This window comes from Phocoena phocoena, chromosome 19 (assembly GCF_963924675.1).
Source record: "Phocoena phocoena chromosome 19, mPhoPho1.1, whole genome shotgun sequence".
Taxonomy (NCBI): Eukaryota; Metazoa; Chordata; class Mammalia; order Artiodactyla; family Phocoenidae; genus Phocoena; species Phocoena phocoena.
Window position 1 is genome coordinate 22,255,028 of NC_089237.1, and position 60,948 is coordinate 22,315,975.

A 60,948-nucleotide genomic window follows, 5' to 3' on the forward strand; every position below is an offset into this window, starting at 1 on the left:
AATTTGTGCTGGGTCCAGGCTTGGAGTTAAGATGATTAAGGCTTCCATCTCTTCCACCTGACATTTTTCTTATATATAAAAATATGTAAGAGAATATTTTTCTTTTCTTTTAGTGTTGACAATATGATTCTCTAGTGCCTGAAAACATACTTTTCCCCGTGTAACATTCACATCATATTTCAGGCAGCAACTGACCTCTTCAAAATCCTGTCAAATCACAATGTGCAAAATTTAACCTGATTCAAAAATATTACTGTTTGCTGACCTCACACCCGTTAAAATGGTTATTATAACCAAAACAGAATAAAACAAAAAATAGCAAGTGCTGGGGAGGATGTGGAGAAAGTGGAACTCTTGTGAAATATTGGTGGGAATATAAAATGGTGCAGCCACTATGGGAAACCAGTATGGCAGTTCCTCAAAAATTAAAAATAGAATTGCCATATGATCCAGCAATTTCACTTCTGGATATATACTCAAAAGAGTTGAAAGCAAGATCTCAGAGAGGAACTTCCCTTGTGGCGCAGTGGTTAAGAATCCACCTGCCAATGCAGGGGACATGGGTTCAAGCTCTGGTCTGGGAAGATCCCACATGCCACGGAGCAACTAAGCCCGTGAGCCACAACTACTGAGCCCACGTGCCACAACTACTGAAGCCCGCACGACTAGAGCCCGTGCTCCACAACAAGAGAAGTCAGCACAATGAGAAGCCCGCATACCCCAACGAAGAGTAGCCCCTGCTCTCTGCAACTAGAGAAAGCCCGTGTGCAGCAACGAAGACCCAACGCAGCCAAAAATAAATAAATTTTAAAAAAAAGATTGCAGAGAGACATTTGTACACACTTGTTCAGAGCAGCATTATTCACAATAGCCAAAAAGGTGGAAGCAAATTAAGCATCCACTCATGGATGAATGGATAAACAAAATGCGGTGTATACACAGAACGGAATATTATTCAGCCCTAAAAAGGAAAGAACTTCTGACACATGCTACAACATGGATAAACTTTGAGGACATTATGCTAAGTGAAATGCGCCAGTCAAAAAGGACAAATAGTGTATGATTCCACTTATGTAAGGTACTTAGAACTGTCAAATTCATAGAGACAGAAAGTGGAATGGTGATTGTCAAGGGCTGAGGGAAGGGGAGAATGGGGAGTTGTTAATCAATGAGTATAGAGTTTTAGTTTGGGAAGATGAAAAAAGTTCTCAGAATGGACGGTGGTGATGGTTGCACAACAATGTGAATGTACTTAATGCCACTGAACTGGACACTTAAAAACGGTAAGATGGTAAATTTTATGTTATGTGCATTTTACCACAGTTAAAATTAATATAATAGAATTACTATTTGCATTTTTAAAATTTAGAGGGGAAGTTCACAGCAATCCTCAAGTAATGATTTATAAAACCTTAGGAAAAGCCAGCCATGACAATCCTGGGCATATAGCATGTGTGTTATTCAATTATGCTCACTCTAGAAATATTAACATTTTACTTTTAAAAAATATTTATTTATTTGGCTGCATTGGGTCACACAGGCTCTTCGTTGCAGCACACGGGCTTCTCTCCAGTTGTGGCACGCAGGCTCTAGAGCATGCAGGCTTAGTTGCCCCGCGGCATGTGGGATCTTAGTTCCCTGACGGGCGGTCGACCCCGCGTCCCCTGCGTTGGAAGGCAGATTCTTTTTTTTTTTTTAATAAATTTATTTATTTATTTTTGGCTGCGTTGGGTCTTCATCGCTGTGCGTGGGCTTTCTCTAGTTGCGGCGAGCAGGGGCTACTCTTCATTGCGGTGCATGGGCTTCTCATTGCAGTGGCTTCTCTTCTGGAGCACGGGCTCCAGGCGTATGGGCTTCAGTAGTTGTGGCACTTGGGCTCAGTAGTTGTGGCTCGCGGGCTTAATTGCTCCATGGCATGTGAGATCTTCCGGACCAGGGCTCGAACCCGTGTTCCCTGCACTGGCAGGCATATTCTTAACCACTGTACCACCAGGAAGCCCCTGGAAGGTGGACTCTTAATCACTGGACCACCAGGGAATTCCCTAGAAATAATAAACTTTTAAAAATAACCAAATGGTATCCGTTAATAAAATGTGAAACAAGAAGGAAATGAACAGCTCCTGGAAGAGGAAATTCACATTTGGGGAAAATATTGCAAAACAGAAGTACTCTTTCCTTTTTTACTTTGTATTGAGGTACAGTTATACACACAGTCAAGTGCACAGATTTTAAATGTATAGCTTGGTGAATTTAGAACATTTTCATTGGAATCCCTCTCAGCCAATCCTCTCTCTGTAAAGGTCATCACCAATTGGTTTTTAACACCATAGAACTTTCCATAAATGATGTCATTCAGTACATAGTATGGCTTCCTTTGCTTAATATTATGTCTGTGATATTCACTCATGTTATTGTAAGTAGTGATATATTCTTTTTTCATTGCTCTATTGCTTTGTTTTCCACTGTATAGGCATACCACAATTTATTTATCCATTTCCCTCTTGATGGACATCTGGAATTTATCTACCATTTTGGTAATAATGAATAATTAATGTTAGGAACATTCTTATACATGTCTTTTAGGGAACACATGCATTCATTTCTGTTGAGACTATGGCTAGGATGGCATTGTTGGTCCTAGAGTATATATATGCATTTTTAGCTTTAGTTGATATTGACAGTTTCCCTAGTGGTTGTACCAATTTACATTCCCACCAGCAAAGTAAGAGAGGTCTACTGTTCTATTTCCTTTCCAGTACTTTGTATTATCAGTCTTTTAAATCTTAGCCTTCAGACAGAAATAAATTTGAGAATTAAGAAGGGGATGTGAGGGACTTACCTGGTGGTCCAGTGGTTAAGAATCTGCCTTCCAATGTAGAGGACGTGGGTTGGATCCCTGGTCAGGGAACTAAAATCCCACATGCCGTGGGGCAACTAAGCCTGCGTGCGCTAGAGTCCATGCACCGCAACTAGAGAGAGAAGCCTGTGCGCCACAGCAAAAGATCCTGTGTGCCACAAATAAGACCCGACACAGCCAAATGAATAAATAACTAAATAAATATTTTTTTAAAAAAGAAGAGGATATGATAACAGTTACTGGGTTAATGAAAATAACACATACAACTACATACTAATATATTTGGAAATGTGGATTAAATGAGCAATTTTCTCAGACTACAAATGACCAAAATCCACTAGAGAGAAAGAAAAACCATTATTATTTGATTAATATTGAAGAAATAAAAATTATTATCAAGTTTGTCAGAAGTTAGATATTTGGGCGAGTGTGTTTCGGTTAGGAGAGTCTGGAAGTCAGAGGAGAACAGGTGAGGCAGTTGCTCAAATGCAAATAGACTCTGAACTATTGCTGAGAACTTTGCTTTTTATTATTATTATTATTATTATTATTATTATTATTATTATTATTTGGCTGCACTGCACAGCCTGTGGGATCTTAGTTCCCTGACCAGGGATTGAACCTGGGCCCTTGGCAGTGAGAAAACAGAGTCCTAACCACTGGATCGCCAGGGAATTCCCCCAAGAACTTTGACGTGATCTCATATTAAAGGCCATGTATCTCTGACAGTCTTCCTCCATCCATAGCTGGGCAATATGCCCCAGAAGCCGGCCGTATGTGTGGGAACAGACTGTGGGAGGATCCAAGGTTGGAGGCCAGCAGGAAGGAAGAGAGATACAAGCAGGGAGGTTCTATAGCAAGGCTGGTTCAGTCAGTGACCATGGGGTCCAGGGGTGGTGAGGGAAGCAAGATGTGGATGAGGCTGGTGGACTAGAGAGCTCTCCAGCACCAGCACCAGCAGCCTAACTGTCTCAGACTGTTTGGGCTGCCATAGCAGAATGCCACAGACTGGGTGGCTTATGAACAGAAATTCATTTCTCACAGTTCTAGAGGCTGGGAAGTCCAAGTTCAAAGTGCTGGCAGATTCGGTGTCCGGTGACGGCCCATTCATAAATGGCTGTATTCTGAGTCCTCACATGGCGGAAGGGGTGAGGGAACTCTCTGGGGTCTCTTTTATGAGGGTACGAATGCCATTGATGAGGGCTCTACCCTCATGACCTAATCACCTCCCAAAGGCTCCACCCCCTAATACTGTCACATTAGGGATTAGGTTTCAACATATGAATTTTGGGAGGATACATTCAGTCTATAGCACTAGCCAAGTGAGTGTTATCTTTTGCCTGAACTAGTGCAGTTTGCTCTTTGCTGCTCTTGCCAGAACATTTGTGGCTCCTCGCCGTTTCATTCTTCTCATAAAACCCACAGTATTTGAAAGGCAGTTCCAGTAGTGGTTGGAATTGTGGTTCAGCTTCAATGATACGGGCTCAAGTTGTCAGCCGTCCAGAATCTCCTTCTTTGGGAGTATATACTCCTGTATTTCTTGATTTGTTTTTGTAATGAGTATGTATTATTTTGCTATTATTTGCCTGATATGCCATTGCCCGTCATAAACACATCTCCGTGTTTGAACATATACATGCATTTATATACATACACACACACTGAAAAAAGCAGGGCCACTAGCACCAAACCGCTATAATAGAGGAGCCCTTGGCAGTGGGAGGGAATGTGGGGGCAGGATGCTTACTGTGTCTTATAACTTTTATACCTTCCTTTCGGTTGAATATTTTTCTAGGAGTATATGTTACTTTCAGAACAAAACTAAACTGAGATAAAATATTCCTACCCTTAAACCAGCGGTTGTCAACCTGGCCTGCATGTGAAGCATTTTGAAAGTAGTGAGGCTCAGACCCCACCTGGACCACTCTGGCTCTGGTCTTTTGTAAAACTTCTCAGAGCAGCAGAATGTGTGACCAGGCTAGAAACCTGCTGCGTTAGATTTAATGATTCCATGTGTAGTAATTTAGCCTAAAAAATCAGATGTGGGTAAAGCTTCAAGAATTTTCATTTCTGTGTTATTATGATATGTTTTAAAGGTTATAAATCTAAACCTTCTATCAATGGAATATTACGTATATACTTTTAAAATCATATTTTTGAAGACTATGACATGGGAATGTAGTCCTGATGTAGGATACAAAACTATCAATGTATACGGTGTGATCATGCAACATTAGGGAAGAAAATGCTGATGAGTGGAAGACAGTCCCTGGGATATGGGATTATGGGCTATATTTTTTAACAATTTTTTTAGGACTTTAAAAAATTGAGGTGTAGTTGATTTACAATATGGTATAAGTTTCAGGTGTACAACATAGTGAGTCAATTTTTAAAGATTATACTCCATTTATAGTTATCATAAAATATTCGTTCTAAAGCAACTATACTCCAATAAAAAAATAAAATAAAGGCAATTTGGCAGGAATAAAGATAGATAAATGGACAGAATAGAAAGTCCAGAAATAAATCAACACTTCCATAGGCAATTGATTTTCATTTCAAGTCTTTTCCACACATATTGCTAAAATAATTGGCTGTCCATACATAAAAAATCAACTCCTATTTTATGTAATACTCAAATGTTAATATAAGATGGATAATATACTTAAATATACATACTAAAACTATAAAGCTTCTAGAAGAAAATGAAAAAAATATTCACTGTATTCCCTGTGCTTTACTATATATCCTCATAGCTTATTTACTTTATACATAGTAATTTGTACCTCTTAGTTCCCTGCCCCTATCTTGCCCTTCTCCAATTCCCTCTCCCCACTGGTAACCATTAGTTGTTTCCCTCTATCTGTGAGTCTATTTCTGTTTTGTTATATTCATTCATTTGTTTTATTTTTTAGATTCTACATATAATTGATAATATACAGTATTTGTCTTTCTCTATCTGACTTATTGCACTAAGTATAATACCCTCTAGGTCCATCCATGTTGTTGCAAATGGCAGAATTTCATTCTTTTTTCTGGCTGAAGAGTATTCAATTGTGTATATAAATATACCACATCTTCTTTATCCATTCATCTGTTGATAGACGTTTAGGTTGCTTCCATGTCTTGGTTATTGTAAATTGTGCTGCTATGAACATTGGGGAGCATGTACCCTTTAGAATTAGTGTTTTTGCTTTCTTTGGATATATACTCAGGAGTGGAATTGCTGGATCATATGGTAGTTCTATTTTTAGCTTTTTGAGTAACCTGCATACTGTTTTCCACAGTGGCTGCACCAATTTACATTCTTACCAACCCTATAGGGTTCCCTTTTCTCCACATCCTCACCAACATTTATTTGTGGTCTTTTTGGTGATAGCCATTCTGACAGGTGTGAGGTGATCTCTCATTGTGGTTTTGATTTGCATTTCCCTGATGATCAGTGTTGTTGAGCATCTTTCATGTTTCTGTTGGCCATCTGTGTGTCTTCTTCGGAAAATGTCTATTCAGGTCTTCTGCTCATTTTTAAATCCACTTGTTTGTTTTTGAATTGAGTTGTATGAGCCGTTTACCTATTTTGGATATTAACCCCTTATCAGTCATATCATTTACAAATATTTTCTCCCATTCAGTAGGTCCTCTTTTCGTTTTGTGGATGGTTTCCTTTGCTGTGCAAAAGCTTTTACATTAGGTCATATTTGTTTATTTCTGCTTTTTGTTTCCTTTGCTTTAGGAGACAGATCTTTATTCTTTTCGTATTTTCTAACTGCCCAACAATGAACATGCATTATTTTTAACAGGGGTCGAGAGGGGGTAAAAACAAACAAAACACCAAAAAACAAAACAAACACACAAAAAAGATAAAATCCACGCGCTATATTGTTGTCGTTTTAAAGAAATAAAAGGAAAACCCGACAACCTAGAAAGGGAACTTGGTCTCTACCTCCTCTCCATGACAGGGGCTCTAGATAATTCTGTCTTCAGACATCTCTGCCTCCGTGCCTCCTGTCCTCACCCCTTGCGGCTCTTCCAGCCCACGCTGCCCCTTCTCTGTCCTCCCCTCGGTCAAGACTTCCTTTTCCAGGTGGTCATCCCCGGGACACACCTCATACTCGTTGAGGTGGGGAGGATGAGTGGTGAGGCTGTTGGGGGAGGCCGTCCGGGACTGGGCTCCCGGGCCTGCCCTCCTCTGCTGGGGGAGCGCCGCAGGCGGGGACGCGGTCCCCGGTCCCACAGCGCCAGGTGCGCGTGTTGGGCGAGGGGACCGGCGTTCGTGCGCGCGGAGGGAGGGCACAGAGACTCCGGCCGCCCCCGCGGACCCCACGCCTCCCCGGCGCCCCGAGCCCCGCAGCCCCGGGGGAAGCGCAGAGGCGACCGAGGACGCGGCGCGCCGCTCCCTCTCGTCCGGCCCGGGCCCTGCGCTCGGGCGTCTCCGGTCCTCTGGCTCCGCCCCGCGGTCACCGGGCCAGCTGCAGCCGAGCGGCCGGGTTGGGAGGCGCGGCTCTGTCCCCGGGTCTCCTGCGAAGCTGGGTGTCCACACGCGCCCTGGCCACCTGCCACTCCGGCCACCCCGTGTCGGTGCCACCGGTGAAGGCGAAAGTGCCTGGGGCAGGTGCCCACTTCTGTCCCTTAACCTTCATCTTTATCAGCCTGGGACTTGCTACCCTTCCAGGACTTTCTGGCCCCTTTTAGCTTGGAGTGTCTGACTCAGGTGGGAGAGGAGTTTCTCAGAGCCCGAGGCTCCTTAACTGGGGAGGGAGGATCAGTCAGCTAACAGACACAGGGATGCCGTGTTCTGTCTCAGGCACTGATGGTGAGGGGCCCACAGAGGTGAGGGGTGGTGGCCATTCCCCTTGACCAGTGCCTGAACCACCCACCTTTTGGGGAAGGTGCTTTGTATCTTCCTTTTCTTGGAAAAAGTATTGGGAAACTTAGGGCACTGCTGGTGTCTGCATGCCCACCCTTGAACTCTGCAACTTTCTCTCTCAGGGAGGACTAGAGCTGCACTGGGAGCCCCCATGTGTTGGGGCAGCAGAGCCGGTGGTGACTCTGGTCCAGGTCATCTGAAGCCACCCTGGTCCGGTGCCCCACTGCTGTGTCTCACAATCTCCTTTGACAAAGGAGAGAAACTGGGCCATTATCATTATACCCACCCTACAGAGGGAAAAACGGAGGAAGGGAATAAATGGCAGAGCCAGACCCAGAACTCAGACCTCCTGGTTCTTAGTCCAGTGCTCTCCCCTGCCTACCTTGCCTTGCAGGTGGTGGAAGGGGAGTGTGCCAGCCTCTGATGGACTAGCTTGGAGGAGAGAAGCTGCCCTAGGCCTGGAGTATCTTGCTAGGTGATAGAGAAGGGAGCTAATGGGACCAGCCCTCCCTATCTCCCACTCTCTAGCTCTCTCCAGGGGTCCTAGGTGAGATGGCTTCCCACAGCAGCCAAGAATTCTCTGCTAAACTGGCACTGACCTAGCTCCCTTCGCATCCCCAATCTCATCCTTCCCAGGAGGGCACACGGATGCCCCTCACACCCCACACCCTCCCACACATGCATACACCCTTGAAAAACACAACACAGGGAGTCTTCCCAGGCCCAGAACAGGAGTACAAATGCAGGCCTGTGTATCATGTGTTAAATACTTAAAGATTATAAACCAAGCTAACCAATATGTTCTATTATCCAAACTTGACAAAATATAACTTCATTATGACCTGAAAGGTCAGGTTCGAATTTAGAATTTCCAGACTCCTCCAAGCTCCGCGCCAGTGTAGGGAGACCTGGCACTAGGCCAACAGCAGATCCTCATTTCTGTCATGCGTGGGACTGCTCACACTGGTGGGCAGTTAACCCTTGACAGAGTGTGCCTGGAAAAGATACCTGCTCTGTGGCCTAGAAGCCAGTTGGTCAGGAATTCCGTCCACCCCACAGACCTGCAGCCCTGTGGGAGGGGCGCTGTCAGAGGAAAGCCAGAACCAGACCTTTCAAAGCTGAGGGCCCTGACAGGAGCACCTCTTGTCTGGACTTAAGGATGGCCCTCTTCCTACTCTACATTCTACCTGCCTTTCTCTTTGGAAGTTCAAAGTTAGGGTAGAAGACTAATTCAGAGTTTCCTGACCCAGTGTGTGATGGGTCTGGGGGACACAGAAGCAGGAGAGGTGTTAGTAGAAGCTTAGTGGAAACTTAGCGGAAAGTTCTCTCATAGGGGCTCTGTGGGGTGGAGGGGTCTTGTAACAGCCCCTGGGGGCACTGTTACCTGGCAGTGAGGAGGCACCAGCAGAGCGCCTCCCCCAGACCACCTGGGTTGTTTCTGGGAGTGGTTGGGACACCTGGGTCTCCCAGAAAAGGGGGTTTCCTGGCCCAGTGAGTGTTCTCTGAAGAGTACAGGTGAACAGTGGTTGGATACACTGCTGATAACTGGTGTCTGTGCTCTCATTTCTCACTGCTGAGCTGGGAGCCAGCCACTGAAGATTCTCGGGGGCCTGATACTCTGAGTGAACAGTGGATGCAGCCAGCCACTCACCAGGTGGGTTCAGGGTGTGCCTGAATGGGTCCTTTCAGGAGACCCAGGTGCCTTCTTGAGGCTACTTGATGAATCTCACTACCTCCATCCTGCATACAGGGACTCTGAAGCCAACTCTCCTCCCCATTCTCTCTCCTTCTGGCTCCTGTCCAGACCCTTCCAATTTCTTCTTCCACCTACAGCCTCCCCATAGTCCAGCCCACCCATCATTCTGAGAGGTCTCTCATGTTAGGAACCAGCAAGGCCCAGCATCCCCAGTGCCCTGGTATCCTGGGGCACAGTAAAAACACTTTGGACTTACCCATACGAAAGCACCCTTCCAAATACTTTGGGGCCTGGAAGCATCTTCCAGCAACCGGAGGATTTGGTACCGTGTGATGACATATGTTAATGAGACATGGGTAGTCTCATTAACCCCAACTCCTAGGGCCAAGCTCACCCTGCCCCAGAGCCCCATGCTGAGCTGACTCTGGTGTGTTGGGGATCTCAAGAGCTCTCAGTGACCCCTCTCTGCATGGGGGCAGGTGAGGAGAGGATGAGGCAAGAATCAGGGTGGATCAGTCCCTGAACTCTTCAGGCCAGGTGGCTGGGTTAAGAGTCTGTACCGGGGGCTTCCCTGGTGGCACAGTGGTTAAGAATCCGCCTGCCAATGCAGGGGACATAGGTTCAAGCCCTGGCCCGGGAAGATTGCCGCAGAGCAAGTAAGCCCCGTGTGCCACAACTACTGAGCCTGCGCTCTAGAGCCCACGAGCCACAACTACTGAGCCCACATGCCTAGAGCCCGTGCTCCACAACAAGAGAAGCCACCGCAGTGAGAAGCCCGCGCCCCGCAACGAAGAGTAGCCCCCACTCGCCGCAACTAGAGAAAGCCCACGCACGGCAACAAAGACCCAACGCAGCCAAAAATAAATAAATAAAAATATAATCTGATCCTGCCTGCAATCTATTCTGAGTCCATATTCGGGGAAATTTTAAAAAAGAAAGTCTGTACCAGGAATAGGTGAGCAAGACTTAGCCCAGAGCAGCCTGTGAGGGTCCCTCTGAAGTCTCTGCTGCCCTCCCTGACCACCCAAGGGGCACAGAGACAGGTTCCAGGGGGAGAGCACTAAGCCCCACCTCCTTTTCTGCCCATGCGGGAACCAGAGGGTCTCTGAAGGGGGAAGTCACTTGTGCAGTGGGCCCTTTCCAGGAAGAGGGCATCATTAAGCTAATGACCAGCCACAAGGGGCCCCCTGAGCCTTCCCTAAAGAGGATCCCAGGCAATGTGACCAGGGATCTTTAAGGTGCCTGTGAAGAAGGGGAATAGTAGGGCCTTTGTGGGACAGGCCGAAACCAGCGGACCGAAACCAGCGGACTTGAAGTCAGTCATCAACACCTTTGCATCCTGAGCAGGCGCTGGTCAGACCCTGAGGGCATCCCCACCACTGCCCCGATGCTGCTTTCCTACTCCCTGTAGCAGAGCCAGTGGGAAAACCCCACTCACAGCCACCTGGGCTGCATGTCGTTGGGGAGCAGGGAGGTGGGTGCCTCCAGCTTCAGGGGATCAGATCCGGACCCTGTCCTCCAGGAGAGGAAGTGAGGTGTCCCCTGAGAGCTGCAAATCAGCATATAACGACTCCGCCCAAACCCCTGCACTAGGAGATGACCAAACTCTAGCACAGCTTCCAGCAGCCTGTGTTCCTAGGATGACCCCAGTCCCCTGAGATGCCTGCCTGAGAAAGCTCCACACTGCCAGCAGAATTCACTGCTTGTTCTAGCCAACACCTGACACAGGGCCCTGACTTCCTTTTCTTAGAGCATTTACTAAAAAGGGCTTGTAATTGTGACTCCTTCCTCTGTCCCTCCTCCTTCTACAAGAGTGTTTTTCTCAAGGACCTGAAAATCACTACTTGAAATGCAGTCATCAGGAAGGATAGAGGTCCTGTCTCCCAGTCTCTCTCAGAGGACAGAATCCTAGGATGATTGCTGCTCGCGGGCACCCTGGCCTCATCGCACTTACACTGCCGACCCTTTGTAATTTTCTCTTCTCTGAGCTGCTTGAGGCCCTGCTGTCCTTTCCCACTCCTTCATTTTCCCCTTAACCGCCCAGTCTCCTCTGCACAGATCAGAACGGAGCTCAGCTCTTTCCCCTCCTGTCAGTAGTCACCGAATAAAATCTGTTTTCACTTCAGCTAATGTCCAACTATGTTTACCTTTGACGCTGGCTCCTGGCCTGGTTCAGCACTCCCTCCTCTCTGCAATTCACTACAAACACACATGCACGCACCCCAAACCACTCTTTATTCAGAAGATCCAGAGAATTTGGGAGGGTGCAGGTTATAAGTGTTCTGGTCTTTTTTTCTGGCCTTTTCTGCCCCTTGCTACCCAGGCATCCCCATCAGCAATTCGGTAGCTAATTTTTTTTTTGGCCATGCCACGTGGCTTGCAGGATCTTATTTACCCGACCAGGAATCAAACCTGGGCCCCATCAGTGAAAGCACTGAGTCCTAACCACTGGACCGCCAGGGAGGTCCCTCAGTAACTAAGTTTTAGGGTTTTTTCGATTTTTCGTTATGAATTTTTGAATTTTTTTTTTTTTACAACAGGTCCTTATTAGTTATCCATTTTATACATATTAGTGTATATATATCAATCCCAATCTCTCAATTCATCACCCTGCCCCCCGCCGAATTCCCCCCTTGGTGTCCATACGTTTGCTCTCTACATCTGTGTCTATATTTCTGCCCTGCAAACTGGTTCATCTGTACCATTTTTCTAGGTTCCACATTTATGCAGTAATATACGATATTTGTTTTTCTTTTTCTGACTTACTTCACTCTGTATGACAGTCTCTAGATCCATCCACGTCTCTACAAATGACCCAATTTCATTCCTTTTTATGGCTGAGAGTAAGTTTTAAAAGACGATTTTAATCTGTCTCTAGGTGGAGCGATTTGGGGTTGGAGGGTCCACGGCAGGTGAGGTCAGGACTGTCAGCTCTCACCTGCCCCCCTCACCCTCTGCCACCACCCTCGGGTCCAGGTTTTCCCCTGCTGTTCAAGCTCTGACCTTTGCTCATCTGGGAAAGCAGGTGCCCGGCTTTACAAACTGGTGTGTCCCACCTTGCCTCTTTCCCAAGCCGAGTCAAGATGTGGATCGTTGAGCCCATATCCTGCCCTCGGCCCAGGCCTGCCATATCCTCCCAACAAAGCCAGGGGTCTGTGCCTGAGCGGGCCTGCCCCAAGGCCCCATGGTGAGCAATCCTGCTGTGAGCGCTCAGACTAGACTGAGAGGGGCTTGAGAAGGAGGTCCAGCATTTCTTTCTCAGACCAGACTTGAGCTACACCCACAACTGTCTTCCTGGTGCCCAGGAGGTGGCCACCACCCTCTGTACCCACAGCTGCTTTTGCCCCTTCACACTCTGTCCACAGAACACAGCCTGCAGTCAGAAATCCAGGCTCCCCTCAGCCTGGCCTTAGCGCCCTGTCGGCAACGATCCACCAAACCCTGGCTGGATGGGGAGGGCTTCTGAGAGACGACAGTCCTCCAGCAGGGAATGCCCCAGCAAGAGCAAAACCAACCTGACCACCTTCGCCGCTGAGGGGAGAGGATACTGGTCTCAACGGCGATAGCCACAGATGGCTTGGCTCCTGTGGGCAGAGGAGTTGCTAGTCTCCTGTCTCCACTACAAAAATAACTTTGGAATTTGGTCTATTTGAAACTCTAGTTCTTAAAATATGTGGAAGTTGAACACAGGCTGGTCAGTCAGGCTGTGTGTGGCTCTGGGTAGAAAGGGTGGGGGAGGAAGACAGTGTACCTTGTTTTAAAAAAGACCCTGAATGTGTGCAGGCTTTGGCTTTTTTCTGGAATGGGTTGAGGTCATTTCTGGTGCATGGTGTCAGGACAAGTGTGTTCTGTAAATAAACTGTGGAAATGTGGACTCCCCACCCACCCCAGGGGCAGGGGTGGAGGTGGGCTGGAGGAGAGGGAAGAAGAAAAGGACTAGGATTGGGAGGGCTGCTGTAGCTCAGGGGTCCCCTCTGTTCTTGCTGCCCCCTGAGAAAGCATGACCAGCCTTGGGACATCCCTGCTTCTCCCTGTAGCAGAGTCAGTGGGAAAACCCCACTCACAGCCACCTGGGCTGCATGTCGTTGGGGAGCAGGGAGGTGGGTGCCTCCAGCTTCAGGGGATCAGATCCGGACCCTGTCCTCCAGGAGAGGAAGTGAGGTGTCCCCTGAGAGCTGCAAATCAGCATATAACGACTCCGCCCAAACCCCTGCACTAGGAGATGACCAAACTCTAGCACAGCTTCCAGCAGCCTGTGTTCCTAGGATGACCCCAGTCCCCTGAGATGCCTGCCTGAGAAAGCTCCACACTGCCAGCAGAATTCACTGCTTGTTCTAGCCAACACCTGACACAGGGCCCTGACTTCCTTTTCTTAGAGCAGGGCCTGTGTGTGCAGTGCGGTGGGCTGAGGGGCTAGGAGACAACAAATGAAATCAGGAGCCTGGACATACATTCTCCTCTAAGACACAAAAGAAGCCAAATGAAGGACCACAGAGTCCCTGAACAGAAAGGCAAGGCACTTGACCAAGATCAGAACAGCTTTGGAATAACAGAGCTGGGACCTGAACTCAGCCAAGGCCGTGCGGGAGGGGGAGAAATGCAGCTCGCCCTGTTCTCCCATCCCTTCTAGTCCCTCCCCCCTCCCACCTTCCCTTGAAAAGTCACTGAGGGGGTGAGAGGGTGAGCACAGACCTGACCGAGGATGCTGGGGGTGGGGGCAGCTTCTGTGCCAGAGGGGCACAGGGACCACACAGTTTTCTGCCTGATTAAGGAGTTTGGGTTTTCCCCTGAGGCGCTCAGAAGCAATGGATGTATTTGAAGCAGGTACGAGGTGCCATATTTCTCTTTTAAAATATCACCCTGAAAGCCAGCATTAGAATGGAAGTGACTGGAGGCTCCAAGGATACTGCAATAGTCCAGGCGAAAGTTGATAAGGGCCCAGCCTAAGCTAGGTGCAATCACGAGAAGGGGTCAGAGAGACACTGAGGCAGAACTGACAGGAGGTGCGGATTCAGGGAGAGAGATGACATTGGGTCTTTAGCCCAGGTGAGTGGGGAGCTATGGGCCTTCACTGGGCTTGAGCGCACGTGTTTTTCAATGAATGGTCACAGGCCAAAGTTTGGGACAGTCTTTACTGGAGTTTGGAATGTCATAGCAATTCACCTTAATCAGAGGCAGACTGGTAAAATGAGCAGCAATGGTGGCGGACCCCCCGCGGGGGGCATCCGGCCTACACGAGGAATCCTGCTCGCCCGCAAGCAGTACACAGGCACACGCACACACTCTTCTACACAAACCAACACTCTCATGAGTGCTCGCTCACTCCGGGTGGGTCAGAGGCCAGGCGCCCTTCCTGCCCTGTCTGCTCTGGGGGATCCACTGAGCTGAGACTGAAGGAAACCACTTGAGGACCAGGGACGAAGGAGCTGCAGGCGTTTTGCGGTTTGGGAGAAGGGGATCCAGGAGGATAGGAGAAATTACCAGGGCCAAGCAAAGGGAGCCCCTCTGGGCCAGGGCAGGGGGAGAAGATGCTGGAGATGGGGCATGGGAGGGACGGGGGTGGGAGAAAAGGCCATCCCCTCTCCTTCACTCGCTCCAACCTCACAGCTGGGGCCAGAGTCCTGGGCATGGGAATCCTGGGGAACGTCGAGGGGTCCCCTGTGTCCTAGGAAGGCACTGAAATGGGGAACAGATCCTGGAGGGCCTGGAGTCTCCCCCAAGTACCCCAGGGGGTAAGGAAGGGGTTGACAGAGCATGGAGGGTCTTACATGCTGGTTGTCTGGGGCAACAAGACTGGGGAAGCACAAATACTGCTTCTCACCCCAAACAAGGGGTGGGTGATGGGCTGAGATGCAGCCCCTCTGGCCGGCAGAGGGGAGAGGGCCAGAGCCAGGGCTTCCCCTTTGGTCTCCAGGGCAGTGAGTGGGAGAGCCTGGCCTCGCCCATGTGTCCGTGGCGGGGTGGGGGCAGGAGGGGGGACCGGGGCCTCCTGCCCCTGGGGCCTGGGCTACCAGAGCACGGCCCCGTCCAGGTTCCCGTAGCCCGGCTCGGCCCGCAGCCGCCAGTATGTGTTGTTAGTCACCCACCACTCCTTCCCGCTGCTGTCTGTCTGCCGCCTGGGGGGAAGGGGGCCACGGAAGAAGAGGGGTGAACATCCAGCACTGAGGCCGGGGTCCCGAGGTGCTGCCGTACGCTGCTGGCCCCACTTGAAGCAGGAAGGGGCTAGTGGGGAGGAGGAGGGGGGCCTGGGTTGCAGAGGCACCTGAAGAAGCGAGCCTGGTGGACGATGTTGTTCTCCTCCATCACTCTGCGCCTGTCTCGCTGAAGCTGCTCAATCCTTCTCTTCTGGGCCTCGGCGGCCTGTATGTTCCCCTCCTCCAGGTACCTGAGCATCCAGACGGTAGTCAGCGGAACTGCCCACTCTCAGAGGCCCCCAAATCCAAGGCCGCCATGCCTGCCCAGTTCTGCCCCCAAACGGGTCCCATCTCCCCGAGGCAACTCAAGGAAGGAAGGACATAGTCCCAGGTCTGCGTGGAAACCCACGTGGGGAGGGAGGAGCCCGGAGCTTCCGGAGCGGCACCCGCCTGGCACTGACCTCTGGTCTGGCCGGAGCCGCGTGTCTGTGGAAGGCAGGGACCGCTTCAGCTCTGCCGTCAGCTCATTCAGCTCCAAAGCAAACTGAGTGAAGCCGAAGTTTCGCTCATAGTTTGGGGGCATTGAGTCTAGGGGGAAGGCAGGGGGCTGGGGCAGGTGGGCTGTGCACAGCTGCCCTCACCTCTGCCCAGCCCACCCCAAGCGCCCCACTTACTGGGTTTCCAGATGCACTGACCGCCGGGCGGGGGTCCCCGGTACAGGCCCTCGGGCCACTTCCCGAAGAGTCGGTGGAGGACGCGGCCGCTTCGGCTGAACACGGCACCCTGCACCTCATGGACGTTGGAGCTCCAGTACTTGGCCTGGGGTGGGGGGTGGGACAGAGGGCTTAGGGAGGTGTCCCCTCCTCTTCCCCGGGGGCGAGCTGCTGGGACGGACAGGTGGGGCAGGGAGGCCACCCACCTTGCAGAAGGTGATCTTGCAGTGGCAGGAGCTGTCCTGCGTGTTCCGGATGAGCACCTCCCCGTAGTGCTCAATCCAGCGCTGGCCACTCAGGATGTTGTGAATGCAGGACGTCACCTTGTTCCACTCAAAGTGGTCCCCAAACCTGAGAGAGACAGAGCATGGCAGGGGGCAGCTGGCCGGCCCTGGGGAACAAGTGCCACCTGAGCCGGGGAATGCCTGTCTCATCAGAGCAGGTCATGTGGGTCTGGGAAAGGAACCCTGGGGTCCTGGTTCCAGCTCATGGTCCTTCCATGAAGGACGACATATTTATAAAGCAAAGCAGCCTTCACAGAAAGTATTCAACTAACACGTCTCCATCTGTTGAGAAAGCTCCAGAGGGCCTAAGTCACAGGGGTAAAAACATAGACGGGTCCATGTCCTTGGGATATATGTCTGTTCACATATACCAGCCTGTTTACTCCCCACTTCTGTCGAATATTACTTATTACTCTTATTTTATAGACGAGCAGACTCAAGGCTCTGATGCGTCAAGTCTTTCTGCCGCTTGTCTAATTAAGTAGCAGAACCAAGACTCCCACCCAGGACTTCTGACCCTGAAATCCAGGGTCTTCCCCACCCCTGCACTGGCCTCTGGTTGCAGTTCCCCACCTATAACATGGCTAGATGAGGGTGCTTCAAATGTGGTTTGTGAGCAGTCCTGAAATCACTTTAGAATCACTTTAGGCTTGTGTGTGTGTGCGTGTGTGCGTGTGTGTGTGTGTGTGTGTGTGTGTGTGTGTGTGTGTGAATGGGTTACCGTGCACTGACTTGAAGTCTCAAATGCATTCCTTACTGTGAGTCATGGTCAAAAAGTGCGAAAGCCACTTGATCAGATGACCCTGATGAGCCCTTCCAGCTCTAAGACTTTTCACCTTTCTTTACTGACAACTGCTGTTAACCCAGGTATAAATATACAGACACTGCCCCACCCTGAGCAGCTTCAGACCAGGCCTCTCTCTCCTGTCCCTCCCACCTCCCCATCCCAACCTGGGGAGGATGGCCTGTAGGCTGGGCCCGTGCCTACACTCACCTGGGCAGGCTCACATTGACCATCCCCACAGGCACAATCTCCAGGGATTTGCCCCAGAACTTGTTCTTCCACTTCATGTCTGGAGTTGGGTGGGGGAAGGAGAAGGACTGCAGAGATAAGACCAGAGAGTGTTCCAGCCCCTCCCCCATCTGCCCTTCACCCCCAGCCCCACCCTTTACCTTGCCAGAATATGAAGTTCTCAGACTCTGCATGGCACGCCGAGATGGGGGGGTGGTGGGAGACCTTGATGAGCAAGGAAGTCTTCTAGAGGCTGCTCGTGAGGACCCTGGGGTCTGCTCCTGACCCCAGGCCCCCAACATCCCTCACCCCCAGCCCCAGTTCCCCTGGGAAGCAGAAGACCAGTTAGTTCCAGGTCTCTTGTCTAGGTGTCCTTGGCCACCACCCAAATTCCATCTCCCTCTCCTTTCCCACGAGGCCCCTATGTTCTCCCTTCTCCCTCCCTCCCCTCTAGGGCCCTCCTTGCCGACCCTGTGCACGGTGCCCTCCAGAGATCCTGCCCAAGTCCTCTAGCAGTGACAGGTGGGGCCTCCACCCATGCCCTGCCTGAAAGCCAGCCCTCCCAATGAGGACCCTCTTCCCTAATCATCTTCTCCCCCAAAGCGGATTACCACCCTGCAGCAATCTGCACAACACACCCTTGGAAAAACTCGGCCTCGCCCTCATTAGAACAGCTCCCCATCTGGAGCCTTGAACTCAGGGATCCCACAGCCTGCCCTCCTTGCCTCTCCCCATCCCCTGGCGCCCACCACTGCCTGAGTGTTCCCTACAAATTGCAATTCTAAGCATGTCACTCGGGCTTCCCTGGTGGCGCAGTGGTTGGGAGTCTGCCTGCCGATGCAGGGGACGCGGGTTCGTGCCCCGGTCCGGGAAGATCCCACATGCCACGGAGCAGCTGGGCCTGTGAGCCATGGCCACTGAGCCTGCACGTCCAGAGCCTGTGCTCCGCAACGGGAGAGGCCACAACAGTGAGAGGCCCGAGTACCACAAAAAAAAAAAAAAAAAAAAAAAAAAACCCAAAGCATGTCACTCTACCGCTTAAAACTCTCCCGTGACTACCCGTGGCCTTCAGGATTTAAAAACCAAGCAACCAATAGAGCTGAATAACCTCCTATGAGCTTCCACAATCCCAGCTCTAGAACATGGTACAGTAACTCCTTGTTTGAAGTCCCTCTCCCCAAGGAGCGGGGAGCTCCTCCCTTGACGGCCCGACTGTCGGGTGTTCTCGCCCTTGAAGCCCGGGTGTTCCCCGGCCTTGGCCACATGGCTGCCCTGACCAGCCCACTTCTTCCAGGGCCTCACCTGCTCACTGATGAAGCGGAAACCTCGGTCAGGCCGCTCGCACTCGTAGGTCTCCCCCAGGACAGGGTTGAAGGGCTTGCAGCCCGCCCGGTGGTACGTGGAGGAGTAGGCTGACACCGCGAAGGCTGCGATGTACACCTGCAGGGGGCGGGGCGCCGGGGGATCAGAGGAGATGCCGCCCCGCCACCACCCTGCCATGAGCCAGGACAGGGCCTGGGGTGGGCCCGGTAGACCGGATCCTGGGAGGCGGCGGCAGCCTGGGCGGGGTCTGGGCGGACCCACCATGCGCTCGCAGGGGTCGGTGGTCTGGCTGGCCTGGTCCAGAAGGCTGCTGTACTCCAGCTCCTCGCAGAGCCGCTGCAGGGTGCTGAGCGGCTCGTTGAGCTGCAGGGGCATCGACACCTTGGACAGGTCCTTGCCGACGTTGTTCCACAGGATGTTCCACAGGCTCACGTCGGCCCCGGGCCCACTGGCAGCAGGTAGGCATTGGCGGCGGGGTGGTCCCACGGCTCCTCCTGGAACACAATCCCGGGGCCAACCCGCCTGTCACTCTGCCTTGGGCACCTCGCATCCAGGCCCACGGCCTCCCGAGCTCCTGAGGTGCTCCTAGGTCTGCTCGCTCCCAGGCCCCAGGCTCGACTCACTATATGGGGCAGGCGGCTGGGGGCTAATTCTTTTTTTTTGGGGGTGGGGTGGGGAGTGGTTAATTCTTGATGAGCTCCTGGGGATTTAGGTGAGCAGCAGAGTTAAGAACCAGAGGACAGTTCCCACTGTTGGAAACAGAAACCCCGCACCCCAGAAGCCCTTCCTGAGTCTCACCCTTGGCTTCTGCTCCGTTTTATAAGCACAGAAACCAATGTCAAAATTACTTAGCCCAGGGCTTCCCTGGTGGCGCAGTGGTTGAGAGTCCACCTGCCGATGCAGGGGATACGGGTTCGTGCCCTGGTCTGGGAAGATCCCACATGCCGCGGAGCGGCTGGGCCCGTGGGCCATGGCCACTGAGCCTGCACGTCCGGAGCCTGTGCTCCGCAACGGGAGAGGCCACAACAGTGAGAGGCCCGCGTACCGCAAAAAATAAAATAAAATAAAATAAAACAAATAAAATTATTCAGCCCATTTTATAGATGAGGAAACAGGCCCCAAGAAGGAAAATGACACGTACGAACCCACACTGCTAAAAAGCAGGCCCTTCTGCCTATCAGGCCCACGCAAGCCTTCACAGAAGCCCAGAGTGGAGACTAGCCCCAGGCTGAGCCTGCCCCACCCCCAGGGCCACCCCTGGAGCACAGTCACAGCTTAGCCTTACTCACCCCCAGGGTCACCCCTGGAGTCAGCACCCGAAGCCATTAGCCCACCAGGACTACAAGGGACTACTTCCCAAGAGGCCTGGGCCTGGACGAACCCCATTGCTGTGCCCACCTCCTGCCCTCCCTCCTGCCCGTCTGGCTGGCACCTTTCTGACAGCGCTCAGCTCCCCTGAGGTCGAGCACCTCCTCGGACAGGCTGGTGGTGACTTCACTGGTGCACGACTCCTCCTCCTCTGAGCCCTGGGCCAGGGACAGATGAGAGGCTGGGCAGACTAGGCCTCCCCCAGGCAGCTGGACAGTGCCCAGGGCCTGGCAAGAATCTGCCCAGCTAGCCCTTTGGTGGGAAGGGGAAGAGAATATATTTGGGAGGGTCTGAGCCCTAAGACACTGCCCCGGGAGGCCTGGAATCATGGCGTGCCCTGCCACCTTGGGAGGGAGAGGGCCTGGCCTTACAACTAGCAGGGAGACAGCTCAGGGACTTGGCGGGACACTGAGGGAAGGGAAGCTGGGGATTACTGGGATTCAGGGTCAGGAGGGTGAGCGTCAAGGGAGTGCTAAGGCTGAAACGAGGTCACAGAGAGATGACGGGGTACAGCTGAGACAGCAGTTTCAGTAGAACCCATGGGGATGGAGCACATCAAACTGGAAGAAGGGTCCCCAGCAGAGATTTCTAAGCAGGGCCGCACAAACCCAGCAGATCTGGACGTGTTCCCAGAGAAGTGGTCGAGGTGCTTAGAAAGGACTTGGGAATCTACAGATTCCAGTCTCCCGGGACCACACCCCTCTATTCCCAGGGTCCCTCCTCTCTCACTACCAGCTTCCCCGCTCCCTCACCTCATTCTCAGAAGAGCTGGCAGAGAGGAGAACCTCACAGGCATCAAAGAACTCTGTGTGGGAATCAGCGAGGGAAAGGACGCTGCTCTGGGACAGCTGAGGGGTCAGCTCTCGCCCCTTCATGTACAGAGCTTCTTGCTGTGGGAGCGGGACAGGTGTCAGGCCCAAGGCCCAGCCGGGAGAGTCAGGCCGGGCTCCCCTGGCCTGACAGCTCCCTTGTGAGGGAAGTGTGACCGGGGACTTTTACTATCTGAGTCTGAGACCTGCTGAGCAGGAGAAGATGCGGAGGGGAGCGAGTGTAGTGGGGTACGAAGGCCTGGTGGAAAGATCCCGGCCTGGAAGTGAGGAGACACAGGTTCCATAATAACTGCCTGGGCACTGACTCTGAGCCTGGCTCCAAGCCCTTTGCGTGTATCAACTCCATCAATCCCAACACTCACCCTACCAGGTAGGTGCAATTATTACCCCCACTTTGCAGATTAGGACACTGAGGCTCTGGGTCATGGAGCCAGATTCAAACCCATGTAGTACGGGAGCCTGGGCCCATCAATTAGATCCTCTGAGTCTCAGTTTCCTCATCTGTGAACTTGAGGGTAAGAATCACTGCCTCACGGGACTCTGACTTAAAAGCAAAAGCACTCTGCATGCTGTTAAGAAATGACCCAGATGTGGCTGCTGCCCGTGTTCCGTGAAAGGGGCTGGAGTTTCAGGTCTGAACGCCAACCACGCCTTCACTTCTGCTGAGAAAGAAGGCCCAGAGGAATGGTCCCCACAGCCCACCCCGGCTCCCACCTCCTCGGGGTTGAGGGAGCTGAAGGAGTCTGCAGTGGTGTCGGAGGACACGGACAGCGAGTGGAGGCGCCTCGGGCCGGCTGCGGCCTCAGAGACCTGCAGGGAGAGGGTGAGGGCACAGGTGCCGGGACGGGGCGGGTGAAGCCCTCCCCAGCCTGCCGGGCACAGCCTGCCTCCTCCAACCTCCCTTCCCGGCCCAGGTCCGGGACCACCCCCAGGCCTGCAGTCCTCAGGGCTCGGGCCCGCTCCTCCCACTGGCCACCCTGCCCCCAGCCTCACCCCCAGCCTGGACGGCTCCGAACCCTGGTGCAGGTCCCTCAGTCGGTCCCGTTCAGTGGTGAGGGCGGCCAGGACACTGCTGAGCGAGCTGTGCACTGTGGGGGCAGGCCGGCCATCAGACTCCCTTCCTCTCCCTCTCCCTCTCCCCGCCTGCCCCCAGCCACCCCCAGGGCACGCACTCACCCTTCTGAGCCAGGGCCCAGAAACTGCGCTGCATGTGGGCATAGTCTGGGGGTGGCAGCCCGCGGGGGCCCGAGGGGTCCCGGGACTCCAGGTAGCGAGATAGGTTGGGAACAGAGCCGTGGAGACGACCCACCTGTAGGCGAAGGGGAGGGGTTGAAGGGTGCAGCCTCCTTCAGAGCCTCCCACCCAGCATCTCGGGGTCCACACCCCGCCTCACCCGCCCGATGGTGTCGTCCTTGGCAAAGCTCTGTGTGCACCACATGCGGCTGGTCCGCTTCCCCTTCTTGGGTCTCTCGGTCGTCACCGAGGCCTGGCAAGTCGAGGTGAGGGAGTTTCAGTCTCAGGGTGGGGAAGACCACCAAAGCCGGGAGAGAGGTAGACGGTCATGAAGGAGGACGCAGAGACACCAGCATCCCGGAGGCAGAAGACCGACAGCCTGGCAGCCGCCTGGGCACAGGAGGAAGGGGTCGCTCCAAAGGGGCAGAAAGACAACCCTGAGGCGGTCTGGACACGGTGGGGAGGGGCAACGGGGAGATGGTGGCTCTCCAGGAAACCGCAGCATATAAGGGGGACTGGGGACCTGTCCGGGGAAGTGATGGAGATGAAGACAGCAAGAGCGGAGATAGCCCTGGGCGGGCCCCTGCCTCCTCCCCTGGACCTTACCTGGTGTGTGGGGATAACAGGGGCTGAGGGGATCCGGGGCAGGGACTCCAGGCTCTGGAGGAGTCTGTGGAGTTCCTGGAGCTTCCCCTGACACTCAGAGAGCTCTGCGGGAAGGATGAATGAGGAAGTCCCTCTCCCAACACTGGCCAGTCCCCCCAGAGTCTGTCCGTTAGCTTCCCTTCCTCCTCCAAAGACTTCACCGGCAGCCACGGAAATGCCGACACTGGCTGCCCTCCCCCACTCACGAGCCCAAAGCAGTTCCCAGCTCCCACCCTTTGGTCTGGCCTCACGGAAGCGACCGCACCCCAATCTGCACTCTGTTCCCAGACCACACCTTACCTCGGCCACCTCCACACAGGCCAGGGGGCTCCCACTCTTGCTCTCCCCCCTTGGTTTGCATTTCCCTCTCCCAGGCCAGCATCGCAGCCTGCAACTCCAGGAATCCGGTTCTAGTGCACACCCCTTCCCTGGCACTACTCCTCAGGACCCCTCCCTGCGTTGGCATTCTGGATCTTCTTTTTCATGAGTCCTGGCCCTGTGTCCGGGTCTGTCTATATGCCTAGAGCACGAGCCCCATCATTCTCTGTAAGCCTGAGGCTCCCCAGGGCAGGGCCCTAGGAGACCTGATCAGCCTAGAGACGGAGGCTGTCTCCCCCATCAGACTGGGGCTCCCAGAGGCAGGGATGGAGGTAACATTTTCTCCTCCTTGTGCCTGCTGATGCCACCTAGATGCAATAGCATGGGCCCTTCCCACGGAGGCGCAGTGCCAGGGGCCCCTCACCATGAGAACAGCGGTCTAACCCATCACTGTCCCTCAGCCAGGAAGACACCTTCTCCCGAGGTCCAACCCCTGGCAGAGCCGAGGCACTGCCCGCTGCCGGAAGCTGGGCACCAGGAACCTGTGGGGTGAGTCAAGGGTCAGCAAGGTGCCTGCCTCCCTGAGTCTCATCCTGAATCCCCACATCACCTGTCGCTGCCCCAGGGCCCATCTTACCTTCCGGTGAGTGGTGCTGGGCAGCAGGCTTCGGGGCACATCCAGGTGCTGGGCCAGGCGGTGGGCACGCAGCTGAGCCACCCAGCTCTGGAACAGGTCCTGTGATTTGATCTGCAGAGGTGATGGAGAAGGGGAGGGATGCATGAAAAGAAGGATTGCTTTCTAGAGGCAAGAAGTTGGGGCTCTGGTCCACAGGCAGGCAGGGTCTCTCCCTATAGCACACAGCTTGTGCAAAGGTCCCCTGCGGGGAGGCAGAAACAGCTTCTGCAGGTCTCCAAGCCTTCAGCTCTGTTCCTGTTCACACAACAGCCAACAGGGCCAGTTTGCCGTTGGCTATTGTACATGGTAGGAACTCCCTTCTGGTCAAACTCAGACAGACCCTCGGCCCCTGTCCCTCTCTCCTGCGTGCCCCAGTGCCTCTGACAGGCTGGGGACCAAGCCACCACCTGGCTCCCAGGGATGTCACCTTGAGGTGGTAGATGTTGTCTTCAGTGTCAAGGTCAATGCGCTGGGCCTTTTTGTTGATGGACATGACCGACAGTCGGACATCAATGGAGCCATGGAGCTTCCCCTTGGTGATCTGGGGTGGAGAGATCGGAGGGGGAAAGGGGGACTGGTTTTAGGCCACCAGGGCCACCATCACTGAGGTCACGCTAGGCTCAAGGGCCAGGCAGCAGGTTCACCCTCATGCCCAAGTCACAGTATCAGCAGGACTTGTCAGTCGTCCTCCTGCGCACAGGACACCCCGCTATGTCAAGTCACAATCTGAGCTCTAGACAGTCACAGAGTGAGGAAAACTTTTCCCACCCTCAGGAATCTGCGAGGCTGAGAAAGGAACACCTTCTTGGAGAGAGCCTGGGTGTCTAGGCCTTTAGTTCCTTGTTCCTGCAAGAGCGGAGGACAAGGACGAGGATGATAAAGCTCCCACGTCTTGGGTACTTATTTTACGCCCGGCACTGTCCCGAGAGCCCTCACCAAGACAAAGACTCTATAAATGAGTGGCTGCACTCTCTCCACGGTAGAAGTGAGGAGCTGAGGCCCAGGGAAGTAACCTGCCCAAGAGCCCACACCCAATAACTGGTGTCCCTGGGATTCAGACCCTGCTCTGGGGGATTCCAGAAGCCCCCTGCCCGCGCAGGGCACGCTGGGGCCAAAGTCCTCCCTCATCCCCCAGCCGAGGCCCTGACTCACATCTTGCCGAGTCGTTGCGTAGTGAAGGATCCCATCCTCGAGCACAAAGTATCTCTGTGACGTTGCCCAGAAGGGACAGGGCCCGGGGGGCAGAGAGGAAAGGATGTGGGGAGAGAGCAACCATACAGAAGTTTCTTCTGACACACAAACAGACTGTACCCCCCGGCAACCCCACACGTCCCCGTCCGGCGCCCCCATCCGGCCCCTCCCCTTGCCCTGCCTCCTTACCTTGTGCCAGCCCTTCAGAGGCCACTTCCTCTTCTTGAGCAGGTGGCCTTCCTGCCTCTCAGGCATTATACCCTCTGCCCCCAGCCGGCCCTGAGGCTCCTCCACCACCTCCCACAGCTCGGAGGCCTGCAGTCCAGGACAGAGTTGGGGAGCGGCCGGTGAAGCGACCACCTCTGCCTTTTTCCCCTGTGGGCCAAGCTCGGCGCGCCCGCTGCCTACTCCCCACCCTCAGACCTGCTGGGCACTGCTGGGCTTGGCGGACTGTGTGCTCTCAGCCAGGGAGGGAGGGTCCCGCTCTTGGAAGTCCATGGGGAAGGGAGTGGCCACTCCCTGCTGAGGACGTAGAGAAGTGTGGAAGGGGAAAGATGTCACCTTGTCCTGAGGGGGCCCTTGAAGCAGAAAGAGACCCTGTTAGCACAGACTCGGCTATCACCTTCCCCACCTCCAGCCGCTCTTGCACCCTCTGGGATGAGAGCCCCCGAGCACATCTTCCGCTCACCTGCCACACCTCTCCCAAGCCTGTCCCCACCCCACTCTGGGCAGGTCTCAGCGCCCGCTGCCCAGAGGGGTGGAGCGCGCAGCAGGCAGGCCGGTGCCAAAAGAAAACCTCGAAAAGTCAGCCCTGCCCCACCTTAGGCACTCACACATTCCCCAGCTCCAGGAAACACCCCATGCTTTCTCTGGAGGATTCCCTGGGGGTAATCAGAGGTGAGGCAGGGGAGTGAAGGAAGAGGCCCCAAAATAGGACAGAGGGATCCAGAGACTAGACATGTGAGATCTCAACCCAGCTCCTCTTCCACCAGGATCCCTGAGCCCAGCACCACGGCATGGAGGCTCCTCTGCCATCATCCCTTTACAGAGCCCCCCAACCTCTTGACCCCAGCTCCCCACCAATTGGCCTCCATATCCTCTAGTTCCTGGGCTCCCACTTTTCTGCCTGAGGAAACGGAGGCCTGAGACAGCCCGCATTTTCCCCTGTGCCTCCCATCAATCGCCCCCCTAGGATGCCCACTTCGGACCCTCTGTCCCCCCGTCCCCCAAGCCTCCTTTCTTTCATCCCTATCCCTGGGGCTCCTAAGAAGTGCCATCCACCTGGAGAGAGCGGGGGACGAGCCATTGGAGACACATGCCGAGGACTGCACAGTTCCCGCAGCAGTGCCCACAGGCGCCCTTGGCACCAGCCCTGGCCATCCTGGCTCCACGGGGAGATCAATAATGCATGAGGCTCTGTGTGTGTGAGATGGGGGAGGGGACTGGAGGGGCAAGGTTGGCCTGAAGCTGGGGGATCTTCCGGTGGAGGTGAGGCCAGGAGGGGACAGGGACGTGGTGGGGTGTGGGTGGCCAGGAGGTCAGGGCAGAGGGGCCCATGCTACCAGAGGCTGACCTGGGGGGAAAACTCCTACATTCAGCCATTGAAAGTTAACAAACTCTTCCAGCGTTTTGGGTGTCTCTGTGCCCTTTTCCTGGCTCCGTGGGATCCTGGCCCCTCATTGCTTGCGGGTGGAGGGGAGGCTCTGTTAGTAGAGGGTGCAGGTCGAGGTGAGCCAGGTGGGTGCCCCCTTTCCAGCTCCATTCCCGCCCTCATCTCTGGAAGAGCAGACCCACCAGCTTCAGGTGAATGTCCCCTTCTTGGGGAATGTCAGCTGATGCCAGCGCGGCCTCCTTACCCCAGAGTCCATGGACACCAGTGCTCCTTGGCCCGCGCACCGCTCCGCCTCTGTCACCGTCTCCGAGCCGCCAGCTCCCTGCTCACGGAGCTGAGCAGTGGCGGCAGCTGCAGCAGGAACCAGGAAGGAAGGAGACGTCGGAGCCTCCCCTCTAGCCGGATCTCCCCACTTCCCCCTCCCCTGGCCCCTCCTCCAGCCAAAGTCCAGGCAGCCGCTCAGCTCTGCCCCCCTGCTCCCCGGAGGACTCAGGGCTGAGCCGACTCCCCAGCGCCCAGAAAGCTTGGGAGTGGGAGCAGAGTCCCCAGTGGGCACAGTTCCAGATGGATCACAGAGGACTAGGGAGCTGCTGGCCCCAAGCTACTGCTGGTGAAGAATTTGCTCACACTAGCATGGCCTTGACCCCAATTAGTACCCAAGGCCATTTCCTTATTAACCCCTGCCTCTGTTTTACATCTGAAAATAGATTGTGGAATTTGGAGCCAGCAAAGCTTTCAGGTTGACAGAAAGGGAGGGATGCCCCCATGGAACCACAGCTGACAGTGCCAAAGGCAGTCAGCAGGGCATAGTTCAAGAGGGCCACAGTGAGGCTGTCACTGGGGGTGATGCCCCACCAGGTCAGGACCCATGGGGGCCGGAAGCACCTATGTGGTAAGACACCCCCCACCCCCCCAGCCTACCGAGTCTTTGGATGGGGGGCAGGTCTGGGGCAGTAACCACCTGGCTGTTAAAAGGCTAGCTGGAGCCAACTCTGGTACCCTTGGCCTCCCTTTCTGAATACCTTTGCCCTTCTGCTGCTCAATTCTAATTAAAAGTTACCTCTTGAGAAAGGGCTAGAATTCATTCAAATGAACATGAACTGGACTGACAGCTTTAAGTGCAGTGCAGCCACTTTCTGGAAAGAAGTGGGTTTAATGCTGTGGCTTCAGGCAATGCCAGCAGGCGAAGGATGCAATTCGAGGTTCTTCTTTGATTCCCAATATGACATAGGCCACTTCCCCAACCAGCTGTCCCGTGGGCCTTGGCTTACACATCTCTCAGGAGATGCCTGCTCTCTGTTCCATTCAGAACCTCAGCAGTCCCTGCCACCCCAGGAGGGCGTTGTTAGCACCTGGCAGGGTACTGGGAGTCAGGGAGAGCACTGGGCAGCACTGGCCAGACCAGCTCTGGCATCCAGGAGCCTCAGGGGCCTTTTAATTCAATTCCTATTGATTGAGCATCCCTGGGCAAACGGCACAGAGCTGGGCACTGTGGAAAGCTGGTCCTGAACCAGGGAAGGAAAAGCTGCTGCAGATCATCATTGCCAGAGCAGTGTCTGCCCAGGACTAGAGAAGCTGTGGCACTGCTCCTAGAGCAATGATCAACTAACTCCCCGCATCACCCGTGTCCACCCGGAATGCGCTCCAATCAAGGACAAGGGCAGGCTTCTTGTCATACACCCCCTCTCCATTAAAAACCTCCAGTTCCCTGAGACTTGGATGAGGCCTCCTACTCAAGAGCCCCCAGACCCCCTTATTAAAACAGAATCCTAAAAAAAAAAAAAAAAAAAAAAAACAGAATCTGGCTTTCCCTCAGTTTTTTTTTTTTTAATAAATTTATTTTATTTTTGGCTGCGTTGGATCTTCGTTGCTGTACGCGGGCTTTCTCTAGTTTCCGCGAGCGGGGGCTACTCTTCATTGCGGTGCACAGCCTTCTCATTGCGGTGGCTTCTTTTGTTGCAGAGCACGGGCTCTAGGTGCGTGGGCTTCAGTAGTTGCAGCACGTGGGCTCAGTAGTTGTGGCATGGGCTCTAGAGTGCACGCTCAGTAGTTCTGGCACACGGACTTAGTCGCTCCACAGCATGTGGGATCTTCCCAGACCAGGGCTCAAACCCGTGTCCCCTGCATTGGCAGGCGGATTCTTAACCACTGCACCACCAGGGAAGTCCCAGCTCTTTTGTTTTGAACCACCTGAGATGTGCCAGACACTGGACAAAGTGGGCAGCTGCCTTCAAAAGGACAAGCACTTAAGCAATGCCATTTGTGGGAGCAAGTACAGGGAGGTAACAGGCTTGGACATGGGAAGAGGAAGGATTTTCTAGGAAGAGAAGTGAGTCAGAGATGACCTTGGGAATAAGTCTACAGGGAGGATAAGCTTGTCAACAGCAAAACACAGTAAGTAAAATGCATTTCACTTTATCATAAAACAGTGCTCCCAACTTTTCCACGACACGGCACACCCTGAGGGCGCAGAATTAACACCCAAGCACACTTGGGACCCTGATGAAAAAGCTTTAGTGTAGAAAACCAGGGCAGCATCTTCAGAGTAGGAAGAGCCTGGTTCAGTCCCTGTGCTGACTCTTGCCAACTGCATGACCTTGGGCGGGCTATTTAACTTCTCCTCCCCTTAGTCTTCCTCTCTCTGAAATGGGGATAACATGTGAGAAATACAGGATCTAGCACCTGTAAAGGGAGCCTGGCGTAGTAGGCTCTCAACAGATGCCACTCTCAGCACAATTAATTACTCAGTTGAGCTATTCTGGCACATTGGAGCCACAGGGGGATAGGCTGGGAGGCACGTGCAGCAAGGGCAGTGAACACAGAAACCAAAGTCTTCTCCGCCTTGGACCTGGAGAATGGAAAGAGACCGCTGCTAACAGGTCCCAAGTTGGGAAAACTAGGGACAAAGACAGTGATTACAAGCCACCTCCGTTCTGAAATGGGATCCCTCTACATCTCTGGGTTGCCATGTACTGGAAGAGATCTTTGTCAGTGAAAGCCAGGTAACAAACGCCACTCCCCACCCCAAGCTCCCCATATCTCTGACAGCCAACGGGGCAGAGCGTATTTATGGGCAGGCTGGGTACAAGAGGCTGGCTACGAGTCCGGAACAGGGTCGGGAGGATCCGGCTGCCCACTGGCTGGCACGACAGGGTCCTCCGCGTGTTGCTGTCTGACGTACCGATCCAGCAGGGCAGTCAGCCGGAGGGGCTGGTGCTGAAGCAGGGAGTGGGTCTGGGCCGTGAGGAGGGTAAGTCCTCCTACCAGCTCCCCCTGCACCAGGGCCAGGCTGGGGAGCTTGGAGTAGTTGATGAAGCCCTGCCTGCTGAGGATGGTGTCATCAACGCAGCCACCTGGAAGAACACAGGATCAGCGAGGCTCCCACAAATGCTTCTCTTCTCCAAAAATAATGGTCCAACCCTAGGAATTTGCTCTCCATTGCCCTTTTCTACCTCCCAGCCTTCCCCCAAATCTGGTTCCCACTTGTGCCCAGCCCCACTCCCACTGTTTCAGATCAATCCTCTCCCTTCCTTCCTAACTGTTCCCTAGAATCCCTTACATAATACATCTACCTGGCCCAACCCCCACTAAGTCACTGTTTCCTAAACTTCCTTGAAGAACCATGGAGTGTGTGTTTGGGGCAGGGGGACGGGGTGGGGAGAGTCTGTATAATAAACACAGATTCCTGCCCCCCAACACAGACCTGTGAAATCAGTATTCTCTGAAAGAAGGACCTCCAGGGACTCTCGGCATCAGGGGAGTCTAGGAAACATTGCTCACTATCCCTCAGCACCCTTCACTTGGGCTATTTGTTTTAAGTATCTTTGTCTTTGCGGGTTTCAATACCCACTACCCCCTTACTAGACTCAAGGTGTCTGAACTTCCCCTCCGCGGAGTGACACACACAAGCAGCCCTCATCAAATGGTGCCACTGACGCAGGCTCCATCGTGAGAGGGTGTCCCCTCCAAGCATGTCCACAGTTTTACCCACACAAGCCTTGAAGATGGCAGCAGGCTGCTCTAGCACCCACTCCCTTCACCCTCACCCCCAACTGGCAGGGGAGCCTGCTCACCCAACAGCGGCAGGAAAGGCACACTCTTCAAGATTCGCACCATCTCCTTGACCTTGGGCTCTTCACTGACCAGCAGCAGATTGTGCCCCACAAAAAGGGGCAGCAAACTTGGGTACTTGGAATCTTCTAGGAAGGACTTCAGGATCTGGAACAGCAAGAAAGAAGGGCTTACTGGGGTCAAGTAGGAGAAAGAGTCACCCACCTTGGTCACAGGCCACACCAGGCTGAGGGCTCAAGCCGAGGGTCTCCTCAAACCCTAATCACAGATTAGGCCCCGGACTAGAGGGCTGCCGTGGCAGGGAGGAGTCAGGAGTGCCACATCTTGGGAGAGATGCTGGGGTTTGAGATGGGGGTGAGGGAGGGGAATACGGCAACCCACGCCAGGGGGCCGTTCTCTACCTGGTTGGGGAAGACCTTCATCAGGATCTTGTGCCTCCGCAGCCGGTGCCGCATGAGAAGCTTGTCCTCCGCGCTCAGAGCCACGTTCTGGCAGACAGCTATCATTCGGTTGTCTCGGAAAACTGCTGCTATCTCCCGACGGAGGAGCCGGACGAGGCCTGTCTCCTGCAGTCAGAAAGGGAGGACCAAGGGGATGTAAAATGCCCCGTCTCCTTACACCCCTTACTCCCTCAGGGACAGGCGCTGGAGCTTCCAGTGATGCCCTAACGAAGATCAGGGTACAGGCAGGAGAGCTGGGCCTCTGACTCTGAGACATGTTCTATCTCCCACTCCATCCTTTCATTTCCATTTGATAACCACAGGCTTTACAGCAGTGTTTTTACTTTTTTAATTTTAAAAAATTTTATTATTGGGACATCCCTGGTGGTCCAGTGAGTAAGACTCTGCGCTCCCGATGCAGGGGGCCTGGGTTTGATCCCTGGTCAGGGAACCAGATCCGGCATGCATGCTGCAACTAAGAGGTCCACATGCCGCAACTAAAGAAGCCCACAAGCTGCAAGGAAGATCCCATGTGCCACAACAAAGACAAAGTGCAGCCTAAATAAGTAAATAAATATACATTTTTAAGTTTTTGCTATTATTCTCTTTGGCTGCATCGTGTGGCTTGTGGGATCTTAGTTTCCCAACCAGGGATTGAACCCGGGCCTTGGGCAGTGAAAGCACGGAGTCTTAACCACTGGACTGCCAGGAAATTCCCTAGAGCAGTGTTTTTAAAACCTGAGAATGCTCAGTCCCCTTGAACTGGACAGCAGTCTGACCCAGCAAACATTATTTTGCTAATAATACTGTCAAAATCATTTAATTATCCCTGACACCGTGCTCAAGCTGAGTTATTTTACCAATTATAAATACAAGATCACTCTTTTGCAATGTTAATTCAAAATTGAGGTATCTTTACAGAGCAAGACTTCGTTTTCTCAAGACAGTATTTCTCAAAGTTGAGAACTTGTGGAGCTGAGAACCACCATGAAGTTCCCAATTCTCCACTGGTCTTTTTCAAGGACAAAAAACCTCGTGTTGTTCCTCTAAGAAAACACGGAAGCTTCAAGACGGGAGCGATGTTCTCTCCTACCTCCGCCTGTGTGGATAGCTTTCACACACACATTTTTGGAGACAAGAATGAAGGAAATCCAGGAACCCTGTCCAAACCACAGAGCCCAAAAGGCCGACGCAGAATCAAGTGCAGATTTCATTTGAAAGCATCTGGACTACAGGGTCAAAGTGGGGAAGTAATGATGTGGATGACCATGTCCTGGAGTGCTACTTCATTATGGCCACAGAGACAAGATCACTTTAATCCACCATCCCACCACCAGGCAACATGCCCAGCCTGTTTCTTACCTCCTGGGGGAGCCTGGGAGGGGGCGGCAGGCATCTGGGGTTGACAGCAGGTTTGGGGGGGATATACTCAGTCACAGCCATCAACTTCTGCCGTTCAAAGTGCATCACACGACGGTGACGGGTAACAGCCTTGGAGCCATAGCGGACAAGCTGGCGGATGGGCAGCTGGCCTGGGAGAAGAAACGGCCATATGGTGAGAAGCAGCCTCTTAGTCTGCACCAGATGGACAAAACCCACCCCCTAGGCACAGACAACCAGAGTTCACAGAGCTAGCCTCAGCACTGAGTGGGACAAGGAACTCTGCTAGAAAGCGTGAATCCCCGAACCTTCTCTTCTCTTTAATTGGTGACCTTAGCTCAGGTGCTTGATCCTTGGAGGTGCCCATTTCCCCAGCTCTTTATGCAAAGAGATAAGGAAAAAATGAGAACAAAGGAGAAAGTATTTTGAATACATTTTAAAAAGGAGGAGAGAGCTGGGCAAATGTTTTCTTAAATGACCAAACAAAAATTTAACTTTGAGAGCCATATAGCCTATCGCTACTACTCAGCTCTGCCACTGTAGGATGGAAGTAACCATAGACAATACGTAAACAAACAGATGTAGCTGTGTTCCAATACAACTATGTAGGAAAGATGGTGACCAGCCCTGCCATAGTTTGCCAACCCCTGCTATAAGCCAGTGGTTCTCAAAGTGTGCACCACGACCACCCCTCCCCAACCCAACATCAGCATCACCCAGGAACTTGTTAGAAAATCAAGTTCTCGGGCCCCGTCCTAGATCTACTGAGTCAGTAGCTCTGGAGCGGAGCCCAGAAAACAGTGTTAACAAGCCCTCCAGGTGATGCTGATGCTGGCTGAAGTTTGAGAACCACTGCTCTATGCATTGTTCCTTCCCCCATGATTTGAAGCAAGAGGGAAAAGTTATACTGTCCTCACAGCTCCCCGAAACAAGTCTCCCTCCTCTCTACGCTTCTTGTTTACAGGCATTGCTGGAGAGCACCCCTCAGAAGACAAGGGAGCCACTCGAAAGCCCTAAGCCAAGGTAACCGCTTCACGCTCAACAAAAGGACCCAAGCTAGAGCTTCCCACTTTCAGCCCTTCCCAAGGCCGGAATGGGATCTCAGAGAAAGGTGCAGCCAGAAGGTGGCTCTAACAGTCAGAGAGCATGGAGATTTGCTTAAGTGAGAGGTTTTCTTGCCAGTGGCCACAAAACCTAACTGTTAAGTTAGATCAGATGGAACAAGATTTTTCAAAAATTTTTGCAGTTTTATTGAGATATAATTGACACACATGGAACCAGATTTTAATCTCTCTCCTGCCACTTACTAGCTGTGACCTTGACCAGTCACTCAATTGGTCTAAACTTGAGTTTCTTAATCTGTAAAGAGGGGAAGATAATGCCTTCTTCAAAGGACACTTTAAGGTTTAAATGAAATAATACATGTAAAGTACTTATCACTGTGCCGGACCTATATTACGTACTCAAAATCATTCATTAAACAAATATCTATAGCATGCCTATTAATGTCAGGCACCATGCCACATGCTGGCTATGCTGAACGAACATGGGTTCTGCCATTATGGAGCTTATAGTCTAACAGAGAAAACAACAAATAAAGAAATGCTAACTTAGATAGTGATAAGGCGAAGGGGTCGGTAAACAGGGTGAGAGATACAGATTTAACAGGGGAAACCTTTGCGGAGGGTGGCGAGGGAAGGCCTGAGATGACATTTAGGCTGAGACCTTAAGGAATCTCTGGAGGCAGAAAGAGCTGGGTGGTGGGCTAGAGAAACCCCAAACAAGGCAGGGGGGCTGGGGCGTCGAGAATAAATACTGTAGCTGTCGCTGACGTAGAGTCCGGACTCACAGGAAATTAGATGGGGGAAGGAGGCCGGCGATCTAGCTGGGGTCAGGGGTCATCAGAAGGTGTCTGGGATCAGAGATTTCGGGAGGGGATTAGTAGTAGAGGAGGGAGACGACTAGAGAGCATCGGCCGGAACGCGCCGAGAAGACGTGGGCCGCTCCTTACCCGCTTGGGGCAGGAGACCCCCTCGCAGCGTCCTAGCCACGGCCGCAGCCATCGCCACCGGAAGAACGGCCGGGAGCCTAGCGAGACGGAAGGAGCTAAGGATTGTGGGTAGTCCCAGGGCCGGAAGCGGAGGGCGGAGCCGCCGGCTGGAGCAGCAACACAAATGCGCCGAGCCCGGCACCGGCGAGCCCGCCCTCCCGGATGACCCATCTGGCGTCCAGTCTCCTAGCAACGACGCTAGACTCCTCCAACCGCTCTTGCCATCCGCACGCGCCACCATCTACCTACAAGCCCCCTGTAGGCGGCCAGTAAAGCCCCTATACACCCCTCAAACAACAGACCCTCCACTTCGATTTACTTTCGTCTTCTACGCCACCCCAACAATTTGCTCTGAATCAACCCCTTTCCTTTGTCCCCCAATTCTCTGAGCTTCTCTATCCTCATACCATCCTGGGTTCCTCCATTCCCAGGGGCTGTCCAAGCTGCTCTGCTCCTCTTCGTTCAAATCCCTCCCCAAGCCAGCAGCTTTTAGATCATGCCTGGAGGTGAGTAGAGAGGTGGGATGTTGGGTAGAACAATTGACTAACAGTAGAGTCAGGCCTCCAAGAATCAGGAAATGTAACAATTGAACCCTTCTTTTCACAGATAAGCCTACCCAGAGTCCAGAGGAAGGCGGTGTGTGCATTACTGAAGCCCTTATCACTAAGCGGAACTTGGCCTTCCCCGAGGTTGAGGACCTGTCAGAGAAGATGTGAGTGCATGGGAGAGGAAAGGGGTGCTGGAAGATTGAAACACACAGGATGACCAGTCCCCTGAGCTCTACTGATCTGTCAACTTACCTTTCTTTGTCCCTCTCTTTACTTAACTCCACACATTCAGTCAGTGGCAATGTCCCACTTATTCTCCCTCCTTAAAAATCATTCTATTTCTTTTTCACCATGCCCACTCAATTGTTGTAAGTCAGGGTCTTAAATAAGTCATCACCTCTCAACAAACTCCTAATTAGTCTCTCTACCCCCAGTCCAGGCACCTTATACTGTTGCCAAAGTGATCCTTTTAAATGACAAATCTGATAGAACCTGACTCCCTGGTACCTCCAGAATAAAATCCAAACACCTTAGCCTGAGTTGACCTCTGCTGCTTTTTCAGCCTTATTTCTTGCGACTCTCCATAAGTGTGTGATTTCTCTAAGACCCCGTGTTCTCACATCTTAGCACCTTACTACTCAGAGTGGTGCTGGGATGAGTGGGAAGCATCTGCATCACCTAGGAGCTTGTTAGAAATGAAGAGTCTCAGGCCCACCTACTGAATCAGAATCTGAACTTTAACAAGACCCCCTAAGGGATTCATGGGCACATTAAAGTTCAAGAAAGTCTGGATTCGCACATACTATACCTTCTGCTTAAAATGCCTTCTCCTCATCCCCCCTCACCTTCCTGGCTAACGCCTACTCATATGTCACCTCCTCCAGGAAGCATTCCCTGAACACCCCAGTCTGAATGCAGTGTATAATCCATGGACTCCCTTAGTCCCTTGCACATGCCTCTGTCATCCACTTGTCATAGATGTTTGGCCAGCTTCCCTAGTAGTGACGGGCAGGGACTCTTTCATTTGTCTCTGATGGGCACTTAGTAAATGGGGATTAATGAATGGGTAGGTGGAACAAGTGATCTTCCCTCCGTGGACCACTCAGAAGGGAGGTGAGGAAGGATCTTCCTGCAGAGATTGTCCCCTCTCTGTCCCAGCCCAAGCTGGCTGGAGGAAGTCTTCCCCTGCCTCTGCAGGAACCGTAAGCTGCCATCACCCAGTTTCCCAGTCCAAGGGCCCTTACTCACCTCTCACTCTTATCCCTCCCAGTGCTACTGACAGATACCCAGGTCTCCAAGTCAACCCAGGTTCCCCGATCTAGACCCCGCCTCATGAGTCAAGCAGGTGTCCCTGACATCTGAGCAATCACTGAGCCATCCACCCCCTCCTTGAAACACCCTCCCCTCCGTCTTCCTCCTAAGAGACCACAGAAGTGGCCTTGTTAGCCAACCCTGCTGACCGTTTGCCCAGGTTCCACACGCTTGCTGAACTGCAGACTGTCCGCCTGGACCGGGAGGGAATTACCACTATCAGGAACCTAGAAGGCTTCCAGAATCTTCACAGCCTCTATCTGCAAGGGGTAACTTCCTGCCTCCTGCCCTTACTCCTCCCTGTGGACAGGACTGCATCCCCTGTGGGCCAAGTCTGTCTAATCTGAAAGGAGCCAACCAGGTCATCTTGCCCATTTACTGGTGTTCAGGCAGGCAGACCTTCATAGAAACTGTTTCCAGATGAATCAGGAATTATCTTGAATTGAAAGACCAATCCACCGAAAAGACATGCTGACCATGCTCTTGAGTCACTGTTTTTTTGTCAGACAATTCTCTTGTTCTAGAAGTCCTTCTTGATGTCTGCCCTAAATCTCTCACGTTATATAGCTCAAGTCCATTTCCTGTTTTGAAAAAAAGGAAGAAGGAACCACGAGATTCCTCAGCATCCTTCAGAACCTTGAAGGCTTTTTGGTGGTGGTGGTAGTGGGGGTGGGTGGGTGGTTGATCTCCAGCCTCCCTCAGGTTGAATATACCCAGATCCCTTAACCTTCCCCCACAGAAACTTGACAGACCAAAGTAGTATAGGTACACTGTCCCCTCCATGTGTGTAATCCACCACCAAAGCCTTTTCCCTTTCCCTGTTTCCCCTTGGTTTCCTTCTCTGATGTCCAGGTCACTCTTTGGTTGTGGGGTGATCAGGGTACTTAAATCAAATTTAGCCCAGTCCCAAGTTTATGCCCTCAACCATCCACCTGGAGAAAACAAATCATCCCAAGGTAATGACAACCAGTTCAAGAAGTGGGATGATCATTCCCAAAGTGCCATATCTCCAGCCTCAAGAGTAGACATGGTCTTGGGGCTTTGTCCCTTTAAAAGGCCCCCCATTCAGCTGACCTCAGCTTGGTTTCCCCAACTCGGTTTCTTCCTGCAGAATAAGATCGAGCGAATTGAGAACCTGGCCTGCGTCCCCTCCTTACGGTACGTGGTGCCAGGGCTCAGGCAGGGTGGGGGGAGGGAAGAAGAGGGAGGATGAAGGGGAGGAACCTGGTAATACCCCAAAGAACTGGCTCAGATCTCCCCAAGCCCAGCTGCTGGTCAGCCGAGGACCCTGCAAGCCTAGCTCTGCTTCCCTCACCCCAGAAGGCCATGCGTCCCCACTTATCATCCGGCTGCCTAGCCAGGGGGCCCCGGACGCCTGGTGCCCCTGTCCCCCGCTTCAGCTGTTCTGTGATTCAGCTGTCTCTCCCCCTCCCTTCCCCTACAGCTTCCTGTCTCTGGCAGGAAACCGAATCAGGCAGGTGGAAAACCTCCGCGACCTCCCACACCTCCAGTTTCTGGACCTTTCTGAGAACCTGATAGAAATACTGAAGCTGGGTAGGAACGTCCTTGCCCTGGCTCATGGAATAAGTCCCGGTGGTGCCCTCCCTCCTCTCTGCTCTCCCTCCCCTTGCCCGCATTATCAGCACGTCCTCCGGGTCTCTGGGGGGCTGTGCAAAGAGGCGGTGGCTTTAGACAGGAAGGTGGGTGTGAGAACCTCATTATTCCTCTCTTTGCCGTGTGCAGACGAATTCCCCGAGAGCCTTCTCATCCTCAACCTGACTGGAAACAGCTGCACCAACCAGGAGAGCTACAGGTGAGGAGGAAGTGAAGGTGGGAAGAGAGGGGTGATGGCCTGCAAACCTGGGGGGGCCGTCCCTGGCACCTTCACCCTCACTCCAGCTCGAGTTGGGCCCCTTTGGCCTTCCCACCCCCCATAACTCCACTTGGGGCCTGCCCTCAGCTGGCTGGGCTGGCCTATCTTCCAGCTCGAGAACACCTCCCCTCCTGGTGTGGCTGCTGTGGCTTGTGTCTGTGCATCCACCCAGGCTCCACGCGCAGGCGTGCCCTCCTGGGTGGTAGCCTCTGTTCTTTCTGCCCTGCAGGAGGCTGGTGACAGAAGCCCTGCCACTGCTCCTGGACCTAGACGGGCAGCCTGTGGCAGAGCGCTGGATCTCGGATGAGGAGGATAAAGCCTCAAGCAATGAGGACGAGGAGTTCCCAGAGCTGAGAGGCCCGTTCTGCTCAGAGCAAGGTGACCCTGCTTTCCAAGGCTTGCAGCCTCCCCAGAGCACACCCCTGCCTGCCCTGTGGGATCTGGGAGAAGCTAAGACAGCGGTGGTGTCTGGGGACGTGGTCCCAGGGCCAGACCAGTCTGGGCATGCAGGTGACTTGTCCCCCCCCCCACCCCATCTTAGGCTCCTCCTCATTAGGGATGGTAGGGGAGAGTCTGTTCCTGCTAAGCCCAGGGCTCCATCTACCACGCACCGTCCTGGCCCCTCACAGGCTTCCTCAAGGAGCTGGAGCAGGAGATGAGCAGGCACCGGGAGCACAGGCAGCAGACAGCCCTGCTGGAGCACCTACTGAGGGTGGAGATGCGGCCAGCCCTCACCGACCTCCCACTGCTGCCAGGGGCGCCCATGGCCGGGAACAGCAGCCCTTCCGTCACTCCCAGGCAAGGGAAGGAGACATCCCCGGAGCCCGTCTCCTTGCCACAAGCCTCTTCTGCCATCAAGAAACCATGCCGTCTGGCTTCCAGGAGCCAGCAAAGCACTGTTCAGGCAGGGAAGGGGGCCAGAGCGGCCGCAGCCGCCAAGACCTCGCCGGCTGGGGCCCCCAGCATGACCAAAACTGTGACCAAAAAAATCAAGAAGTGAAGCGCAGCCCATCGCTACCAACAAAGCCCCAGGAACACGGAGAAACAAGGGGTGGAGTGGGTCTCCCCTCCCCCTCAGAGCCCTCGCCTGTGACAAGAGCCTGTCCCCAATAAAGTATCTCCAGGCCCTGCATGTGTCTTCCATGTCACTTGGGGGAATCTCAGGGGAAGCTGTCAGTAAAAGCACCCAGAAACAGTGGAAGGAATACAGAGCCTGATTCTAAAGAATAGGATCTTGCAGGAACTACCCAAGGGACTGGCACCCGTCTCAGGCCATCTCGCGGTGCACACATCGCCCCCCCTAGGGAGTGCCCTTCGGAGATTCCGGTCAAAAAGCCGTGGTTCTAATCCTCCCCACGTAGCGGCCACCTGCTGTGCCAGGCATGCATGCTCCTCCGTGTACACACACCCACACGCCTGGGGGCCACCTCCTCTCCCCACAGGGCCCCCCAAGACCTTCACCAAGTCAGAAAAATGTACCGCCCAGCAAGGCACCCAGAGGCCCTGCAGCCGCCTCAGGGCTGCCCTTTGCCCTCTCTCGGCTCTCCCACGCCCACTGGCCCTGGACACTGAACGAGGAAATAGAACACATTTATTAAGGCAAAGGCTAACCCGGCCACTCAGAACAAGGCGGAGGCGGTGAAGGGGTTGCTCTGTCCCTCTACCCCAGGGGTCCTGTGCCCACTGCAGCCCGCTGCACCCCAGGCCAAGCCGGGAGGAGCCGGGCTCAGGCATATACCCGGCTCTCCTTCTCCACAAAGGCCTGGAAGAGGCCGCCCAGCTCCTGGGGGGGTGGGGCCCACTCCCTGGCCAGCAGCCCCCGCACAGCCTCCAGGCCTTCCTGCTCCAGGTCCCGCTGCTTCTGCCGGAGCTGCTGCCCACGATCCTGCCCGGGAAAGGTAGCGCTGAGTCCCTGGGACCGGCTTCCCTCCGGAAGGGGGGCGTGGCTGCCGTCTCACAGAAGCAGGAGAAAGGACGGAGCACCCAACATTCTCCTGGACAGCTGGCTTTGAAGGGAGAGACTCCTCTCCCCAGCTCTGCAGTCTTTCCTCCAATCCCAGGTCCCCTCACGTTTCCAGAGTCCCAGCTGGGAGTGGGGGATTCCCTGGGGGTTACCTGCTCACTCTCCATCAGCCCCAGGGCCACCTGGTGTCCGCGGTAGAGGGCGTGCCGGCGATCCACCTGAGTCTGGAATCGAGGCAGGCTCCGAACAGGGTCCTGTGCTCCAAAAGTGGGGGACAGCACCTGGGGGACCTGGGCCGCTCCCACACCGAAGATGAAAGGTTTGAACACCGACCTGATGGGACAGGGATGGAAGGATTGAGGGCTATCACACCCTTCCGTCTCCCCTGCCTGGCCCGTTCTCCCCAGCCTTCCCCACACTCTCACCGGGACGGGTCTGGCGTGGCAGTGAGGAAGTGGACGCAGGGCTGTGTGGGGTCCTGGGGCAGCACGGACACCATGCTGGCCGTGGTGCGGAAGCCTCCGGAGTCCATACAGATGCCACTCTCCTTGCTCCTGAGGATGCCCATCATCGCCTCTGCCGTGATGCCCCCTGCCAGGGCAGAAGGGGGCCCTCCGGCCTCAGACTAAGCCCCGTGAAGCTGTGGGAAGGGAGGGAGGCCGGCCCCCACCCCATCCACTCACTGACCTTGCCGTTGCTGCAGCAGCTCCTGCCCGGCCCGGAAGCGGGCCTTGGCAGCCTCCATGCGCACAGGCTGCTGGGTCAGGGAGAAGGTCTGGGCAAAGTCAAAGGCACCCTGCCCACCCCACCAGCCCTGGGCCCGGGCATGGGGCCGGAGCTCAGGGTGTTCTGCTGAGATGTCTGTGCCGATGCTCAGCTGGTTGGAGATGTTGCGGGCCCCCTCTGCGGAGGAGATGGGGAGTCGCTCATTTATCGTTAAGCCCCTGTCCTGTGCCATGGTTTCAGCTAGGTGCTGAGAACACAGTGGTGAAGGGAACAGACAACCCTCGTGGAGGGGGAGACAGACAAACCGATCACAGAAATAACTGTGAGCTTGCAGCTGTGGTGAGCATCAAGAAGAGGAACCTGCTTGCGTTTAAGGGAGAAACCTGGCCACCAGGAAGTCCAGGAAGGCTCCCCAGAGGAAGCGGCAGGGTGGAGCACAAGAGGACTCAACCAAGTGAGGGGGGAGGATAAGTTCCTGAGTGGACTCATTTCCCATCTCCCTGGATGCCCCCACCACCCGAGACATTTGCTCCTGGATCGGGCCTTCCCTGCCCCCAGCACTGTTCCCACCCCAAAAGGGGAACACCTCTGGGAGGCAGGCCCCAGCACCAGGCCCCTCACCCTGGATCCTCTGCGCAGCCCACAGCCTCCCCGCCGTCTCCAGCACCCATGCCTCAGTCCGGTCGGCCAGCAGGAATGTGTTGTGGTAGCAGAATGGCATGGGGTCCTCCCGGCAGCTGCCCCCCTGCCCGTAGCGCTCCAGCAAGCCTGTGATCACGTGCAAGGCCTCCTGGGCTGAGCTGCCACGTTCTAAAGCCAGCCTGGCACAAACAGAGTCCAGGGGACAGAGGGCGATGGGGTATCAGTGGCTGGTGGCAGAGCTTCAGTGGACAGAAGAGGCCCAGAGAGGTTTGGTGACAGGCCCAAGTCACAGAGAAAATCGGCCAACATTGGTTGTATTAAGCACATATAGGCCAGTGGTTTTCAAGCTGTGCTCTAAGGGGTTCATGAAAAGGACTGAAACATATTCTTGGAGAAAGAAGTGCCCTGAGCCCTCCAACCTCTTCAATCAGAGCTGCTCCATGTTTAGTGGTTTTACAAATCAAAATTCTCGTGAGATTTCATTTGAAAAAAATTTCACTTCTATTGAAAAAAATTTTAAACCACTGTCCTATTTCTGGGTCAGCAGAAGCCCAGAGATGGCCACACTTGGGAGCTCCTTACCAGACTGTGGAGATGGGGCCAAGAGAGGGGCGGGGCGGGGACAGCCTCCCTGGAGATGATGACAAAGTGGGCAGAAAGGGGGAGGCGCTTGTGAACCAGGCTTGGGGGCAGGGCAAGGAGGATGGCCTGGGTCAGTACTCAGCCCCAGATTTCTGGTATATTGACAGGATAAGGGAGGCAGGGTCCACACCTGAGTAAATCCATGCCCAGCAGGGCTTCCCCTGTCCCAACTGGCTCCTTGGTCCACACCGCCTCGTTGCCAATGCAGACACCATGCTCATTGGCACCTATCTCAGCCCCCCACAGCCAAGAAGGGCGGCTCAGGATCACAGCATGGGTCTTTGACACCTGTTCCACCTCAATGTAGGTGCACTGGAGATAAGGGAGGAGAAAGGGAGAGTCCACTCAGAAAGGAGGAGGTACCTATAAAGTGGTGGCACTTATGCCCATCACCTTACACAGTCCTTCGCGGAAGGTCTTATTATTCCCATTTTACAGATGAGGGAACTGAGGTCGACAGAGGCTAAATAATAGGTTAGGTTCCGGTCGGTGGACTCAAAGCTCATGCTCATTTCACCACATCTGGCAGCTTCCCAGGTGGGGCGAGCAGAGGAGGAAGGTCTTAGAAGAATGTCTAGTTCTGCCACAACTCCCAGCACCCTATAAGGCCTAACCCACCTGGAGCCGGCTCCCAGGGACGTGAGTGCCTGCCGGTACAAACACCACCTCCTGCACCTCTTCCCGGGGCCGGTCAGAGTTCTTGGCAAAGATCACAGCTGGGATGGCTGAGGCCGGGGGCACCGAGACAAAGCAGTCGCAGGAACATGGGGTGTCAGGGCTCCACGATGCCATCTGCGGAGAGGTGGAGATGAGTGTGTCCCTCTCGTGCCACCTCTCCATTATCCTGAGCGGGGCGCAGTCCTAGGGAGCCCTTCTCCCAACACGTGAGACACTCAGGGAAGGCACTGCCGTCGGGTTTTGGACGCTCAGCACCGCACGCACACTCGATGCCCGGCGTGCGCGACGGAGACGCCCACTCTCGCCAGGCTCCAGACTTGGGAGCCAGCAGACGGGCGCAGACCGCATGCTCCGAGGGCCGTGCTCTCCCAGAAGTCCTGACCCTTCAGGGCAGTCGCGGGAGCGTCTCCCTCGCTGCCCAAGCCCTCTCCAAGAATCGCACGCCACTCTTCTGTCTGCCAGTTTCTCGCTTCCCCGATACTGTATGCCCCTCACCCTCTCTCCCTCCAGGATCCGCAGCCTAGTCCCGAGCGCCACTTCCTCCGCTTCGGGTAAGGTCGGTCTCAAGGGGCGGAGGCTCCTAGATGACCTGGAAGGCTTTGGGCCTGGGGGCGGAGTCGGAATCGAGCACCTGCAGTTCCTTAATTTTCCACCAGGGCGCGCGCCAGCACCACTTCTTGGAGCGAGGCGGCCTTCGGAGTCCTGCTGGCTGCCTGCCCTACCCCGGGCGCAGCTTTCAGGCCCGATAAAGGCTGCGACGAATCCGCTAGCTCCTCCAATGGGGCCAGTGTCGGGAGAGGGAGCTGGGGGGTGGAAAGGAGCCCACGTGAAAGAGGAGGAAAGAAAAACTTGGCTGATTTGTTAGAGAACGGGGAATGCTAGGGCATCCGGAGATGACGGAAGAACCTCAGCTACTTGTGACCTGGTTTGAATTACAAAGGTACAACGCCAGGCTGGTGCCCCCTCCCCCGCATCCTCTCTCTGTCCTGTCCCTCCTACTCCTCCCCATCTCCCACCTCCCACTCCCCAACCCCTCGGAAATAAGATCTATAAGAGTGGTCACACAGGAAATAAAGACGCAGACGTAAAGAATGGACTTGAGGACAGGGGGAGGGAGAAGGGTAAGCTGGAACGAAGTGAGAGAGTGGCATGGACATATATACACTACCAAATGTACAATAGATAGCTAGTGGGAAGCAGCCACATAGCACAGGGAGATCAGCTCGGTGCTTTGTGTCCACCTAGAGGGGTGGGATAGGGAGGGTGGGAGGGAGACGCAAAGGAGATATGGGGATATATGTATACATATAGCTGATTTACTTTGTTATACAGCAGCACCTAACACAACATTGTAAAGCAATTATACTCCAATACAGATGCTTAAAAAAAGAGTGGTCACAGGTCAGGAGGTGTAGGAATAAGTTAATGCATTTTTTTAAGGCACATAGGCACAAAATCCATCCGACCTCCAAAAGGCCAATTCTGCCCCACAGTGCTCAAACTCACTGGAGGTTAGCTTTGAAAGGAAATTTGGAAATTTCTAGCCCAAAGATTTGGAACTGAAACAGCAAGGGAGAAATCCTGGCCAAGGGGGCACATATCCATGTGGAGGTAGACTCCGAGCCCAAATGTTCTGCTTCCCAGGTCATTTTCCTCTATAAACCATCTCCATAACCAGCATTTAAGCTAATGCATCTCATACCCTCTTGCTCTATGGAGCCCTCCAGGAAACGGGGGAGGGGAGACACTGCAGATTATGTACTTCTCCCACATCCACCCTGCCAACCAATCAGGGCTGCTGATTGGAGCCCTGGCCACAGCATCCCAGCCTGTGGTCACTCCTGGGATGGGAATGAAGGCTGAGGTCGAGGTTTCCCCAGGAGGCAGGCTGCGGGCAGGTGTGCTGGGTGATGGCCGGGGAAGACCTGCCAGATAAGGCTGTTGGGACATCTGAAATCTGAGATATTTTCTGATTTCCTCTAGATAAACAAGAATGATTCCCAAGAGGGTGCTGTCTCCAGGGAGATGGACTTCACTTTCAGAAAGGGGACTGCCACTTGCACAGAAGGTTGACCTAGAAGCTGGGCTGGAGGCAGAGAAGAGCACTACCCGGAACTGTGCAGACTGGCATCTCATCCTGCTCCTGCTATGATATAGCTCCGCGGGTCTCTTCGGGCAGGTCACTTTACCTGCCTCAGTTCCTCCAATAGCAAGTGAAGGCATTGGACTAGATCAGTGGTTCTCAACCATGGTTGGGATGAGGAGGGATTAGTTTTCAACGACGCAACTCCCATTGCACAACACAATATAATACTTTGCTTCTCCAAGTGTCCTCGGATTGCCAGCATCAGCGTTATCTGGGAGCTTGTTAAAAATGCAGAATCTCAGGCCCCACCTCAAACCTACTGAATAGGAATCTGCGTGTTAACAAAACCCCCAGGTGTAAAGTTTGAGAAGCTCTGCTCTACTGCACCCCCAAGGGACATAATTCGGTGGGATGTTGGGGAGTGAATTGGAACATCTGGAAAAACTCCATGGGTGACTCTAATATGCCCTCTACCGGGTGGGAGCAACTGGACTATTTGGCGCCTGAGATTCTTTTCAAACTTACACTGCAGGTGCTGAGCAGCCAGACTCGCCAGGATTAATGGGAGGTGAAGGCTGCTTCTGGTGTGATGTATGGGGTGGGGGTCGGGAGGTTGCCATTGGACGTCATTCCAGAAGCAAACATCAAGACTGTGTGGTGATAAACGTGAGTCCCCGAGGTGGCTGACCTGAAAGCCGGTTCACATCCTGAACTTCCCCAGCTGCCCGCTGGGGGGCAGGACCGGGCAGGACAGCACAGTCCCAGGCTGCAGTCCCCAGGCTGCAGGTTCCTCGGTCACTTTCCCATTCCTGACTTCACTCACGCACCCGAGAGGGATTCTATTCCCACTTCCCAGGAGAGGAGAGGGTGACTCAGAGACGTTGCCCAGAGGGCCAGCCCAGGTGTTTTGACTTCCCAAACTCCCTCTCAGCCCCTCTAGGACTGTCCTGCCAGGGGTGCCAGAACTGAGGGGTCAGAGGTGGCCTCGGGCTCCATTGCGGGGGGGGGGGGGGGGGGTAGGGGGAGCGGGGGGGGGTTGTGGCTGCAGCCTGGCAGCATTGCCGTCAGAGCAAGCAAGTGAGCGTCAGGGCCCCACCAAAGGCCCCCGATAAGAACGCAGGTCAGGGCTTCCCTGGTGGCGCAGTGGTTGAGAGTCCGCCTGCCGATGCAGGGGACGCGGGTTCGTGCCCCGGTCCGGGAAGATCCCACATGCCGCGGAGCGGCTGGACCCGTGAGCCATGGCCGCTGAGCCTGCGCGTCTGGAGCCCGTGCTCCACAACGGGAGAGGCCACAGCAGTGAGAGGCAGAAGGAGCTGCGAGGGGAGGAGGGGCAGTCCCAGCCCTGCCCAGACAGGCCCAGCCGGCCCCACAGCTGCCCTCACAGCTGCCCTCCTGTCCCTGGGGGCAGCAATGGGGGACAGCAGGAGAGGACTCCCCAGGCTCCTGGGGTCTAAGTCCGCCAGAACCAGGAAGACAAAAGCGGAGCCCCAGGGAGTGGGATGGGCCTGAGGTCCCCGTAACACGCCTGTCCCTCCTCCACCCAGGCAGACAGAAACAAACATTTGGCCCCCTCAAGTGGTCTGCTTTCCTCTGTAACCCCTAAATCATTCTGATGCCCCCATTTAAGAAACTTTGTGACCCCAGACTCTCCCAAACAAGTGGTGGAATGGGCCAGCCTGGGTACCATATTTGGCTCTGAGAAATTGGGTTAGGGTTAGAGTGGGGGGAAACAGGAATCCCACTGGGGTAGATGATAATTCTGGCCAAGATGTAGGATGGAAAGGTGAAAGAACGTAATGCCCTACTCTGCCCCCTTGGAGCCAAAAACTGATCCTCTGTCAACTTTCCTAGGTTTGAGGCTCTGGAGCCATGAGGCTTTTACTCATCTGATGTGTGTTAGGCACCAACTGCGCACCAGGTGTTTGAGCAGCCTGGGAAAGTGTGCATATCCGGGGGTTCGTGATGGGTCCAGTGAGGAAATTCTGTGCACACCGTGGTTGCATAACTGTGGCAGGTCTCTAGCTGGGAGTTGCACTAGGAACCTTTCCCTCATGCTTTTCAGCTGGGTGGGAGCCCATCAGATATCTTGGCTGCCTTTCATCACCTTGTCCCTGATAGGGATCATCCTGGGTGAAGAAATCGCTGTCAGTCACCCCCACCTCTCTCAGAGCCAGAAGGCCTGATTGACAGGCACACACCCACGGGGGTGGGGTGAGGGGGCCAAGGGGCTGGCCATCTGTGGGAAGGCAGGGAACCGGCATTCTTGGCAGGGGAGGCGAAAGAGGGGGCTTCCATGTGGAAGAGGAAGGAAATATCTAGAACCTTTTCATCTCCACAGGAGAAGACCAGGGAGGGACAGTCAGCCCAGCTACCAACCCCGAGGGAGCGCCACCCTCCTTCTGCATCAACAACCTCCAGGCAGGATCAGACCCTTCAATCAGCTCAGCTCTGCCCCCAAACAAAGGGAGGTGAGGCTGCCCAGGGCTGCAGGATCAAAGAGAAGTGTCCACTCCACCCTGCAGCCAGTCTGGTCCTTGCTGCTGAGACACCATGAGTCAAAAAGGAAACCAGAGCTGGAAGACAAATGAAGCAGTGATGTGGTTGATTACTTTATTATGGCATAAAAAACACAGGCTGTTTCTTCCTCCTCCCCCCCCCCCCAAAATGGGTTCACAGCACTTAAAGAAAAAAAAAATCCTACATTTCTCCTCTAGGGGGCTGCCTAGAAGGGGGCAGACAGCCAAGCAACCTAGATCTATAAAAGAGGGGAGCAGAAGAAAACCTATCCAAAGCCCTCACCAGCACACCTTAGAGCTCGGGGCCTCCATGGGGGGAATATCCGTGCTGTCCTCTCCCCAACGCACATTTGGGAGTTCCCCTGAGGATGGTCACTGGGAAAGGCAGTCCTAGTGGCAAAGGGAGAGGTGGCTGGTTTCCTCAGCTGGAGGAAAACGGCATCTCACACCCACAGCGCCCTCCCTCTCTCCCCCTCATCCACCTGGCTAGGCAACTTGCAGGCACTGCCAACTCTCTTCTGCCCCCAGCCCTCTCAGCAAGGAAAGGGACCTCTGGTCGGATTAGCAGGAGGTAGGGGAAGAGGGAGCATAAAGAAAGGACATTAATTCTTAACCTACCCCAGGCCCATGCGTCCTTCAGGGAGAGTCACCCCATCCCTCTTAAGAAGGGCTCTCTTCTACACAAACATATTCCCACCCAGATCCCAGCCCCACTTCCCAATAGCACCCAATCCTTGGACTGATATCCCCAAGGAAAGAAGAGATGCTGTGGGCCTAGGCTCCAGGACCTCGGCTGGGGTGAACAAGATGGGGTCTCCCTGGCTGGAGACCCCAGGCTCAGTAGAGAAACACACACACACACACACAGAAACACACACATACACAGGTACACACAACATGAACACACATGTCCTAATATTAAATAAAATACCCTTTGCTTATAACTTAAAAAATCAATACACAACTAATCCTTGCACAGGGCTCTGGGTGGAGAAAGAAAGGCAGGGAAACGGGAGGTCGGGGGGAATCTTAAGGCCTCTACCTGGAGCCTGGGAAAGCCCACTAGTTCCAGGCTCCTGTGGCCTGTCAGTCCCTGCCCCCATCAGCTTTTTTCCTTTTGCCTGGCTCAGCCTCTTCTGGCTTCCCTCCCTCCCCACGTTCCCCACTCCAGGATTACCAACAGGGTGTATTTCTAGCATCTAAAGAAGGGAACAGGGACAGCTTCCTGGACATCACCTCAGAAGGCAGGCCCCTTCCAGTGACAGGACAACTTCCTCATATGGAAGAGGAGCCCCACAAGAGATGAGATGGGCAGGAGCCTCCTAACACACTCTACAGGAGGGGCAAGGCTTTTAGGCAGCACGAAAGGGGAGCGTCGAGCTAAAGAAAGAGTGGGGCTTAGCTTCTCTGCAAGCAGATGGCCAGGCAGGGACAGAGTCCTCCGCTCTGAGCAGGAACCGCTGGAGGTCCCTCTGCTGGGACACCCCCACCTACCCTCACCCAACCGAGGTAACCCTCTTCCTTCCAACCCTAAGGGGAGGGCAAATGCCAGGCACCAAGGGTGAGGAACTACATCAATTCTGAAGCAAGGGCTCTTGGCTGTCTTGAAGGCCTGCCTGGGGTGACAGATGACAGTGGACTACTGAACTTTACTTTTATAAAGACCAAGAGTTAAGGACTGAATCAGAGTTAGAGAGGGAAGGGCTTAGTTCCACTCCCTGACCAAATCCCTTTCTCTCATTTTAGAGGAGACTTCCTTGCTCAACCTCCACATCTAGCTCCCTCCTCCACCCCACAGTTCTGGCTGGAAGCTGTCGCCCATTCTGGCCCTCTTCCCTTCTTCCCTCGTGGCTCCATCAGACTGGGTCTGGAAGGCTTAATAAGGAGGCACATCAGAGACATTATTTCTGCGGTGACAATCCTCCCAGCCAGATAGAAACTCCTCCCTTAGGGGGACCCCCAGCCTCTGCTACCCCATCTCAGCTCTCCCTCCGGAAACCCCGGGGTAAAGCACTCTAAGGGGGATGAAAGGGACCCGGGCTGCAGCGCGGCTCCAGAGGCCCTTTTATGTCCGGGTTCCCAGGCGCTAACGACGTGTCCAGACAGCTACCCGGAGCGCCCGGGGCGGCCCCACTCCTCTCTGCTCCGGGGACGCGCCGTATCCTCCAACCTATCCCCTCGGCCCTCCAGCCACCGTAGGGGTAGTCCGCCCCAACCCCCCAGCCCAGGGGCGTGAGTGAAAGAGCGAGGAAGGGGAGAACTGATGGGCATGCGCAGCTCCTCCCTGCCCAGTCAAACGCGTCCGTCCTGTCCAGCCCCAGAGACTATGAAACCCCTAGCGACCCGGCTCCCTGACCCCCGCACCACTTTCCCTCCCTCTCAATAAATAACCACCTACTCTTACTCAAGCCACCCCCACAAGGGCATCAGGCCAGAGATGGCCCCAGGGGAGACCAACGGGGAGGCGGGACGGGGAGGCGGGACGAGGAGCTCAGTTGGAGGGAGCCGCACTGCCCTCGGCCTCGCGCTTGCCTTTGCCCCCGGGGGGCTCCGCTCCGCCGGCCTTGCCCTCTCCCGCCGCCGCCCCGGCAGCCTCCTCTTTGGCGCCCTCGTGGGTTTTCATGTGTTTGGCCAGGTGGTCGCTGCGCATGAAGACTCGGCTGCAGACTGCACAGGGGAACTTCTTGGTGCCGGTGTGGGTCTGGAGGTGGCGCTGCAGCTCGTCTGAGCGCGTGAAGCGCTTGCCGCAGAAGAGCCAGTTGCACACGAAGGGGCGGTCGCCGCTGTGCCAGCGCAGGTGTGCCTTCAGGTGCGATGTCTTGGCGTAGGCTTTCCCACAGCCCGGGATGTGGCAATTGTGCAAATGCTTCTTCTTGCCCCCATCGGGCCCGCACGGAGCCCCCAGTCGCTCCGCCTCCAGGCAGTTGGGGCAGCGGCACACGGTCTGGCCTGAGCTGCGGGGTACTGACCGCCGGGAGCCTTTGGGCCGGGCCGCCCCATCCAGACTGGTATCCAGCCCCTGGGATTCCGGGGCGGCTGCTTCCAAGGCCTTCGCCCCGTCGGGAGGCCCGAGGAGGTGCTGCCCTCCGGCGGCTGGGAGGAGATGGTGCGGGTGTGGGTGGGGCGGCTGGGCACAAAGCTGGTGGTCTCCGACGTAGCCCCCCAAGCCAGCCTGAAGCGCCCCGGGGTGGCCAGGTGAGGTCAGCGCGCCCTGAGTGTGGGGGAGGTCCATCCAGCTGGTACCCGGATGAGGGTCCCACCACGAGCCATCCTCGGTGCCTGGGTGTGTCGGCCGGAACCACGATTCATAATGGTGTGACATGTCCGGCTGCAGGAACTTGGAAAAGGGTCCCGGGGCCAAGGGACTGTCGCTTTCCAGGTCCTCGCAGGTTACCCGAGAGGAGGCCCCCGGCAGCTCATAGCCCTGTGAGAAGTCCACCTCTGGGCCCAGCGGGAGGCTCTGCAGCTCTCCAGGCTGCAGCGGGGAGGGGTAGTCCCCGGCCTCCGGGCTCGTGTGGCCCTGGTATGTTTGGAGAGGCTGCAGGTCGAGGCGCGGCGGGGAGGCGGGAGTCGCATCCGAGTGCTGGCTGCCCAGAGAGCCACAGACGGCGGTTAGCATTGCCGGGATCCGGGGTGGGGTGGGGGACAGGGATGGTCAAGGGCACCTCAGGTGGGACCTAAAGGAGGAAAAGATGAGGTAAAGTGAGGAAAGTAACCGTCTCATTTCCCGTCCTAGCCCAGTTCCCTTCCCTGTCAAATGCTTCTTTCCCATCCCCAGGTGAAGAAGAGGAAGGCCTGTCTGGGTGGGGACTAAAGATCAGTTAAGAGAACTTGCGAGTGCTAGGGAAGGGTTGAGGGTGTGAGGCGCAGATGATGGAAGGCTACCTTCCGCTAGGTGATCCCTCCTATAGGACCCAGCTCATCCTGGAAGTTGGGCTGGTCCCAGGCAAGTAGGTCAGTCAGATACAACTAGAGTACAATGCTGGAACCAGTGTAGCTGCCCAGCCCAGTGGGAGGGGCAGTGGCATTGCCCCATAACCCCTGCCCCCACGCCCGCCCACCCGCAGATCTGCTGCCAGCCCAAATGGAGAATCTAGGCCCATCTCAGTTTCCCCAGTTTAACTCAGGACGCAGCTGGGGAGAGGGAGGTGGTCTAACCCGAAGCTTAAAGTGACCTGACTTCCCGAAGCCCAAAGCAGCTTCTGAGGTTTTGGAAAAAGAGCTCTCCTTCCATCCCTGAGGCCTGCTCAGTGAAGAAAAGCATTTCACTGCTCTACACCACTCACCCCAGCTCCCTGCCTTGGCTGGGTTGCCTCAGCCCCACCAAACCCACTCCCATGCCCCTTTCCCTCTGGCAGGGACTTCACCTCCCTGGGGTGCAACTGCAGTGTCAGTTTCCAGAAGACTTCTCCCCGCCCGAGAAACTAAACCCCCCTCCCTGTCCTGACCTACACCAGTGCCCAGCCAGCTTTCTGGCTGCTACCCCTGCCCTCCTCCAATCTAGGGGAGACCAGATGTGAAGCTCGGAGGGGTCGGCCAGAGAAGAGCTTACCAGCACGCTCAGGAAGATAAAATTGCCACCCTCTTAAGGGATTCAGGGACAGAGTGGGGGGAGCAACAGGAAAAGCCGGAATCACACAGAAATTAAGAGGAAGAATTTACCCAAAGAGATTATATAGGGCGTGCATTCTAGGCCTGGATCATTTTTAGGAGCTCTCCAGATGATTCTAACATGCAGCCAGCTGTTGAGAACTACTGCTCCAGGCCAGTCCTCTTATTTTAGAGAAGAGAAAACTGAGGCCATATTTGGAGAAGTCACTTGAAAAAAAATGTATTCATTCAGTCAGTACATATGTACTGTATATACCTCTGTGAACCAGAGGTATATACAGTATATTCCTGGTCTGTTTCTCTTTCCCTAAACCACTGGGAACCTAAAGAACCCCCCACCCCTCTCTGGACCACATACCTGTCGCTTGAGGTTCCCCCTCGTCTCACCACCTCTCCCTAACGTCTGGGGGCCCTGCTGTGATGCCTGGAGTATGTGGGTTTGGGTGCCTGAGCCTTCTCTGATGATGGGGGAGGAGACGCAGTGGTTTAGGGCAGGGACTTTTCCTTCCTAAATCAGGATTCGGATGACCCTACCACCTTCTGCTTCTGGGACCAGGGAGGTCGCCCTGGTGGTCTGGGAGAGGGAGGGAGAGGGGGATTGGAGCGCCTATTCAGGCTCCTGCTGCCTCACCACAAGAAAGGAACAGGGTGAAGAGGCAGGAATGGAGCCTCAGGCCCAGGCGGGGCAGCCCAGCAGGGGCTGGGCGGGAGCAGTGAGGCCTGGGACCCTAATAGCTTTTGGCGCCTGGGAACGGCCCCAGGGGTTGGGGGCGGGGGGGAGGCTAACGATCCAGGCTCCAGAGTGGCCACTCCCGCCACAGGGCCAGGGAGCCCAATCCTGGGATGCACTAGGCTGCTACCGAGATGTCGGGAAGGGAGACAGCCGGGCGCGTACCCCTGCTTGCCGCTCCCCAAGTCGGGAAGGCTGGTAGAGACACCCTCCTTCCCCCTTCCGCCGGCTGCCTCTCCCATCACCGGTGCTCAGGTGGTCAGGACTTCCGTACTCCCGGTCCTCAAGGTTCCAATCCTCCAGTTGTCCCAGTCGCTCCAGTTTCCCCAGTCTCCAGCCTCGCCCGTCCGCCCCGTTTTCACTCCGCCGGGGCTCTAAACCCCTCGGATTCTTTAAGACCACCTCCCCCGAGGCCAGAGGAGGCTGTGGCGCGTTCCGGGCGCGTCTTTCCGAGACGATCCCCGATGCGCGCACCCCTCGCCGCCCTGACCCGGGTTCCTACCTCGAGGCTGCGCTCGGGCGCCTGGCACGGCAGGCTGGCGCCCTCCCGACGGGCGCTCCTGGGCCTCGCGCGCCGGCGGGCTCTCCAGCGGCGAGGGGCAGGAGCCGAGGGCGAGAGGGGGCCGCAACAAGACCCGGCGGCTGGCGGCGGAGGAGGGGCGGAGAGAGGCGGCGGGAGGGCGGAGGGCGGGCGGGAGCCGGCGAGCGAGCAAGCGAGCAAGCGAGCGAGGACAGCTCCGCCCGTGACTCACCGCGCTCTCTGCCTTCATCCTCGGCCCTGCGCTCCTTTTTCCCGAATTCGCGGCCCCGCCCACCTCACCTGTGGCCGCCTTTAACCCTTGCGGGCTCTGCCGGACCAGAGGCCGAGCCGGGCCGGGCCAGCGGGGAGGGGGCGGGCGGAGGGAATCGCTATCTAGGTGGCACCCTGCCCCCTCCCTCGCTCCTCCCTGGTCCCTGCACTGCTGGGGCGAGGGGCCTGGGCGGAGTGTTTCCCAGGTTCTGGGGCCCGCCCCATCGAGTGGAAAACTGCCCTTGAGCTGTCTCGGTTTGGCGGGCACCCAGGACTCTGACCCTGCGGGAATGGAGGAGGGGGCGGGTTCTGGGGGTGATACCGAGTCAACCTAGGGCGCCGTTTGCCTCCACGGCCCTCCACCCACCCGCCCCAGTCGGGCAGCGCTGCCCCAGAACTGAGAGGATAGAAGGAAACAGGATTGAGCGCCAAGGATGTGTCCGGTCTACACCCAGACCTGGGCCGTGAGAAGCTGGTCTTGGCCGCTGCCCTCCTTCACCATTCCTCCCGCCGCTTCTTTCCACCACCAGCACCTTCCCCGGTCCTTTCTCTCTCTCTTGCTGCCCGGCTCTCTTTCTCCTGCCACTCACCTATTTTTGAGTAACCTCCTCCTCTCCTCTTCCCATCCATCTGGCCCGTCTCTATCTGCGCCTCAGCCCTCACTCTCCATCTACCCTTGGGCAGCAACCCCAGCGCCTCCCAGGTCCGCCTCTCCAATACACCCGAGCTCCCTTCGGTCCCAGAGGTGCTCAGCCTGCGCCCAGCCACCCTCGCCCCCGGCTCTGAAAGATGGGGCAGGCGCCGGGATAGCCCTGGGAAAGGACACTTCTGCAAACATTTGCGCGAACCCTTGCCACCATTCCTTCCCTATTCTCATCTGAATGTCTAAACCCAAGGTTCATAATTTTGGGGAAGGGTCTTGGATTCCTTTGAGAAAAACAAATGCACATACACAGTGCAACCGTCTGCAACACAGTGCAGAATTTCAGGGCGTTTGCGACGCCCACCTAAAAACTTCTCTCAAGGTCAGAGTTGGTTGAGATATCCAGCGCGGTGGGTAGGGGTGTTTCCCTCTCCTTCCCCGCCAGGAATGGCCCGTGCGACCGGGTACGAAACTCCCTTCCCGGTGGATGCCTCCCCGAACCGGCCACTTTGACCTCCTGAAGTGACTCTTTTGTTACAGGGGGCACTCAGATCAACTTCCTAATTTTTTTCGCTGCCTCGGTTGGCTTTCCCTACGGACTCTGCCATCTGCTTTTTTAATTTCGTTTTTGTCTTTACAGTCTATTTCGTACAGCCCGAGCAGAATTTAGGCTGATTCGTTTTCGCGGGTACAGCCCCGATTCCACCACCGTTGGTTTACCTTTCCTGAATACGAAGTGCGACTATTAAACAGCTAAACTGATCCACAAGCCACTTGAAAATCGATCTTTTTGTGTGTGGTTCCCCCCACCAGACATACACATTCTCGTATCCAGAATCAGGGTCTGATTCATCTGTGCAAATCCCTCTTTTGTAAGACTCAGTTTCCTCATCTGGACAACCTGAGTACAAGTTGGGAGGGTTTCCTGGGGCTTAAAGGAATTGATGTTCTTAAAACGCTTAGCCTGTGGGGCCCCTGGTAAGCTCAGAGTAAAGGGAAGATATCGTTGGTAGCGTTATAATTATTAAATAAGTCGGTTCCCAGGAAATGTTTGTTGGATAAAGGTATATCCACAAAGATCTTTGGGCTAGAAGTTGACAGACCAAAATTCTAGCTCCAGCCCTGCATTTGCTAAGCTGATCTGGCAGATGAGGTTGCTCTGAGCCTCAGTTTCCTCGTGGGTGAAATGCGGTTAGAGCAGCCGCCCTGCGGGGTAGAGGACAGGCACTTGGGAAGACGCGAGGTGCCTCCCAGATGTCAGGGATTGTACTTTCAGATCAGTCAGATTTCATTCCCGACTCTTGGGCCCCTGAGATGTAGATTCTCAAGAAGCGCTCTGGCTCTTTGTGGCCATGGCTAAATCGACAGCCCTCTCTGTCCATACGGTTTTACCTCCGTGCACTCAGCCTGCAAATCTTGACTTAGTTGGTGTTGCAACTCAGTTCCCAGCCATGTCCGGAACAGAGTTATGGGCTCACATTGCAGAGCCTGCTACTCGGATTCCTGGGTTAAGTCTGATTCGACCCCTAGGCATTCTCTTCCTCCTCCTCCTCCCTGCAGCCCGCTGGCCTCTGGCTGTTCCCCAAAGCTGCAGCTCTTAAGGTGCTAACACCTGAGCAAGGATCTGACTCTCAATGGGAAACCTGAGCCCCCTCTCCCATTTATTTATAGGCACCAGATTGTCTTGTCTTCCTAGCTCCTTCCATCTTTTCCTGGAAAGAAGATAGAAAGGGATCCAGCCCCTGGACAGTAGACATCCCACCCCACTTTCACCCCAGGCCCCCTTTCACCCCACCTGGTCCTGACCCGCAGCCACCCCGGTTTCCCAGAAGCAAAGACCCTCCATCTGCCTGGCACTCATCCGCATGAAATTCAACCGCAATGCAGTTGTCTCAGAAAACTCAGCTGCTCTGACGTCCTGCACTGCCTGGGTTTCTGCCTCTGACTCAGGGCACTTTCTTTTCTTCCAGATACCCCTCTGCTTTTGTTCCTTTGATTCCAGCCCTTTCCATTTCCCACTTTCTAGATGTTTCCTTACTTAATGGTGCTCATGATCTGTTGACGTGACTGCCAAGATCACCACTGCCCACTGCCATGTTCTCATCTCACCTCAAAGTTGAACCATGCAGCCCACTGAGATCTGCCCAGGACTTGGGCCATTTCTACTCCTTTCCCTCATTCCACTAAAGGGGTAAACGGACAGATTTTGCCACAAGTGTCTGTCTCCCATTCTTGCCGCCCCTCTGCTTCTCATGCCTCATTTTAGTCAGCAATCCACTTTGTACCTGGAGCAGCCTTATTGGTCTCCATGCTTAGAGTAACCAGCATTTATTTACTGGGCACCTACTACGTTCCAGGTGCTTCACACAAATATCTCTAATTTTCATGAGCATGGAACAAAGTAGTTGTTATTATGCCCCCATTGTACAGATGAGGAAGCCGAGGATTAAAGAAGTTAAATGACCTGCCCAAGATTACAGAGCTGTTAAGAGACAGAAGGAAACGGAGTCCAGATCTGTCAGGCTCTAAAGCACACGTTCTGCCTGCTGTTCCATCCAGCCTCACTATGGCAGCAGTGATGGCCCTGGCAGTCCGGCTCCCCTACATCCTGAAGGTGAAGAGGACGATATTTTTAAACTATTCCCCAGATCAAGGCCATCAAGATGCTGTTACTAAGATAGGACAAACTGGTCCCGTCTTGGACTGGATTGCTGTGGTCTCTTCCAAACCTCAACTGTCCCTCCATGGAGATTGCACTATAAGAATACAGATATCTGCATTCTTATAGTACAGAACACTATAGACTGTTCTGCCCATAAAAATTGTCCAGTGCAAACCCTCATTTTGCTAGTAGGGGAAATTAAACCCCAGAACAAGGAGGCAAGTAGCTCAAAGAGGACGATATTTTTAAACTATTCCCCAGATCAAGGCCATCAAGATGCTGTTACTAAGATAGGACAAACTGGTCCCGTCTTGGACTGGATTGCTGTGGTCTCTTCCAAACCTCAACTGTCCCTCCATGGAGATTGCACTATAAGAATACAGATATCTGCATTCTTATAGTACAGAACACTATAGACTGTTCTGCCCATAAAAATTGTCCAGTGCAAACCCTCATTTTGCTAGTAGGGGAAATTAAACCCCAGAACAAGGAGGCAAGTAGCTCAAAGTCACACAGGTTAGAAGCAGAGCAGGGAGCAGAACCCCAATCTCCTGATTCCTGGTCTCCTAGTTGCTCACGCTTCTCTTCTCCCATCCCCCACTTCCAGGCTGCACTCAGCCAACTGCGAGCTGGTGATCACGGACACTAACACCTTCCTCATATCCCCTCCTCTCCCCCACACTCTTCAAGCCTCCTGGGAAACTGGACAAGGTCCAGAGCTGGAGCCAAATGGTTTTCTTTCGTTCATCCTTTATTCACTGAACTAACACTTACTGAGGGTCTACCCAGGGCCAAGCACTACCCTGAGCACTGATTCTATTATAAACCCAAATGTCCCTGTAGCATCACAACCACTCTTGGTCTGAAAGATGAGCCCAGCTGAGGCTAGTGCATTTGTGTGTGTGTGTGTGTGTGTGTGTGTGTCTACAGATGTGTGTATCTACAGATGTGTGTGTACCCACCATGCCTGTGCGTAATCACCACACCAGTGTGTACCTACCCACCAGTGTGTACCTTTGGGGCTTGAATGTGGGGTGTCTGTCCTCTCTCCTCCATCATAAAGGGTGTTCCCCACAGGCCATGCACAGCGGTTTCTCCCTTATGACTTCTGCAGATATGATCTCATGCATGAACTTCCATGTGGTGAGTGTGTGCCCTGTATGTCTGTTATATTAGCCCATCTTTTTCCTCAGAATGAAGTCCCCAGTCATCTATTAACCAGTGAAAGTGGTGAATCACCGCTCCATTTCTGCCTCAGATCTCAGCCCAGTCCAGAGACCTCAAGGAACCCTCTTTCGTTCTCCATGCATCCACTATCTCCCTCTTAGGTCCTCCTCCCCAGTACAGAGAGAATCAAGCCTTTTAACCCCTTCTCAATGATCCCCACTTTAGAGTGAAGACCTGATCCTCTTGTCCTCTGAACTGGACAGGGAACAGCCCCTCTTACCAGTCCATGGAGCCCAGAGTTGGCAGCGGCAGTGAGGGGCAAGTGGGGGTGATGGAAGAGCCAAGCTTTATAAAGGAGGCAACAGTCAGAGCCAGAGTGGGAGGTGAGAGACTCGGGCAGGGATGCTGCCAAGTCCTCACGGCCTCGGAAGCTTCTAGGATAATCCAGGAAACAGTGGCCCCCCAGCTCTCCTGGGGGAGCGGTGGGGCTGAGATCTGAGTCTCTGAGATCTGCCAGGAAAGGAGGATTTCGGCTGGAAGAGGCAGCTGAGGGTGGGGGTGGGGATCGGGGTGGGGAGGAGCAGGACATCCTTCCCTCCCCAGAGGCTGGCCAGGTGGTGGGAGAGGGACAAAAGTGGTTCTTTCAGGATGGAGGAAATGAGAGCATCGCCAGGGGAGAGAGCTGGGATGGCTGGAACTCTCCAAATTCCAACCCCCTCCTTTTGTTTCCTCCATGGACATGGTGGGAGAGAAAGAAGTACCACTTTTAAGGCCTCACACACACACACACACACACACACACACACACTCTCCCCTTCACATGGTCCCTCCCTGCAGAAGCTGAAGCAGGTCTCTCCTCTGCTGGAGCCTTGTCCCTCCTCCCTTTCCTTTGTCTCCTTTTCAGTTACTTCTCAACTTGGAACCACCAGGAGGGTCCAATAGAATTCACATTTTGGATCTGGGATCTCTCATTGTCAAATAGGGAGGGAAGACCCTCTCCTTGACTTAGGGTAGCATGGGGCAGCTTGGAACGGACAAGAGTTCACCTAGAACCAGAGGCAGAGCCCAGCCAAGAACTTTCATGGATAATTCAGGAATCCCAGAACTCCAAGAGAGTGAAGAGGCTGGGAACATGGCCTGGAAAGGGAGAAGGGGCCTGGAGGTGAATTTAGGTGGACCCCCATCATCCCCAACGAGTTACGTGAACTGAATTTTAGGCTAATAGGAGCATGTCCTGGAGCAGAGAGGGACAGAAGACCAGGAAGGGGAAAGCAGATGAAACAGGATAAGACTGGTTTCCCAAAGCACTCTGAAACTAGGAATTATGACCCACATAGGAGAGTGGCCTGGAGACTTTTCTCGTGACCACTTCCCATTCAGTCAGGGCATCTTCGCCCTGAACTCTTGTACTGCTCCTCCCCACACACCCCTAGAAATCTCTAGACTGAAGATTCCCAGTCCTCTCATTAGCTTTTCAGTAATTATCCTGTAAAGGCCCCAACAGGTCCTTCCTCTACCCATTTCAGAGGTGAGAACATTGAGGCCCTTAAGAGTGCGAAAAAAAACTCAGCAGAAAGCCACTCATCAGGCAGGAGAGAGTAGAGTGGTGGGGCGCTTAGGAGGCAGAGCTGCACCCTTTCCTTTAATCCCAGGGAAGATTAAGAGGACAGGGCGCGAGTACAACTCCCTGGGGGAGCCCAGGCGTCAGGACGGAGGCAGGCTCCAGGGAGGGGCTTCCCTGGCCCTCCCCACCTTCCAGCCCAGAAAATCAGAGTGAGGGGGGAAACAAGGCGAGGAGACCACACAGGTGGAGTAAATAATGTTAATACGGGAGCATTATCACTAGGGCATTTCCTCATGGATAAATGTCTCAAATACCAAAGGATGCCTCCAAATTATAGTTAATTACAGAGTTGATTTGCATAAATTATAAGGTGAGCATACAAATTCTTTCAATCGGTTCCATATGCTTAGGTAGCAGGTCCAGTCCAAAATGGGAGAATCTTGTGGGGTGGGGGGTTGGGCAGAGGAAAAGGATGAAGCCCTTGGCTTGGACCTGCTGGCCCACACCCCTCCCCAGCTCTCTGATCAGTAAAGAGTGCGTGGAGACCTTGCCTGGTTTGCAGGGAGGGGCTTTACCTGGATCCTGGTTCACCTGGACCCTGTCTGGCAGGAGACCCCCTTACCTCCTCTCTATTCGCACCTTGGAACAAAGTGCTCTCCCACCACCAGTCATGAGGTAGGCAAGTGGGGGGGGCGGTGCCCAATGGGGCCTCAACCTACATGTCAGGGGTGGGACTCTGGAGCCCAGGCGTTCAGAGGAAAGAGACAGCAGGGTTCGGGGTAGATTCAAGCCCCTCTCTTGCTCTCAGCTCCCCCTGCAGCCACCCCCACCCAGCTCCAGCTCACTCCCAGAGCCAACCTTCCAATCCCAAGTTTGATGTTGCCGCTGCCTGCACCTTCCAGGCGGCTCCTCAGAGGCTCAGACGCCCAGACTTTTGTCTCCAGTGCCTGGGCCCATTTCCTCTGTGCTCGCCTCCCAGCCCCACCTCCTCCCTCACCCACCTCTAGCTGCTAAGACTCTACTTCCTTCTCCAGCTCTCTAATGTGTCCCTCCCTCCCTCCTGGACCCCATTCTCACCCAGAGGCCTGTCTCCCAC

General features: G+C 54.5%; 5 protein-coding genes across 5 annotated transcripts; 1 reads left to right on the forward strand and 4 right to left on the reverse strand.

The window, feature by feature from the left end:
* Positions 1–15,427: 15,427 nt before the first annotated feature.
* OSBPL7 (oxysterol binding protein like 7) lies at positions 15,428–25,645 on the reverse strand. Its single transcript, XM_065896549.1, has 22 exons — positions 25,571–25,645; positions 25,337–25,462; positions 25,109–25,162; positions 24,384–24,497; positions 23,918–24,028; positions 23,705–23,822; positions 22,924–23,027; positions 22,478–22,570; positions 22,261–22,393; positions 22,078–22,172; positions 21,799–21,894; positions 21,007–21,144; positions 20,315–20,412; positions 19,148–19,391; positions 18,866–19,003; positions 17,725–17,788; positions 17,546–17,624; positions 16,474–16,618; positions 16,229–16,373; positions 16,016–16,142; positions 15,683–15,805; positions 15,428–15,536 (listed from the first exon to the last, which is right to left on the reverse strand). Exons 1-22 carry the CDS (start codon positions 25,643–25,645, stop codon positions 15,428–15,430), a joined length of 2,529 nt encoding a protein of 842 aa, XP_065752621.1.
* A 3,504-nt stretch (positions 25,646–29,149) lies between these two features.
* MRPL10 (mitochondrial ribosomal protein L10) lies at positions 29,150–34,731 on the reverse strand. Its single transcript, XM_065897707.1, has 5 exons — positions 34,662–34,731; positions 32,633–32,802; positions 31,232–31,396; positions 30,833–30,977; positions 29,150–30,112 (listed from the first exon to the last, which is right to left on the reverse strand). Exons 1-5 carry the CDS (start codon positions 34,711–34,713, stop codon positions 29,856–29,858), a joined length of 789 nt encoding a protein of 262 aa, XP_065753779.1. The 5' UTR covers positions 34,714–34,731; the 3' UTR covers positions 29,150–29,855.
* Positions 34,732–34,907: 176 nt separating this feature from the next.
* On the forward strand, positions 34,908–39,562 carry LRRC46 (leucine rich repeat containing 46). The gene is made up of 8 exons (XM_065897650.1): positions 34,908–35,206; positions 35,307–35,412; positions 36,720–36,828; positions 37,671–37,717; positions 38,004–38,113; positions 38,303–38,372; positions 38,662–38,810; positions 39,062–39,562. Exons 1-8 carry the CDS (start codon positions 35,197–35,199, stop codon positions 39,430–39,432), a joined length of 972 nt encoding a protein of 323 aa, XP_065753722.1. The 5' UTR covers positions 34,908–35,196; the 3' UTR covers positions 39,433–39,562.
* Positions 39,563–40,007: 445 nt separating this feature from the next.
* On the reverse strand, positions 40,008–43,666 carry SCRN2 (secernin 2). Its single transcript, XM_065896991.1, has 8 exons — positions 43,579–43,666; positions 43,024–43,197; positions 42,536–42,717; positions 41,743–41,942; positions 41,083–41,298; positions 40,821–40,986; positions 40,548–40,728; positions 40,008–40,317 (listed from the first exon to the last, which is right to left on the reverse strand). The coding sequence occupies exons 2-8, from the start codon at positions 43,195–43,197 to the stop codon at positions 40,159–40,161; spliced, it is 1,278 nt and encodes a 425-aa protein (XP_065753063.1). The 5' UTR covers positions 43,579–43,666; the 3' UTR covers positions 40,008–40,158.
* Positions 43,667–50,176: 6,510 nt separating this feature from the next.
* SP6 (Sp6 transcription factor) lies at positions 50,177–51,304 on the reverse strand. The gene has a single exon (XM_065897754.1). The coding sequence runs from the start codon at positions 51,302–51,304 to the stop codon at positions 50,177–50,179; it is 1,128 nt and encodes a 375-aa protein (XP_065753826.1).
* Between the last annotated feature and the right edge of the window lie 9,644 nt (positions 51,305–60,948).

Coding starts and splice junctions, on each gene's coding strand:
- OSBPL7 (XM_065896549.1), bottom strand. CDS start 25,645: ATGGACTTCCAAGAGCGGGACCCTCCCTCCCTGGCTGAGAGCACACAG. Junction 25,463..25,570: donor AGCCCAGCAGTGCCCAGCAG/GTCTGAGGGTGG, acceptor CCTGGACTGCAG/GCCTCCGAGCTGTGGGAGGT. Junction 17,625..17,724: donor GAACTTCATATTCTGGCAAG/GTAAAGGGTGGG, acceptor ACCCAACTCCAG/ACATGAAGTGGAAGAACAAG.
- MRPL10 (XM_065897707.1), bottom strand. CDS start 34,713: ATGGCTGCGGCCGTGGCTAGGACGCTGCGAGGGGGTCTCCTGCCCCAA. Junction 30,978..31,231: donor TGAAGGTCTTCCCCAACCAG/GTAGAGAACGGC, acceptor TTGCTGTTCCAG/ATCCTGAAGTCCTTCCTAGA. Junction 30,113..30,832: donor GCCTTTCCTGCCGCTGTTGG/GTGAGCAGGCTC, acceptor GTGTTCTTCCAG/GTGGCTGCGTTGATGACACC.
- LRRC46 (XM_065897650.1), top strand. Junction 36,829..37,670: donor ACAGCCTCTATCTGCAAGGG/GTAACTTCCTGC, acceptor TTCTTCCTGCAG/AATAAGATCGAGCGAATTGA. Junction 38,811..39,061: donor CCCGTTCTGCTCAGAGCAAG/GTGACCCTGCTT, acceptor GGCCCCTCACAG/GCTTCCTCAAGGAGCTGGAG.
- SCRN2 (XM_065896991.1), bottom strand. CDS start 43,197: ATGGCATCGTGGAGCCCTGACACCCCATGTTCCTGCGACTGCTTTGTC. Junction 40,987..41,082: donor GCTGCTGCAGCAACGGCAAG/GTCAGTGAGTGG, acceptor CTGCCCTGGCAG/GGGGCATCACGGCAGAGGCG. Junction 40,318..40,547: donor GGCTGATGGAGAGTGAGCAG/GTAACCCCCAGG, acceptor TTTCCCGGGCAG/GATCGTGGGCAGCAGCTCCG.
- SP6 (XM_065897754.1), bottom strand. CDS start 51,304: ATGCTAACCGCCGTCTGTGGCTCTCTGGGCAGCCAGCACTCGGATGCG.